The 66148-nt window shown below is 36.9% G+C and overlaps 1 long non-coding RNA gene across 1 annotated transcript; it reads right to left on the bottom strand.

Annotated features, from left to right (window-relative positions):
• Positions 1-2852: 2852 nt before the first annotated feature.
• Positions 2853-14998, bottom strand: LOC139121872 (uncharacterized). The gene is made up of 5 exons (XR_011549357.1): positions 14590-14998; positions 9480-9596; positions 6414-6642; positions 3789-3930; positions 2853-3216 (listed from the first exon to the last, which is right to left on the bottom strand). It is a non-coding gene; the product is annotated as an uncharacterized lncRNA (long non-coding RNA).
• Between the last annotated feature and the right edge of the window lie 51150 nt (positions 14999-66148).

Genomic DNA, 66148 nt, shown 5'->3' on the forward strand with positions numbered 1-66148 from the left:
CATATGTGAGGAAGTTTGAAGTATACATCAGTGTACAGCTGATACAATGTCAATCCTGCCAATTGGGGATGAGATCATTATCCCATGTAAATCAGCATTAGTATTGTGATAAAAGTCTTTACTGTGTAACAAGAGAATTTCACAATACACAGCTTTAATACTTGTGGCTGCATATTTTTACAGGCATAATAGTGGAGGGCTTTTTCCAATTGACAATTGATGTCATGAATACATTCATTTCTAAACAACATGGAAACTCTCTTTTAATGGTTTGTGACATATTGGTAGCATTAAAAGTTCTCATTTGTAAGCAAGTGAAATGGCAGTGGATAGAGCTCAGCTGTGTTATGTAGAGTGTAGAGACTATTTCTGACACTTATTGATGAAGAGGGTGGAAATCTTTGCTAGCTCATTTCAGGACAGCTGTAAAAATTCACAATGTCACATTAAGATCATCCCTAAGAACACGTCTGCCAAATATCAAAGCTATCAGATGAGTAACTTTTGAAACACAAATATTTTGACCAAAAATGGCAAAAATTGACCAAAAAATACGAAAATTGAAGATTTCATCAAATTTCAATATATCACACTAAGACAATCCCTAGGAACCTGTATACCTGATATCAAAGGCATCAGACAAGTAGTTTTTGAGAAAACACATTTTTTGACCAAAAATGGCAAAAATAGCACCAAAAAAACAAAATTGCAGATTTCGTCATATATTCAATATATCATATTAAGTTTATCTGTAGGAACCTGTCAGATGAGCGGTTTTGATGAAATAAAGTTTTGACCAAAAATAACCAAAAAATTCCTTAAAAATACAGATTTGCATATATCATCACAATTTGAACAAATCTAAGTTGGGTTATCCCTAGGGATCTTTATAACAAATAATAAAGCTGTCTGACCAGCGGTTATTAAGAAGAAGATTTTTTACCAAAAACGCCTTTTTTGGCACTAATTTGGATATTTTCAACAATATCAAAAACTTGAAAAAATTGGTTTCTCAAAATCATATTTTTCATCTACACAACAAATATCAAATCAGTAAGTATGGTGGTTCTCAAGATATTTGAGAGGACGGACGCCTCAAAATTAGACATACATATACATACATACATACCGTACATACATACATACAGACGGACGCCAGACGGATACCCATCCCAATAGCTTCTATAGACTATAGTAGCTAAAAATAAGCTCATTCACACTAACTGCAGAGCTAAAATAGAATTTAACCATTTGATTCCATGTCTGTTCTTTTTAAAGTTATATTCCTTGGAATACAGTAAACAAGTAATGATAACATATATACTTGTAAATCTCTATTTTTCATAAGCTTGTCAGACTGCTAAAGGTGTGCTTGTGATTTTCTGATAACATGAATTTTAACTTATTACAAGCAATAATTTTGATCTCCAAAGCAAGCTTCAGATGTAGTTTTCAGCTTTTGCTCTTGATAATGGAATGGGACTTCATGTACTGTATTCACGAGTTAGTCCAATTTGCAATAATCTGCAACATAAATCTCTGTACCCTGTCCACAAGTTGACATTGCCTGAAATCCATATCGCACAAGCTTGAAGATATATCTCCTTGGAAGCCATCATTGTTTACAGCTGGGGGGGGGGGGGGGGGGGGGGGGGGGGGGGGGGGGGGGGGGGGGGGGGGGGGGGGGGGGGGGGGTCAGAGGAATATGAAGGGGGGTCACTCAAAATATTGAAAGCTATAGGGGGGGGTTACTCAAAATGTTGAGAGAAAGAGGCGGTTACTCATTTTTGGTGCAAAATGTATTGAAACGTTGGTGCAAAATGTATTGAAACACGTACCTCTCAGATTGCACCACTTCACACATCAATTTCTAAAAATTTTTACTCAGTAAAATTACACATTGAAAACACCTCTGAGATTACGCCAAACTGTACCAATGCACACTACAATTTCTCAAATTTTTCCATGCAAGGGAGATGAGCAAGCCCGTCGGACACTTTCCCCATCAGCCTTCCGCATGTTCTTCAATCAGTACTTTCAAAGTCTACCCTATCAGATATCCCAGTGAGGACCCTGTTATGATACCCATCCATATTAAACAATACTGTATGTGGTTGTATACTGGTTATAGTGTGACCTTTGACATCTATGTTTTGTTGTGACTTTGAATTTCATTTTGTTGGTTTCACCTTTTTCAACCGTCATGAGATAACCAATGATTATCTAGCAGGGTACACTAGGATTTGAATGGTCTTTACTATTGCTGTATTTATGTAAATTATATAAAATACATGTATTGAAATTTAAGTTTTCAAAAGTGAGGGGGGGGTCAGTCAAAATTTCCATGTAAGAGAGGGGGGTTACTCAAGTTCATCATGGTTTTGGGGGGGGGGGCGGGTACTTGAAATTTTAGAGTTTCCGACAAAATTCCTCCAACATCCCACCCCCCACCCACCCCCCACCCCCCCTTAGGCTGTAAATAATGACAGCTTCCAATGAAATTTGGGCTGCAGTGTAGCTGTATCTTTTTGATGAATTTTTCACAAATTTTATAATATCAACTCTAGTTTCTTGTTCTTCTTCTGAAAGCTTACTGGGAAACAAAGTACCTATATATATCATACATGTGCACATTGCAATGTTATTGACCAGTATATGTAAATCTGGGTCCTGATTGACATGTACACCTCTGGAGCAGAAAAAGTGATAATGGAATGTTTATAAACAATCATCACAAGTGACAATTACCTACAGGTTTGTTATTATACTACAGAGATCACCATGATACTGAGGGGAGGCATGAAATAATAATTGTGTTTTCTCAGTGCTCTGAAAGTTGAATTTTTCCTCTCTTTGAGCTGGACTACCTTAAACAGTTCTGTGTACTAGCTGTAATATGATGATGCTTAGTATTGCGGGTTATATCTGTTAAGTTGCCCACTGTTTGTCTGTGGTAGGTGTAGTGGTTTAGGAGTTTTTGATCCCAACATACATATACATACAATCTGTGTGCTGAGCAGTGTAAGGGTTCACGTCTGTCCACCATACTGACTAATAGGAAATCCTCTACCAAATGGAGATGCAATCCCACTGTCTTCATCTTGAGACAACTGTCCCTGGTAGTTGGTTCCTTTCTTTGCGTGGTAAAATGCTGCCTTGAAGTCGGTTTTGGATTTATCTTGCTTCCTCTTCTGCATGGATATACACACCTGTTCCCTAACATAGAAATAATAATAAACTCATGGAAGACAATCATGGACCATCATGGAAGATAATAATTTCTCTTCACAAAAAAGTTAGTTTATTTATGTGTTACATATCCAAGAATTCTTGTGTACAAAGAACAAATAAATTTATTTTTGTCTTCGCTATATGCATGTTTCTCTAACTTAGACATCTCAACCACACTTTTTCCTTCTTGCTCATGTCATATGTAATAGATTGGCTACAACCAATGTCCTGCACAGTTTAAGAATGAGGATTGCTATCACATGCATGTTGTGTATAATTCTGGATGGATTAGTGTTAAGCTGATGCACCTGCATAGTTGCTGCTGGCAATGTCAATTAAAATACAGCAATGTATCACTTATGTTTTTGTGAACCTGTGTTTCTAATTAGTATTCTTGTAATTGTAAAGATGCTATACAAATGTACATGTGTAGCTATATAAAGACAACTAACATAAACACTTTGTGCAAGTTACAAGATACCACTTCCAGCACATCTTTGCAACAGTCACTTGTGTACATATACTTGGGTGCAAGGACTGAAATGGAAGAAATTTACCTGTTGTTTGATCATTTCCATTCATCTTCGTTATAATGTCATGGTCCAAGTCCAATTCAAAGCCCTCCACTTTGTCTTTAACGCTCTTTGTCAAGGTCAATGATATTTCTCATCCTTGATATTGCAGCATTCACTGCTGATCCTGAATTGTAAACAGATAGACTCATGATTACTTATAACTCTTTCAATGACAATGATAACCGGAATGATTAAAATACATTTGATGATGGGATGTATTGCTGGGATGAATTGTAAACACTCTGTATGTCCTTAACCCTAATGATGATAAGCATTACACACATGTAAACGTTATAAATCACGTGTGCATACCAGATGTATTCTCTCATTGGAATATATTTCATCATAACAGTTTTATGGATCCTACGAATGAAGCTACATGTATTGAATGTCTAGTCATGTGCATTATCATATCATCTGCATTTCACTAGGCAATTCATAGAGTGCCAAGTCTAAAGAAATTTTTTTAGCAAATTCAGCTAAAAAAGAGAAAATAACTTCACCAAAAATGTGTAAGCCATGATTATCACAACAAAATTACTGATTAAATACTAGTAGAGGTGTAATACATTTGATCTACTCAAGAGGGTATTTTAAAAAGAACTACAACTGTGTATGACAACAGCAGTGTTTCCGCTGCCACTCGCAAGAGCGTGAAATGGGAAATGAAATGTCTGCAGATTGGGAAATATTTTTCAACTATCCTTCGCAAAACTGGTTAGTGCTATTTTTCAGGGGCTGATCGAGAGTGTAGTTAAAAGGCAGAGATATTTTTCAACATCCCTGGGTGGTCATTCTTTCCTCGCTTTAGTGTGCAGTCTCAGAAAACTATTATAATCAGTAACAAGTGATATGCCATGCTTTCAGATGGCTGCATGCAATGACCTTGTTATTTTATGATGACAAGTGCTTTGTAAACAATGCTTCTAACATAGTCAGGAAACACTGATTGCAGTGTATTTTCAAAAACTAAGCAGACAGCAGCAGCCAATGACAGCAAGGGTGGTGAACAGAATGAAACCAGTGTTTCAAAAACCGGCACCTTAGAACACTTCTGTGGCAACCTCAGAGGCAGCTATAAATGAGTGCAGCATGGTAAACTGTCAATTGGATGACGTCCTGAGCCTAACTTCATGTAAATGTTATAACCTATGCAAATACAATGACCTAGGCCTATCCACAAAACAATTATTCAGCATCGCAGGTGACCCTGGGCTAGCCAGAATACACATACAGGTACCTGCTATGGAAAATGACCCAGGCCTATCCTGAATACAATAACGGTACATATTTTATTGAAAATGACCCACGCCTATCCTGAATACGATACAGGTACAGACTGTTTGTATTGATGATAGGCCTTGGTCATCTCCCATTTTGTATTCTACATAGGCCTGAGTCATCTTACATGTACATACTGTGTGCATGTATGTGTATTGTGGATTGGCCTAGGTCATCTTCCATTGCATTTTATATATTATGTGTATTGTGGATATGTCTGTGCCATCTTCCATACCATGTGAATGCATTTGGATTGAGGATAGGCCCGGGTTATCTTCCATACCGTGTACATGTATTTGTGGATATAGGCAGGGGTCACTTTCTGCCATGATGTGTAAAAGTACTGAATATAACACTGTATTGTGGATAGGCATAGGTCATAAATTTGCATGAAGATATAACTAGGATGTTGTCCAGTTGAATGTTTACAATGCTGAACAACAAGCAGCACACTGTGACATGCTAAGTCGTGTTCGAGTACAAGTAAGCAAAAAAGATAATTGCACAGGCTGTCCGCAGAGTTGCAGGGTAGGAGTATAAGCTACAAAAAAAAGAAAGTGTGCCAGGAATAGTTTGTTGAATTTCCATGGCTAGTGTTTGAATAAGAGAAGAGTCAGCTTTTTTTTCTGTAAGACATGTGGCCAGACAGGACATTTTAACATATACACCCAGTTTGATTTTGAAACTAAAGCATTCACTGTTTGGACTACCAATAGAAAGAGGCGACTGTTTACACCTAGTGTACAAAATGTAATTACCAGTACACCTTCTTAAAGTGAACAGTTGGTGTAAAAATTAGACTCTGTGATTGGAGAACTGAAAGCACTTGATGACTGAGGCAGAAGCTATGGATCTTTCAAAGGAAACATCTTGAAGTTACCCTGTCAATGATGTAATACTTGTGATACATCTTGATACATTTACAAAAGTGCAAGTCACATAAGTGTTTGGCACACAGGAAATAAATTTGTTGTGAACGTTATTAAGAAAGCAGTTTGTTCCATAAAAATAGTTATTTATTTACATTGCCACTGATTATCAGTCGTTCAGGATGGTCCTACTTAAATTTTTAAATCACAAATGGACCTGGTAATGTATTACCTTGAATGTAAATGATTATTGGACTAGTTTTAATGTCATCTTGCCATTGTAGCAACTGATAGGACCCACCTGAGTATACAACTGTCAGTTGGATAAAAATCATAAATGCAATTACATGTAATTTTGATGGCTATAGTTCTGGCTAATCAATTTTGGTCTCAATTAGCCATAATGGCTTAGGGGAAAATTTAGCCAGTGGAAACACTGAACAGTGTAAGTACAAACCTGTGCCACAGCAAGGACCCATTGTCTTAGGAAAGTAAACTAGACTCCCTCAATTCCACAGGTTTTTGCTCTGCATTGATGTCAACACCACGATCTCTGTTCAGTTTTGGCTGTTTGCATAGCCACACACTGTGTATTTCCTTTGCAATGGAGGATGGTATTGTCACTATGTTGCTTTTCACCTGGTTGTCATTGCCCAGTATGCACTGCTCAGCAAGGGATCTTGAATCTGATTAGGTGAAAAGAAAACATTAACTTGAAGCATGCAATGTAAATATTATCTCCTGCAAGTTGCTGACATTAGTTTACATCAGTTCATTCTAAAATATGGCTTTTTATATGCAAGATAAGACAACTTGATTGTTTATGACTTCTGTAATTTTAATTAAACTATAACTTTGCCCCAAACCCATTGTATTCACTGGTGATTGTGGACCTTTTTAAAGGAAACAGGTACATAATGTAGGTCAAGACGTGTATTCAAGCAAGTAGCAATATATTTATTTATATATTTATTTCAAAGGAAGACCAACAGGAACAAGTCACATTAACAGGCTCCATAAAATATACATAAAAATATAAATGCATAAGGTACAATAAAACAATAAACAACACAACAAACTATATGAAACCATTAAAAATATGTACATATTTAAGCATGACATTCTGACCAGGCATCTGAAACTTTGACAAGATAAAGTGATGTCAATGGCAGGGCTGGAAATGCACAATTCATTTAGAGTAGCCATATATCTTTGAAGAGCCAAGTACCTAAATACATTGAGTTTTATACTGCGAGTCTATCTATCTATCTATCTATCTATCTAGAAAATTTATATAGCGCCTAATATCCAAAGTTAAACAATGCTCAGTGGCGCTTAGAGTTACAATGAAAAAGCTCTCTGGAAGATGTAAGTTTTTAAGCGTCTTTTGAAAATGTTGACATTAGGAGAGGTTTTTATGTCCAGGGGCAAAGAGTTCCAAAGGACAGGAGCTGCTACAGAGAAGGAGCGGCGACCATAGGTAGTCAGATTCCATCTAGGTGTGTGCAGAAGGCATTTATCAGATGAACGAAGAACACGTGATGAGGCACATGGTGTTATTAAATTCCTGAGATATTGTGGAGCTTGTCCATTTAGGGCTTTGTAAGTAATCAGCAAAAGTTTGTATACAATGCGATGATGTACTGGAAGCCAGTGAAGTTGCATAAGTATGGGGGTAATGTGGTCGGATTTCCTGGTCTTTGTAACAATTCTAGCTGCTGTGTTTTGGGGCACGTTGTAACCGCTGTAATTGTGTATTGGGCAAGCCATATAGTAGAGCATTGCAGTAGTCAAGCTTTGAAGATAAAACGGCGTGGACGAGGGTGGCACAGGATCTCTGGACAAGTACTTTCTGATACGACCAATTTTGCGAAGGAGGAAGTGAATAGCACTGCAAGTGGCACCAATATGTTGTTGGAATGTATGGTTGTCATCAAATATAACACCGATGTTCCTCGCAAATGAAGTGGTTTCAATGACACTGGAACAGATGTTGATGTCAGTGAAAGGCGCTGGTGAATGGTCAAATTTAGATCGAATTAAAATGACCTCAGTTTTAGAGTTGTTTAACTTCAGCTTGTTTTGTGTCATCCAGCTCATAATATCATTAACAGTTTCTTCAACAGAAGATACGGCAGACGTGGTATTGGATTTCTTGAAAGACAGGTACAGCTGATTGTCATCAGCGAATTGATGGAACTGGAGTTTATGGCGATGGATGAGCTGTCCGTGTGGTGATATGTAGATTAGAAACAAGAGAGGTCCAAGAACAGACCCCTGAGGAACTCCGTATCACAGCATTTGAGGCAGTGATCTTTGTCCTTTAATGTAACTGACTGAGATCTGTCTGTGAGATATGAACGAAGCCATTGAAGAGGAGTAGATTTGATCCCAAGATTTGATAAACGCTGTAAAAGTATGTCGTGATCAATGGTATCAAAAGCTGCAGATAGATCCAATAGAACCAGTAAAACAATTTGTCCAGAGTCAAGAGCAGTGAGAATGTCGTTATGAACAAGGAGGAGTGCTGTTTCTGTACTATGATATTGTCTGTAGGCAGATTGAAGTGGATCGAGTAGATTGTTTTGGTTCAAGAAGTCTTTCAGCTGAGCAGCAACGACCTTTTCAATTACCTTCGACAGAAAAGGTAAATTGGAGATTGGACGGAAGTTTTTGAGAATTTCTGGATCCAGGGTTGGTTTCTTTATGAGGGGCTTGACGACTGCAGACTTCAAAGAATGGGGTAAAAAGCCAGATTCCAGTGACAGATTAACAATCCATGTGATAATCAGGAGTGGGTGCATGCTTGTCAAGAAGTTCACAGAGTTTTGAATTATAGGTATGAACGGCATCATTCAGATCACGTGGTGGATCAGAGAATACTGCAATGCTGTCAAGGTCTTTCAACAAATCCTTAGTTGAAAGTTTACTCAGTTGACGATATGTGAATTCTTTTTTGAGACGATGTGGTTTCGGGAGAGATAACTTTGCAACAACCGGATTGTGATCAGAGGAGCGGAAGCCATCTACATAGAGGGATGATACGAGTGAGTCAGAGTTGCATATCAGAGTTGCAATGCGGGTTCTAGTACATGTAGTTTACTGAGGAACATCAAAATTAATATGAAACATGACTGGGGACAATCATACACATTATTCTTATATTTCTAAAAAAATATAAATAATTTCAATGATAAAGAGGCCAAAGGTTCAAACGCTTGCAGAATTCTTCATAATTATTTCGGCTGTAAGGATGCTATGTTTGAAAACAAAGGAACTTCATGAATTTCATTTGCACTTGCTTTATTTTGTCCTGTTGTTTTTTTTTTGCCAAGGAGACCACACTAAAGACGCATATTCTAAAATACTTACATGTATTACATAAGTTATGTACAAAGCAATTGATGTTGAAGAAAGTATCCGCCAAATAAAACAGAGCATGCGAAAAGCTTAACTGATAATGAATGAGACATGTGCAGGAAATTAAAAATAAAAATAATTAAAAATTTAAAACAAATCTTACCTGATGAAGGATTTTATTAAAGATCAGTTATCCATCTTTTGCTTCTTGTTCCTTCTAAGTTTCACATACATGTACCTCTGAGGCTTTACGACCAGGGTACGTGAGGTATACTTACAGCTGTAGGCAAATATCAATGAATACAATTAGAATCTTGCAGATAATCCTATTCCTCACTGTCTGTACAATGGATACTCAACTTTATAATCATGAATATATGGGTCAAATGATTAGTAAAATCATTCACTCATTCATTATGTATTACCATGCTATATACATCTCATTTAATTGGTCGAGCTGAACCATGTGACTGACCACAAATACACAGCAATGGTTTGTTTTTATGTCCGTGAAAATGAATAATAATGCTAACATTGTAACTTTTCAGCAAACATGTAAATTGTCAATTGTACAAAGATCAAAATAGTGACAACATCACTGTTCGCTCCATATAAGTTATCAAAACAAGTCAACAATTGTATGAAACATGGACATACATACAGACAGACTGACATACACAGACTGGCACAGAGTGATGACATTGACCCCAAGTGTGCCTTGGCCCATGGAGAGTGATAAAGATATAACAAACAGCTGAATGTAATGATAAAATAGTTAAGTATAGGCCTATACAGGCACTGAGAGTGAATACGTACAGCAATTTGATTAGTTTCTTTTCCTTTTCAACTTCTGTGATAATCTTTAAGACAATCAATCTGCAAGGCAGTTTATGTATTGACAAATATGCTATCTTTTACAAGCACACAGCAAACTGTTCTTGATTTTTCATTTACAATATTTGACATAGACTGAAATACATAACATGCAACCAATGTTTACACTTTGCCCATACACCAGATACATGGAGAAATTTCAACATACAATCATCAACTCAGAAACCCTACAGGGAAAAGTAAACATTGTTTTCTTCCAGAACAGCTGGTGCATCCACATATGGAACAACTTACAAACTTAACCAATTACACAAGGATGATGACACAAGAGATAAAGTTAAACTGTGGTGAACTTGACTATTCCTTTCAAATCCTTAATTAACTTGACATCTTAAACTAAAATACACTGCATGGTTAATTGTGTGCAAAAATACATCGGGGTGGACCATTTGATAAGGGATGGTGTCTGAAAGATCGATGAGGTACATTATCTTTTTTATCCGATCCATTGTACATTCTGTTTTCCCCACCTTCCCACCTTTTCTTTTTGTCAAACCTTCTCTGGCTGAATTTTTTATTGGCATTTGTTTGGAATTTTTTCAAAATCTGCCAGGATTTTTTTACTGCATTTCAACACCAAATACAGTTTACTATATCAAATGCTTACTAAATAACCACATTATATTCTCTTAGTTCCAGTAGGTATAAAATTACCAAAAAAATCTTAAAAATACAAAATGAAAGATATCCCAGTAAAACTGAGAGTTTCACAAAGTTGCCCCAAAAATTCAAAATTCCGGATTTCAACTTAATTTCAATATATCTTATTAACAAAAACCCTAAGAACCGGTTTACTAAATATCAAAGCAATCAGACTGGTAAATTTTGAGAAACAAATTTTTTGACCAAAAATGAGAAAAATTGCCCCCAAAATACAAAATTGCAGATTTCATCCTAATTTTAAATATATCTAATTAACGTAAACCCTAGTAACCTGTACACTAGATATCAAAGCTACCAGATCAGAAGTTTTAGGAGAAAAAATTTTTGACCAAAAAAGGCAAAAATTGCCCCCAAAATAAAAAAAAATTGCCAGTTTCAACATACCTTCAATACATTATATTGAGATTAATCTTAGATACCTGTATACCAAATATCAAAGCTATCAAATCAGTAGTTTTTGGATAAAAAAAAAATTATCAAAAATTGGGAAAATTGCCCCAACATTGCAAATATGACAATATCAATACAATTTGTACAAGCGTGACTGAGTTCATCCTGAGGAACATGAATATCAAGTTTCATAGCAATCAGACGAGTGATTTCAGAGAACAAGATTTTTTTACTAAAAACGGAAAAAATACCCTAAAAATACAAACATGCAAATTTCATCCCAATTTTTGCACACATAATTTAAATTACCTAAAGAAATCTGCATACCAAGTTTCAACCAAATCTGACCAATGCTTACTGAGTTTTAGCCATTTGCAGGATTTTCCTTTTTTCCCCTCATTTGCATATTTTTGGCACTGACATGTTCATTTGAACAAATTCACATCTCCACCCCTAGGTGCACCTGTACACCAAATACTAAGACAGCAGGTGCTACGGTTTTGGAGTTTTTGACGTGGACGGACATACATACATACATACATACATACATACATACATACATACATACATACATACATACATACGTACATACATACATATATACAGACGAAATTTTTCCACCATACAAGAATACCTCCCATTTGCATATATACATATGCATATATGGGAGCTAATAATCAATTACAAAAACAAAATGAAGCACTTGTGGGCCAAATTATACTTTTTAAAAAAATCTCCAGATTTGCCAAATTTTTAGGGTGGGCATGACCGTGCATTGCCTATTACATGCCTTGATGTGAGTGCAAATCAGTGAATTGATTTGAAAAGGAATATCTGGGTAGTTAGTGGGTCGGTTAACGATGTACTGACTGGTTTCCATGGTGACCCAGGCCAGTGAAGCACTTCAATGTTTTCTACATCTAAGTAGACGCTTAATGATAGATGTAAAATATACATGCACACACTTTTTTTTTACTTTCGTTAAAATCCGTTTGATGTTGGTCGATAATGGTAAAATTGTTTGAAAATGTCCTGCATATAACTAAATTGTAAATGTCATATAGCATTTGTAACCATGAAGAGGCATGTAATAAAAATATTGTTGCCTGAATACATGGGTTTATGTGCCCTCGCAGCAGGAGACAATTTGCCCTCCTGGCGTCAGGCATATTGTCACCTGTTCTCGGGCACATAAACCCATATATTTAGGCAATAATATATATTATATCAAACCAGTATATTGATGGTGTAAATACAGCGATCCGATTGGTCGAGACGCGAAAAGAACCGTGGTATATTCGCGATATACCACGGCTGGCATACGCATGAGCTCTCGGCTTGACCAAAAATCCGTTTTTTGATGTTCCACGCCAGAATTTCAATATACTGTTATGATATAATAGCGATAAATCACACCCAGTGACGGTATACCACTCGATTTTGACCAGTTCAAGACACATATGCACTTGCTATCACTCGTGCATATATGTCTTGAACTGGTCAAAATCTCGTGGTATACCATCGCTGGATGTGCTTTATTTTCACATGGGAAATTTTTGTAAATCTTGATGGTTTTCTAGGGTTTGTTGATAATATCATGAAATACAAGACTCTGCCTCGACCATTAACATTTATCTATACGCTTGGGCAAGACTGAAAGCCAAAATAAGCATGCTCGCCAAGCCTTGTTAATTCTTGACTTTCCGCTTGCCCTTGGCCATAAATGATAATAATGGTCAGGGCATCACCCATTATTTCTAAATATTAATTACATTATCATTAATTAATATGGTTAACATAAGTGTGATAAGGGCATTTATGTACAAGAAATTAAATTTTGGAATTTCCCCAAATGCACTCCATGTATACAAGGCTGCCAATAGAACAAGGAACAATTTTTTCCAATACAAAACTGACTACATTTTTGCACTCTGTAGACTTGCTCCAAGTCTGTGGGCATATAAATATCAAAAATTAATAAATTGAAGGAATAAACTTCTGCAGACTGCAAGGCTAGGTGGTGGGCTGGTGCTCAGATAGTGGGGTGAATGCTTTTCCCCACAGACTAATAAACCTTGCAGGGTTTCAGTAGCTATAATAATTCATATGACGTCAGGTAATAAATATGCATGACATAATGATATAACCTCAATCTTAATCAAGCATAATTTTCCAACTAATTTAAAAATGGGGATAGAGAGGAATGGTGTTATAAACATGTTTTCAGAATTTTTACAACAGTCTGTGAATCTGTCTAAACATGGGGGATATTTTTGCCTTCCCCGGGGAATCACAGCGGTACAATTATCATAATGAATCATGAGAATCTCCAGTCCTGTGTAGCATCAGTAATTTTCAAAATTACAATAGCAGCTTGTCACCTTCCCTGATGTTTGTAAACACAGCCTTCAGATCCCACCACAGCACTGCAAAAATTGCATACAAGCTCTGCGTATGTGTGAATAGGTTGTCAAACTTTGAGGCGTCACCGTTCTCCTAAGGCTATGATGATCTGCGGGTACGGGTATTGATGTCAAATGACTAGAAAATTCACTTCCTGAATAGAATCATGAAAAATAAATCTTTCATTGTCTAGATATAAATAAAAATATCCTTCACAAAAAAATCTTCATTCATGCATGGGCTACCAGACCTTGTCACTGGGCTACCAACTTCAGAAAATGGTAGCCCAATGCAATGGGACTACAAGAGAAAAAAGTTAATTTCGAGCCCTGGGGTGTGTTACCGGCGTTATACGGCCGTAAAAGGCCGGCAACACATACAGCGCCCTGCCACGCAGAGCTATAGATATAGCCATGCTGTGATTATTAAACCTCTGCGTGCAGAACTTTCGTTTCTCAGCGGTTCAGCAATAAAGTGGTCTTCTCTGCAGGCGTCTACTGACAATATAGTATACGTTTGTACGTTTCGTGTGACTGTATGTTGTAACAACACATGATGATTGACAAAACACCGAAACCAGTGCGATCTCTCAGCAACTCTGCGTGGCATGCTGTACGTGTTGAGGCTGACCAGCTGCAGTATCAGTACAGCAGCTCGCGCTTTAGGTTTGCCTGGGTATTTGGGTCGGACGGCAAAACCTCGAGCCACTGTGCAGTTTTACACACACTGCTACAGCAGTGCCACGCACAGCTGCAGTACAGAAGCTCGAGGTTTTGCCTGGGTATCTGGGTTGGACGACAAAACCAGATTTGCCGTCCGACCCAAATACCCAGGCAAAACCTCGAACTTACTGTACTGCAGCTATGCCCCGGGAGCTATGCCAGGCAGAGAGCTATATTAAGCGGCAGCATACTGTTACTTACGTGGAAGAAAGGACTTCGCCAGTCGAGGAAAATACGTGATCATCAGCTGCTACCCTACAATGGTGAGACTTGCAGTATGATGTAACAAAACGCAACTCATACGCGATCGACCGCGGGGCCGCATAATGAAGTGACTTCGGCGAGTTCCGCCTGGGCATTCCTCGTACAGTCTTCGGGTCACGGGGGTCACCGAGCGTTTGTGACAGTAGGTCCGCTTTACACAGGCATATCCTTCCATGACAAACAATCAAGTACGCCACTCTTGGCTTTATTTTGACAATACATCAAAGAAACTGAATGTACAAATTTTACAGAATGCTTTATAAAATATAAACCAACACTCCTAACACATTAAGTTTTCAAGTATAGTGTTAATTTAGCGTCGCTACACTTCGCTACACTTGTTCTCATTTGCATAGAACTTTACACCTCGGAAATTGCACTAGATGTAACCTTGATTTAACAGTTTGTAGGAGAGATGGCCTTGTCTCTCTACAAAATCACCATATGAACTGCATGCTCTAGCATATCGAATAAGCTGGAAAATGTATACCCCATAAGCTGGTGAGAGTGGAATATTACTGATTAGGTGTGGAAAATTGATTATACTAAAGTTGAAATCATCTCTCTTGTCATATAGCCTAGTAGAAAGGTGACCATTAGAGTCAAATTCAAGTAAAATGTCCAGATATGAAGCAGAAGAGGCCGTTTCTGTAGTTTCTTTAATCTCCAATTATTTTATTATTGTCCATGTTCTAGGACAAAATGTTTTTCACGAAAGTTTTGGATTTTGATTCTCTTTGATTTCTCGGTATTAAAAAAATAGGATTAAACGACTCCACCATAGTCGCAGGCCTGAGTTCACCTTTCTCGCTTCTAAATTTGGGGTTTCCTCTCGCTTTTCCTATAGAAAGAAGAATACAGAACAAGAAGTTGCCCTTTTCTAACAATGAATTCTCCGGAAAAGCACTGTGCTCGTAGCCCCATTATAATATGTAGTTTCTGAAATAGACATAGGTGAAATGTTGTGAATTTCCTTTAATTGTTTATATAAAGATCTATTGACAGTCAATTCGAATGACCTCTAAAAATCTGTTTTACAAATGCTGCGGTTTTTCGGTCAAAATTAGCTCCAACCATTGACAACATAATGAAATCACAAAATGTGTCACAGATTTCTATTATTATATTTGCCTTACATTTTTGTTACAAACTATTAAAGTTCTTAGACCATGAATAATCACCATCCAGAAAAAAATGTGGCGTCACATATACCACTATCTACAGCCTCAAACAAAACACACTTTGCAAAGCTGACACAACAGCTTCTTTGTACGCAAATTTCAACCGGAAGCACTGTAGCGTTTGAACAGGGGCAGGAAAAAACGAGTTTTGAAACGTTATCAAAATTAACCAAGATGTAATCCTTGAGTAAACAGTGATTACAAAACATAAATTGCAGTATTCACCTATATCTAGGTTTTCAAAAAACTTTATTTTAATGGTGTTGAAAGCTCAGTTTTTCGCAGAGAATTAATTGTCTGGAAGAGCCAAATACCTATTACTAGCCTGAAATCTTAATAGTCAGTGTACCGCCCTTTGTTTCTTCTGTTCATACTATTTTAGGTAAGAATCTTGGAGCAAGTTCAGTGGAAGAGACGGGCATTGCCTTCCAGAAAATCATTCAATAATCATAAACTTCGTCTAACTTCAGTTTCATTTGTTGCCGCGAACTTATATGGACTCATGAATGATCACGAGCTGTGATGATGTGTGCAGCAATTGCAATTTTATCTGCTTGACTGAGTGATGATCATTTTTGGTTGTAATCAAATGATGACAATGCGACCCTACATTGAAGGAAGAAAGACGATATGCACGCAAGGTTGAGTGATATTTTAATCCGTACTTTTGGACACATAGTCTGCTACGTATTTCTATCAGCGTGACGTAGTTTAGTCTTGTAGTTTTAACAGCGTAGTCTTCCTCTTTGTATATCACTCGATATGTTGATAATTCCGCCCGCCAGCATGGTTTTACAGGAGGTAATACTATATGTCAGTGGACAAACGTCACAATGTCCACATGCCTGAAACTAGATCTGCGTCCTTCCATTTCACGTTAATGTAGAAGTGTAAAATTGTCTTCAAGGTTGTATGCGCCTCGAAAGTGAAAGACTTAAACTCAAACGTTCTTCAATGAATTTCAAAATGTAATCATTTCTCTTAATACTATTGAGAATGAAAATCAGAGGTCACCGTGCATATTTTGGTACTAGAGAAACAAATTATCAACTATTTACAGACTTAAAATTCAAAATGGCCGCCATCCCTGTGTTAACTCTATGGCAAAAACTGAAATTTTCGATTTTCGAAAAACTAAGAGCGTAAATAATTTCTTACTCCAAGAGCTTGATAATGAGCTCCAACAAATGGTAGATCAGAAAAGAATTTTACACATTTGAGAGTCCAAATACGTGGCACGTAGGCGACTGTAAACGTTTATCGATGGAAATTACTACAGGGAACTTAATACGACCTCGTTCATGAATTTTGAACGAGAGACTTTTTATAAATCTTAAAAGAACCCCAATATGGGACAAAGTTGGAAATATCTCCACTTCGGCCTACAGCTATTTTTTCAATGTGTTATGTTGCAGTCATCAAATAGGCATTTTATATTCCCTTTCAAATTTAGTCCGTGTAACATTTCCTGTGCAGTGGACGATTTCTGCGTTCAATTGTTTTACATTCCCGAAGGTTTGTCGTTTTGACCTAGGAAAAGTGCCATAAGAATTACATTCCAGTAATCACTCTGATAGAGCAAAGTCCGTGTTTTAGTAAATGTTTCGGTAGTGTCTTATGACTTCGTGATTTAGTTTGCTTTTATATCTGTGTTGGAGTACTCTCTGTCAACTTAAATCGTGTACATATTTCTTCTATAGCCCTGTTATATAAGTGCATGCCTCTTGACCTGTGATTTGTGAATCAACATTATTCTGTTGACTCACTAAATACCGTGAGATTGGATAAAACACAATTGAACCATACACTGAATTACTCTCGCCTGTGCAAACCACTCAATGACGCTACCTCACCGAGATCTGGTAAATCCCACTTACTTCACATATTCAATGTACCAACTTCGTATTTTCATTTGATATGGTAATTTACCTTCTAAAGTCTCATTTCTGCTGCTCATTAATACATATTGAAGTCAGTAAATTATGTACATGATAACTCTTACCGATATCTTATATCGAATTCTACCCTGCAACTTTTCGTTTTACAAATTTCTATAGCCTGGTATTATAATCTTGGATATACTGTGACGATATGTCTTATTTGCTCAGTGCCACCGAGATCTAGTAAATCCCACACTCCATCTAATGAAAATATATACATGTTTTTTAGCGAAATATTTATGCAGCTGTTCATCTAACTGCATAATTTATTGAATATGCACATTTTGCAGTTTATCAATGTGCAACGGCTGATTTTTCGGTGATTAATTCACCAATCTTGAATTTCACCTTGAAAAGTCTGTGTCAGGTTGCAGTGATCAAATAGGCAATTTAGGTAACCTAAGTGTTCCTTTAAGAACTGATTCTGTGTAACATTACAAACACTAAAAGCTCAACGTGACAATAAACTTAAGTATGCAGACGACGTTCGAAAAATATCAACTTCGAGGAACGATTTAGAACGACTAAGAACACTGGTGAGGTGATCACGAAATGAGAAAATCAATCAGCGCGAACCAGACGGCGAAGACCGATGGGACACAGCGAGGTGCGCACATCATCGGCCTCTTCAGTGAAGATATCCGCGAGTACCGTATCGACGATCGAAGCATCAATCAAGGACTCTGTGCATGATATAACTGACTAACTTTCGATGAACTCTCGTGATCAAGCAACGAACAAAAGATTCGCACAAAGACTCATCATGTACAATGGTATTGTACAGTTATGATATAGATAGATAGATAGATAGATATTTATTATAGTGACTAGTGACATTACACCAAGCCTCAACGGGCTTATTAGTCACTTTTAGAAAGTGGTACAATTTCATATGAGGGACTGTGCCCAAATACATGAGAAAAGAAAACATTACAAAGATTTCTTGTCTTATATTATTATAGTGGGAAAAAAGTCAATGACAAAGGTTAATTCTTATCGTTTTTCGTATAATATGGATTGTCTTTTCCCATAAGCCCTGGCGATAAATTTCGCCGTGCTTCGACTAATGTTTTTAATTAAGTGTTCCAGTTTCTGTGTATCAGTAAGATCTTGGAAGCCATCGATATGATTTCTAGCAATACCAAATAAATTCTCACGATATCCATTGTATAAAGAACAATGTATGAGAAAATGAATATATTTATATTATTTATATATTTATTGAAATCGGCTTCGATCTCTTCTTTGATGAACAGCTGAATAGTGTGTAATGACTTGTTTGGTAAGAGTTATCATTTCTAGCGTTTAGCCAATTGTGATAGTATGATTGGAATTCATGAAAGATTATCTTTGCTTTCTGTTATCAAAGACCGCTTTCTATCGTATAGCAAATTTACAAACGTTTCTGACTTTCGAAACAAATGAGAAATTTCGCTATTAAGTCTTGGGTAGAAGGATTCTATTGTATAAATGTTATGAGGCCGGCTTAACATGAATGTTTTTGTATGGTGTAATCTTACCAGTCAAATCAACTTGGATTTCTTTCGTTGTAATTCCCTAATTACCTTTATCATGCATATAACGTTACTATTTTAGAGAATTCAGGTGCGCGCGAAACGAATTACAGTAATTGATGCATTGCTTATGTAAACAGTACTTGAAAAAAGAACAATGTTTTGGTATTTTTGTGTTTATTTAGAAGCTAAGTTTAAGAGATTTAAAGGGATATTATATATAGTCGCGACGAGTAAAAGTGACTGTTTATATAAAAAGTTATGGAGAAAGTTCACATGTCAAAGAAGATTTTATATGTGTTATTCTTTATTTGAAGATTCACTTGTTGAAGCATCGACGTAGAATCGCTGAGATATTGTTGATTTGAGTCTTGTCTATACAGAAAACGATACGTATTGTGAGTGGTAATTATTCGGTGGTTTATTGAATATCTTATATCTCGAGAAATTATTTTGTATTGATTTTCTGTTCTACGTTCAGTAAATAGCTTTCCAACTAAAATAAGAAATACTTCGACTGTTTACAATCAGGATGATGACTTCCAGGTGTGTACCGCCCACTCAGATCAGACATAGGCTCACCTAAAATGAGTTAAATTAAGTTCAACCTTGGCAATATTATATCAGAAGTTTTTTCACCTTTCGAAATGGATGAAAGAGTTGGACCGAATGTCTCAATTGAATTACTTCCTCGACCCCCCCCCTTAAGAAAAAGTAGAGGAAAAAATCAGTCTCATAAGTTACTGTATTATTTTCACGATATATATTCAGTTTTATATTGTATGTATGGATACCATCTATATTTTAGCTTCGACATGTATCTTATAGAGTTTTATTTTCCTTAATTCAATTGGATGTAAAATTTTATATGATCGATGCCCAATGAGAGAAAATTTATTAATATATTTTTCAATGGAGTAATATTTTAATCATTCTTAGCCAATCAAGAATTACTAGCTGATTAGTGATTGGAGCCTTAACTAATTTAATCTACTTATGATGCTACAATTTGTTTTAAAATGGATGATTACCCACTATCTTCAGTTAGCTGGGTTAAACTTTACACTTCAGCAATAAACCACCATCGATTGACATCCAACTACTTTGTGAGTCTCTACTCTGTCCAAGATCTCGACGTACCTCTCAGCTTTGAGTAAACTCCCTTGATCAACGAAATAAGACATGACACATGTTGAAACACTAACGATTTAGCCTGTAAATACAGCGTATCTATTCGTTTAAATGCATTCTATTTTTAACATTTGAATTATAGTTCGGACCAGAATTCAATTGTAAACAACAACAGTACAATCTACACATGTAAAAGCTGTGTTGACGAGTTGTTTCTCAACATGCTTTTGGAGGTAGAACGAGAGACTATAGTTGACATTAGAACAACAATAGTAAACTACAACCAAAGCTAGAGCTCCTGGCCCTTTGATAAATGTTCTGAAGTGATGCATAGAAATGAATCCTAAATGTGGTCAGCAAGAGTTACCTCTTCGCGGACAAGTAAGTTGAAAAATGATTAACCCATAAAAGAATTAAGTTACACTAACCACTAAATCCATCTAGGAGTACTGTACATACTCCAAAAATGTTAGCGGTTTGCTCAGAGACATAAAAGGGCCATTAAAGTGATCAATTACGGAGGGCATGTGCTTGTGTTCTAACAATGATAGAGGAAGTCGAAATTTAAATATGATTTGTGTGTCTGCAAGAAAGAACGCCGGCTTTAACTATGCATTCACTGTAATTGAGTGTTCTTTGTACTTACATTACGTACAAATAGCAATTCTGCAATAACCTTTCGGATAGAAGATTTACATGAAAACTGAAAACAAGATAAAATAGACTTACTTTACGCGAGAGGCTGCACGGATCAAGCTAAATTTACAAAATAGCATATTTACTTTTCGAGGTAAACCGGATTATTATTTGAACTTTTGAAGCTGATAGAAAACTACTTGTCCCTTTAGAGATCCTACCTAGCCATCTTCATTGAGGTGCCGGTGTACATGATAAATCTGGAGGGAATAATAATTGACAATTTTAAACTAAAATGGTATCTTCGTGCTTCGTGTTTCCAACCAAGCATTGAAGAGAAAAGTTGAATTCATTTGTCTGTAGGTTACACAAACATGTGAATGCACAATTAATATCATCGTGAAGTATTAAGACATCAAGATAAGCAAGCCGTATATTGACATCAGTTGTATTACACTTCATATTCCCAAGGAAGATCCATGTTATCAAACCAAGAGTTCTTGGCTTAATTGCCACTCCAACACAACCGCGCTCCTGTTATCATAGTAACATAGACGTAATGAAAAAAACATAATTTGGTTTGACATCGATCACATTTAACATAAAGATCAATCCGCCAAATCTTAGCTGAAAGTTTTAAGAGCATAAATCCATAAATTTCTCATTTAAACACAATCTAATAAAACCATACCTTCGGACATTTCTGTTTTCGTCTGAGTCATATATTTATAAAGTATCCTTGTCCGAGAATTACTCACAAAGCTAAAGCTCATCATGTCAAAAGTAACACATTACCGAAAGAAACTGAAATATAAGCTCAAGACGCCAGTAAAAATTGCGGACATGTTGAGAAAGAGGAAGTGATTTTTTTTCAAACATCCTGTTTGCAATATTACCATCTGAGTCACTTCGGAAATCATCCACTCCAAAATCCGGAGGGGCTGATGCAATAATCTATCCAATCAGCTACTCAGCTGGACAAATGATGGCACGTAGCATATGAATCTAATATTGCAGACGAAAAAAGCAATCTTAGATGCCCTAAAAGTCAAATTTAAAGTTTCTGTTTCACATGTGTCTTTCTTAGGTTGGACTGTATTAGATACTAATTCTACTTCATCAATATAAAACGAACACTTTGCGGTTTTATAGCAAAATCACACCCATAAGAATATGTGAAACATGTCCTCCAATTAATACCTCTTTACCACTAATAAGACAGTGATGTGAAGTTTAAACGTAGTGATATTATTTTACTGTATGATAGACGCCTGAATATCATTGGTTTAAGTTTAAAGAAAACAAGATGTACATTCTAAGAATAGCCATATTTTTTATCAGTCACAATCGTTCTATTTGCTAGCAACCCATCTCCACCCGAATCAGTCATCATCAGATCCTTACAGCTGAAAGGGTGCCTTTTTCAAACCGTTTAGTTTGTCAAGCACTCTCAAGTTGACTCATGACTTTATATCGATATTACTTTGACTTTTGCCGAGAGGCGCACAATACACAACTTCAGCATACTACCCTTATCTCAAATCAAACAGCCAAGTATCTAACTGAAGTAGAATAAAATGTTTCATAACTCGTTCGTCTCCTCAAGGTCAATCTCCATAATTCGTGAGGATTTAGGTGCGATAGTCACTATCCAATGAAGTGTGTCAAATTCATTCCTGATGCTAATCTTAGTTGCATATGAGGAAGTTTTGTCAAGCAAATCACTTGGGAAAGAGTGAAAAATGTGTAAGAAGACAGCGTGTTAGTGATTTGACTCTAATGGGTGGTGAGTCAAGAGCTCGTAGACAACGGCAAACTCAATCATATTATCGCATTTAAGTTCCTCTTTACAATTGACGGAGTGACGTTTTTGAATATTTGTTCCAAACCAGAATATGTGGCTACTTTTTTGCAATAGAACATGCTTGGCTGCTTAAAATGTTAGTACAAATAGTTGCTAAAACTAGGTATACGACTGTGGCATCTAAGTAGGTAATGAAAGTCTCAGGCGGGCGACCACATTTTCAATGTGGCGGATTTCTAAGGGCAAAATTACAGAAGCAAAAAGTAGGGTTTAGGTTGTACAGGAATAACATACCAGGAATACCTAAAAAATTGAATGGATGCATGAGGTTAGCTAGTTTCACGAACAAGCAAAACCTTTTGTCATGACAACGTTTACACCCGTGTTGATAGTATTCATTAGATCCCTGTCTCAAATCCTCGCTGTGGTCAGTAGTAAATGTTTTTTTGTTAGCAACAATGCATTTTAATATCATGTAGTTTGCTCTCTTGGCACAAGAAAAGGGTATTTAAGATAGCGAAAATTATAAGAAAGTTTCATAGGTTAGGGAAAATGGCAGTATTTCTACATTTTTTTCTTATTCGTGTCAAAGAATTTCTCTGTCAATGATACAGGAAACAGAAGATTGAAGAGTATCGTTGGTCACCTGAATTGGAGATCAGTGAAGCCTTAGCCATAAAACTATCAACCGTTGTTTTCATTCTGTGCATAAAACATAGTTTTCATCCATGATAGTAAATTACAGAGGTGCCACTTAAGTATTAGGTTGTTGCAAGCTATTTAGAATAACAAGCATGCTTAGTTGGATCACGTCCTTTTAAACAGGTAAGCTGATCACAATCGACAAATGAATTGAAGACCTTCTCACGTTATCTGTGATTTATACACAATGTTCCAGACATGAACTGTCAAATGAAATGTCACAAACAGTTTTAGAAGAACATGTACGAGTCATATGTTTGAGAAGTTCTAAAGTCACTGGTAACTCTTAAAAATCACTACGAATTATTCTTTCTCCTCTTTGTAAATTATCCCCGATTTCCTTCATTTTGTGGCCAAACCGGCTTGAACTGCCTTTTTCCGCTAATTACTAGGAACAAGATTTCAGAGTGACTTTTAATGCTATTTGGAAAGTCATTTGGAACATAGTAAACAATGATACATTTGGTAAAATATTGTCATGTGTAATTGCGATCGCTGTAGCATAGCGCTTTTCACCGCATTTCAAATAATCCTTTTCACCATCACATACCTCATACGGTAACAATAGGCCCTGTCATTACATATATTACCAGGTTCATCTTGTGAATTGGGACTGTGAAATCTACAAGCAATTACCTCGCATTTCATACCGTAAATGACTCAATAAAGCATTGTTTTAATCTAGTGTAAGATCTGTCATTGAATGATGAACGGTTATTGCCACACTCAACTTGCTTTGCAGCAAGAGATCCTACGTATGCAACAAAAACCTATGAACTCGGTCTTTTGGGTATATTTGGTAGTTGTATATTCCCAATGTATATTCATTCGACGTTAAGCCACTATGAATAATCCCGTGCGTAATCGACAATGTGCAACAAACACTTCCCTTCGAGGTTTACATTTCGAGACTCTTGCAATACATCATCGCAAAGTTTTCTATTGCCGTTATAAGGAGCAATAAAGATGCGGTAAGCGACAACCGGTAAGTAGTCCAGTCAATCTACGAGATTTTGGCACCTAACCCACCACAAATTGCACAGAATTTTTTTCTTCAGAATGCATTTTAATGAGGTACCCAGAACAACATATTAAAAGTTTACTCGAATCCACCTTGGGGAAATATGTCTAATTTGCATAAATCAAATATGGCGGCCAACCATCCAACAAAATAACATAATTTGCTATATATCACATGTTAAACAAGCTATTTCAGTTATTTCAAAGTCTGACACTAGTTATGTGGCTCAGGGAATCATTTTGGAGGTATAATGTTTCATATAGGCACCTTGTTAATTTGCATAATTCCAATATGGCGGCCAACATTCCTACAAAGACATTTTCGGTCATATATACCATGTACTGAACAAGCTATATCATTGATTTTAAAGTTAAAAGTATATTCCTTGGGCATGAGCAACCGATTTTCGAGATGCATGATTTGCATAGGTAATTTGTTAATTTGCATAATTCCAATATGTTGGCCAACATACCTACGAAAGACATTTTGTGTCATATACCACGCATTAACCCTTTTGGTGCCAAAGTCTATTTTTGTCAACTTATAAAATGTACCACAGTCACTTTTTTCTGCTTTTTGCCAACATTTTGATGAAAATATGTAGCTGCTGAAAAATGATATCCATTTGGTCCAAAATTATGAAAAAAACGTACAGAAAAGTTCACAGAAATTGGTAAAATATTGCATTAAAATTTTGGTGTAAAAAATTACAGCAGTCAAAGGGTAAACAAGCCATTTCTGTGATTTCGAAGTTAAAAGTATATATCTTTGGCATGGACAAACAATTTTCGAGATGCAATGATTTGCATAGGTACTTCGTTAATTTGCATAACTCCAATAGGGTTGCCAACATACCTACAAAAGACATTTTCTGTCATATACCATGTATTAACCCTTGGGCGCCAAAGTCTATTTTTGTCAACTTATAAAATGTACCACAGTCAATTTTTCTGCTTTTTGCCAAAATTTTGATAAAAATATGTAGCTGCTGAAAAATGATATCCATTTGGTCCAAAATTATGAAAAAAAACGTACAGAAAAGTTCACAGAAATTGGTAAAATATTGCATTAAAATTTTGGTGTAAAAAATTACAGCAGTCAAAGGGTTAAACAAGCTATTTCTGTGATTTCAAAGTTAAAAGTATATTTCTTTGGCATGGTCAAATGATGTTTGAGGTGCAATGATTTGCGTTGGCACTTCGTTAATTTGCATAAATCCAATACAAAATAAATTTTCTGTCATAAAATGTATTGAACAATCTATTTCAGCCATTTTGAAGTTTAATTATATTTCTTGAGCATGAAGAAACACCTTTTGTGGTTCAATGTTTTTAAAAGACACTTTGATGATTTTTAGAAATTAAATATGGCTGCCAAATTAATGCCCAAATAGCTTCAAATATAAATAAGGTTATGGTATAGTTTTCAGGAATAGGAATATCAAGAAAAAACTGTCAAGAGGGCATTGCACCCAACGCATTGTATTTTGCAAATATTCTTCCAATTTGTGTTAATTTGTTAACCCAAGATTAAATATTGGTTAGGTTCACCTTTTAGCTTGGCAAGCAGTCGTAAGTTGCATGATATAGAAGGGTTAATGTATGCAAAGGTATGCAAATCACCCGAATTCCTGCTTCCCTTTTATCCGAATTTCAAGATTTCCAAAGAATATAACGTTGTTCTGGCTGGGTCATATTTTCTGAAATTTTCACATTATGTTTTTAAATGCTATATAAAAAAAATTTGTTTTGCGATAATATTCTTTCATTTTGAATTAGAAGCATTTCCATGATTTTAAGCACTTTTTTGAGTGTCAGTCGTTCAGCCCATGCCATTTTAGAATAAGGATTTACTCTGTTTCAAGTGAAATATTACATTTCACAAAATAGTTGTAAGGGTTTCCTTGTCATCTTAGATGAGAAATATTCCTTCGAAAAAAAACTGTCGGCAACGTGCAGCTCAACATTAAGTCCTTGAACATTTATTTTTAAAAATGTAGAAAATATGCAATAAATTTACGTACAATAACGATCCATTTACAAATAAAAGTTTATTTTAATAGGTGTCTGTGATACCTGAATTCGTTAAAATACCCCATAAATATATTGTATTTTTAAAAGAATGTAAAAGCAAATTTGGTAGACTTACATTATATGACTTCCGAACTGATTAAAATACGTATATATTGATGTGCGTTTACTATTGAGTTGTAAGAAAGTCATGCAATTTTAATTATTTGTTATTTTTCTAAATATGACAACCGTTAATGATTGTTAGTCATCTAATAATAATCTCTTAGTTTTCTGAATGTAACATTGGATTCATCTGTGTACGGCATTATTTGTGATTTTTATATGTGCTTTATACTCTACAGTGTTAAAACATGTAATCTTTAATGTTTACTGTTTTAAAAAAGTCGTGGACAAAATCTTTAGTTTCTAATTTAGACTGAACCCCTTCCTTATGGACGAGTGCATCTTTGGTACATCCCCCTAGATGATAGGCAAGAAGTCATCACATATAACAGCAAAAATACAATAAACACAACAAAGATAATAACAACGCAAAAAATAAAATAATGTGACCAAAAATAACACATGCCACAATACAGACAAATTAAACCCAGCGCTGATGCAAACAATGTCAGACTCTTAAAAACTTAATCAACACACAAACTCACAAAAATTGAAATTGCATGCTTAGCAAAGACTTAAAATATAAAAATTAATTCAAACAACTCATTAGCCCAACAGAATCCAACTGTTACACGATACAAGCATGTACATCTGGAAAAATGACACTTGGAAAAATGACTCAAGATGTACTTCTTTGTATTGTGTAATAGTTGGATTCTGTGTTAGGAGTAATTGTAAGTCTTTGCTAAAGCATGCAGTTTTCAGATTTTTTGAGTTTGTGTGTCCAGAAAGTTTTTATGAATCTGACATTGTTTGCAATAGTGCTAAGTTTCAATTTGTGTGTATTACGACACTTTTTATTTCGGTCATATCATTTTTTCTTTTTTTAGCTTTGTTGTGTTTATTGTATTTTGCTGGTATGTGTGATGACTTCTTGCCTATCATCTAAGGGATCTTATAAAGATGCACCCATCCATAAGAAGGGGGTTCAGTCTAAATTAAAAACTAAAGATTTTGAACACCCCTTTTTTAACAGTAAACATTACAGATTACATGCTTTGACACTGTAGAGTGTTAAACACCCTTACAAATTACGAAAATGCCACACACAGATGAATTCAATGTTATATTTAAAAAGAGAATATATCATTCAGAAGACTACCATTCATTAACATTGACAGTCGTCATATACAGAAAAATCAAAAAAATTTAAAAATGAATTTCCAAGGATTTAACAGTTTCTTCTTGATAGTTTCCTAATGCTAAAAACTATACCAAAACTGTTATTTATATTAGAAGCTATTAAGCCATGGGGCATTAATATGGCAGCCATATTTAATTTATGCAAATTATCAAAGGGCCTTTGTAAAAATTGAGCCACTAAAAGTGTTTCTTCGTACCCAAGAAAAATATTAAAACTTTAAAATCAAAGAAATAGCTTGTTTAATGCGTGGTGTATGAGCGACAATGTCCTTTGTAGGAATGTTGGCCACCATATTGGATTTATGCAAATTAACAAATTACCTATGCAAATCATAGCATCACGAAAATCGTTTGTCCATGCCTAAGAAATATACTTTTAACTTAAAATCACTGAAATAGTTTGTTTAATACGTGGTATATGACCGAAAATGTCTTTGTAGGAATGTTGGCCGCCATATTGGAATTATGCAAATTAATAAAGTACCTATAAGGAACATTATACCTCCAAAATAATTCCCTGGGCCAAATTACTAGTGTCAGACTTTGAAATCACTGAAATAGCTTGTTTAACATGTGATATATAGCAAATTATGTTATTTTGTTGGATGGTTGGCCACCATATTTGATTTATGCAAATTAGACATATTTCCCCAAGGTGGATTCGAGTAAACTTTTAATATATTGTTCTGGGTACCTCTCTGAAATGCATTCTGAAGAAAAAAATTCTGTTGCAATTTGTGGTGGGTCTAACCGTATTTTGACTGGACTAAAGGGTAATGTGTTGATTGGACAAGTTACTCCAAGGGGGAATTATATATTTATATAATCTATCCCTCAATATACATGTGATTGTCATATACACGATTCTTTTCAATAAGCATACTTCACACGTAACGTACGATTCACTGATATGATACAATAAATGTTTCCTGGAGAGCTACTCACACTTATGTTATTCCTTTAGATGCGAAAAAGCGGCTTTTATCACTTTTCCTAGCTCCTTCCTACAAACTTTGTCAAAAACTTCATCATCTTTAATTCTTGCATTACTTCTAAGATTTATGTTCAAAACAATGCCGTGTTCTTAGACTTACCTAGATATATATACCTTCATAATGTTGCACATCCTCAGTGCATGTATGGATAAATTTATTTTTTGAGAAAAGTCTTATGTGCGTGGAACGAAGTAACCACTATGTATTAAGCTTATAGCGTCTGTAAAATTTCAGGCATATTTTGCATGGTTGATAACAAAAGTAAAATAAGTATATAATAACGGATCCCTCACAATTCTAAGAAAATCTGCACTAAAAGCTTACAGATTTGCGATGCAGTCTCTATAGTGATGGCCTCCTGAAAATGAAACTAAATTTTGATTGTATTTCCTTAAATAGTATCACATAACTTCAAAGTTGTGGCAGTAAATGGGCTGATATCTAATTATATACGAATATATGATTCAGCTAATGGGGAGAGGGTTGTATTAATGCCCTTTAAGGATCAATGCTCACGCTCCGGTAATCATTTATGTTACGGCTTTCGGCTGATGGTTCCTCGCCGCGCTTATTTAGATTACATTTAATCACAAGAGACCATTGTCGATGGAGATACCTGAGAAGCAACCTAAGCCATTATGTTAAAGCCAACTCAGTTGTGGACAGAACCTATGATTTACGATATACTTTGCTGGTCTGCAGTTTTTTTTAATAGTTTAACTTGTAGATAATGTTAAGTGTTTATCGTGTAGTTTTGAAGGTTTCCGTCGAAGTAACACAAAGAATAGCGGTCATTTTTCATGCCAAATATCAGAAACTAACAGTGCGGAAGCAGATACCCGAGGCGCGCAAAATCGATTTTCCTTCGTGTGTGGTATGGAACGCGAAAAATTTTTTAAAAAATTACTAAATGTAGCGCCACACCTTGTAAAAAAATTTCGCCTTATGTTACTTATAACTAGGCGAATATAAAGATAAATAGTTAAACTTACCAAATCGTACGTTATTTAGTGTCTTATTTGTTTACATTGCAGAAAAATCGCGAAGTCAAAATGTTGTCTCGTGCGTTCTGACAGAAAATACTTGTACAACTTCTTACTGCTGTTTGTAAATCGTTGTACAGGTAATTACTCTAAAATACTGCTTTAATAATTCGGTTCTAGCTAATGGAACTTGTAGAGCTTTATTACTAACAGATCTTAGAGATCTTTGTACTTTCTTATTATATCCCGGATGTATGGAAAAGACAGGCCACAAATAGCCTTGTGAACAGACACTACTTGGTTGTACCACAGAGGAACATAGACAGTGGCAACGGGTATTGTTTAAGGCGTGAAGCGGTTACGTAACCCATCCATGTTCGCCTCGCCTCAGGTTGCTGTCGCCTCTCTTTTGCGAAGAGTGCCGACCATGCATCCTTCGGTAATTTTCGGATTTTCGCCAATTGTTAGGCGAAAGTATGTTCGTCAAAGTTTGTGTTGTTGTTGTCGTGTGGTGTTTAGCGGAATTGACGTGCTGGCGAAAACAGGAGTGTTTTGAGCTTCAGGAAAGTGAGTTTTACCGTTTTAAAAATTCCTCTCATATTTTTATGAATATATAATGAGTGTGTTTGAACCAAATTTGAAAGTCTTTTATCGATACTGTCTGGTTTTACTCAATGGTTTACGGTCAGTCATACCGTCTTTTACACATGCGTCAAGGAAGGACATGTTAATGAAACTGCTGGCGTGTTATGTTTTGATTGGCGTGAAGCAGTGTTTCTGGCCTGAGAGCTCACAAAGTAACTATAGTTGCTACGCGACTGAAGTACGATGCCATCTCGTCGTATTTTTCGCATAATCTCGTGTAATTATCAACCACAAACAAAGCCTCTAAAAAGTTTAACACCTTTGAAGCTCATTTTAATATGAAAAGCCAATAGTCTACCGAGACGACCATGGAACAAAAGGCATGCAAGCGTTGCCACTCTGTTCCTCTGTGGTTGTACTTATAGCGATAGGATAGCTACGGCGCGCCAAATGTTTCAAAAATATTTATCGATTCAGTGCAAAAATAAACTGTCAATTCGGTCTCTTTAGGAAGGAAATAAGTAAGAAAAGTATAATTAAAAAACAAAAGACAGAAATGTCATTTTATACTTCATTTTAACTTGAGAAAAAATCTTTTAAGCGTAATTAGGAAATAAACAATTTTCAACGATTTGAAAAAGTCAAACATCCATACTTATTGACATACATACACGTATAATAGTTCGCGTAAAAGGTGCAATGAGTGCTGATTTTACAAAAAAAAGAAAAATATGTTTTACAGTGGTACGTCCACAAAATTCACAAGAAAATCACTAAAAATCACTACTACCACTCGGAAAAAATAGTACAAATAAAAATGTGAACCCCATACAGAAAATCATTTTAAAAGAATCAGACAAAAAAGTCATGCATACATAAAATTATTTATGTACTTAAGAAAATTAAAAAGCACTACGTCTCATAATAAACGTATTATAGATAATCAAAATATAATATGAATCACCAGCCGCTTTGACAGTAAAGAGAGAAAATCGGAGAAAAAATTCGGCAGTGATGGCTCTAGACAAAAGTGGATCTCATCTACAATAAAATAAAATAAAATAAAATAAAAACGAAAAAAATAAAAAACGCCATGAACAGAGATACAAAAAAAAACGCGTGGGCCTGTGGAAAGAAAAAACAAATGAGGACTCGCCACAGCAAAAAAAAAAAGAAAAAAGAAAAAAAGAAAAAAACCGAGCACTCGCCACAGAAAAAAAAAACAAGAAGCCCGAAATTACAATTATTTTATTCAAAAAACTCATGGTTCACGTTTCCTTCGATCGATGAATCCCCAACAGCGGGGAATCCGATCACCACATACTCCAATGTTTGACGAAATATTAATTGAGCATTTCAGTGATAACTTTGACATCTTGAAACCTAGCTCTGTATGGCTGGGCCCTGCTCTACTTGAAACATACTTGATGAAATGACTTGGGCAATATCACCTAAAGAACGTCCAAGTTAACAGTGAATAGTTCCAGAGAGTCAAGTTAACTGAGCAAATTTCAGGCAGTCCACAGGTCAGATCACGAGCGAGACGTACAACCCATGACCCTTCATAGCAACACTGCGAACATATCAATGCCTTAGGCGCGGTATGGCATGGGAGCCCACTGCAGGCCTTCCACCGAGCCGCACTGCACTGTCATCGCCGTTTTGCCTACACAGTTTTATACGTGTGGTTCGATACATCGCGTTCAAATACCATGATAATAAACCACCTCGTTGTTTGGTAATTCCTCGTCTATCCTCAAAGATCACCCAAATCGATATAGCTTTGAAGAAATCTGCCGTGTGTTGAGAGAACGTCCATCGTTTTCCTTGTTCGACAAGACGAGCAACGCAACTGTACAAGCCTTACGTGACGACTACGAGTATGGCGAGTGTCCAGCCTTCGCAACGCCAGACACTCTCACTATACTCGCAAGGCTAGACCGGCACATACACGACATGTCGATCCCCATTGCAGAAATTTTTATATCCACACAGTCCCGGACACAGTCCAATATATGGAGCTACAATATTTGTGCAGTAGCCTATACATAGCTCTGGGTGGCAGGGCTGTGAGTCAGCCTAGCCCTGCCACCCAGAGCTGCAGTATACAGAGAAATAGCGGCTGCTTGATCAGTGTTTGTCAAGTCTGGCGCATTCGCGTTCTACATGTACTAGTGAAAACGTTGCCTCGAATTTAAACGGAGTGTTTCAGCCCGAGTATTTTTGCCTTTGCCACACTCCGTTTAGAGGCTAAACCCACGGGATACTTGTGTGGTTCGATATATAGCGGCCGCTGCTAGCTCAGCATGGCAGGGCTGTGTGTTACCGGCGTTATACGGGAGGCCGTGTCACGCCGGTAACACAAAGCCCTGCCATGCATAGCCCTGCGTACGATGCTGTGTGTTGGCCGCTACAGCTAACAACACAGCATTGTACGCAGGGCTAGCGAGAGAGATGCCGACATCGACGGTTATTTACGAGAAGTGAATAAAAGACTGGCATTTTTGGAAGCGATCGAGTAGCTGAGGTAGGCAGGGATACGACTTGGGCCCAAAAACGCTGAATTTCGGCGGTAATTTGGCTTTTTACGTCAAGTCCCAAAATGGATTTGAAGTCACCGAACCTACGTACGGGTCTTTGCAGGGCTGTGGTGAGCGGGGCGATTAGCTGTAGCGGAACACACAGCATCGTACGCAGGGCTATGCCATGCAGAACTAGGCCGCTGCGCGCTACGTGGTATGCAATTTTACTATGCATACCCACACGGCGGCCACTGTGAATCGAACCACACGTAACCGTGGGCTAGCGGCTAGCCATCGTTTTGTTGGGGTTTGGGCACAGACTGTCTATGGCTTGGGAGAGGTGGCCCTACACTTTACAGCGAGGGAATCGCTGGTTGCCTACTGTACTAGCGACGGGACCGCCGGCCGCTGGCTTACCATCGAGAGTGTACATTGGAGCGAGGGGACCGCTGGCAGCCGACGAACCACCACAAGTGTTTTGTCCACTTTTAACCAAAACTGGTAACTGTTTAATATAGAATGGGATGTGTCGGTAACTTGGACGTCCATGAGATGATATTGAAGACTAGAAGCTGAGAGTTATCGCTGAAATACCCCAAATATATTGTCCAACATCCGAGTGCGATAATCCAAAACCCTCTGGCATTAAACTGTAACAATCATGACGTTGACAATTATTCAATTTTCATGTTGGGCTTTTTCTGCGGGGTGTCCCACTCTGTTTTCTTTTCTCGAACGGGCCTTTTTTTTTCTACTGAGGTTTTTTTTTTTTTTTTTTTTTTTTTGGTAACCTCTTTTTTTTTTTTTTTTTTTTTTTGTAACCTCGCTTTGGTTTTTTCTTTCCAAGCTGACCTCGTTTTGGTTTCTTTACAGCCTCAACGCCGGCGTGATCTCGGTCGACTTTTCAATTGTGATTCTCTTTCTTTTTTGAGTCAGACCTGATGGTGGTTTGTTTTGTTTTGTTTTTTGGTAGTAGTGTAAGTACTATTTGTGGTTTTGTTTTTAATCATTTCAATATTTTTTGTGTGTGTGCTTGATTTTTTTTTCTTTTTTTCCCTTATAATCAGCATTCATTGCACCGTTATTTCAAATACACGTGTATGTGTACGTCAATAAGTATGGGAGTGTGGTATTTCCAAATTTTTGAAAAGTTTATCTTCTCATTACGGTTTAAAGAATATTTTACAATTAAGCATTACATAATATTCTGCCCTTTTTTGCAATAATACTTTTCTCGTTTATTTTCTTCCGTAATTCCATCGAATTTTTATTTTAATCAAGAAAGACGGTTGGACGTCATCTTTATCTGCACAGACACATTCAAATAAATGACACGTATTTTCAAATGAATCTATTTTTATGAAAAGGTACATTAATAAAATGCAATGGTATGGACGAAAGAACTTTTTTCTTTATTATTCATACACGTTTAAGACTTTTTTTAGAAAGAAAATTTGACAGTTTATTTTTACTCTATGACGATAAATATTTTTGAAACATTTGGCGCGCCGTAGATAGCAGATACCATTGTAGAAGTGTAAACATTTCAATGGATGAGGTACCAATGTCACAATTCAGATTTAGTCGCATTGCCGCCTTAAAAGACAGTTCAAGCGATGCATATCCTTTTGACTACAACAATCCCAAACACCGAGGCCATAATCAAAATAGGGTAAAATGAGTTATAAAACTGACGCCTTGCTGAAACTGGTAAAATGCTTAAATTCTGGCAATAAGTACTCTTTATTTTTTTCACAATACTATCGACATGTGATGTCCATGATAAATGACTCTCAATTTTCAACACAAAGCAGCTTTTCGCTTTCTACATTTCCAATACCATTGTCACCACCTTATGATAAAACTTTGAGTTCATCTTTAATCAAAATTCATAAAATTGCAGCAAATCTAGATTGCAATAATCATTAATGGTTTTAATGGCAGTAAATCATTGTTTTAATGACATATCAAAAAGAAATTTAAATGTTTCAGTCTTGTCACGCATCACGCTCACTGGCCGTTAGTCCATGTGGTGTTGATTTGAAAGAATACGTTCACACCACTTATTAATATACATGCGTATTAAAAACCAGCAAATTTATCATTTATTAGACGTTTTCTTCAGTCAATTGTTGGGTCACTTTAATGTGTGCACTTTATAAAGAATGGCACTCTTTGAAAAATGTCTCTTCAATGGATATACATGTATGATATATTAACGGATATCAGTAGCAGATATTGTTATATAAAACAAAAAAATTTTCTCTATCTCAAAACATCCTTCCATATCAGCTGTTCAGTGGAATCTTCTTACTTGATATCAGCATGCTCTCATTTGTATCTGATAGGATTTCATCTCACAAACTTAATGCACATCTGAACTCCCAATAGACTCCCTATACTTAAAGTGAACATCAGCCAACTTAGTATACAGTATTGCCCTCTAGTACGGCGCGCCAAATGTTTCAAAAGTATTTATCGTCATTGAGTAAAAATAAACTGTCAAATTTTCTTTCTAAAAAAAATTCTTAAACGTGTATGAATAATAAAGAAAAAGTTCTTTCGTCCATATCATTGCATTTTATTAACGTACCTTTTCATAAAAATAGCATTCATTTGAAAATACGTGTCATTAAATATTTGAATGTGTCTGTACAGATAAAGATGACGTGCAACCGTCTTTCTTGATTGAAATAAAAATTCGATGGAATTACGGAAGAAAATAAACGAGAAAAGTATTATTGCAAAAAAGGGCAGAATATTATGTAATGCTTAATTGTAAAATATTCTTTAAACCGTAATGAGAAGATACCGTAATGAGAAGATAAACTTTTCAAAAATTTGGAAATACCACACTCCCATACTTATTGACGTACACATACACGTGTATTTGATATAAAGGTGCAATGAATGCTGATTAAAAGGGGAAAAAGAAAAAAAAATCAAGCACACACACTCAAAATATTGAAATGATTAAAAACAAAACCACAAATAGTACTTGCACTACTACCAAAACACAAAATGAATCACCATCAGGTCTCACCCAAAAAAAAGAATGAGAATCACAATTGAAAGTCGACCGAGATCGCGCCGGCGTTGAGGCTGTAAAGAAACCAAAACGAGGTCAGCTTGGAAAAAACCAAAGCGAGGTTACAAAAAAAAAAAAAAAGGGGTTAGGCCAAAAAAAAAAAAAAGCTGTTCAACGGGCGGGATGACTTCAAAGTTGGGTAGGTAGGTCGGATTTTTTTTTTTTTTTTGATTTTTTTTTTTTTTGGTTTTTCTTAAACAGAACATATAATATAAACACTTTTTGTGTGTTTCATGCTTTTTCTTAGTCACATAACATATACTGGATATGTTGTTTAGTACGTTCATGATTTTTTCAATTTTTTGTTGACATGGGTTGGTTGTCTCAGAACAGCTTCTTTGCCTTCACTTCTACAGGTCAATCTACAGGTGCCGCCAACTGGTAAATTTCATGAATTTCTCAAAATCATCACAAAACCTGTTTTGAAGGCTGATATACCAATTTTTCTTATTTTTGACCCTGACCTAAAACTTGGAGGGGAAAGTGAGAGCTGTTCGTAACTGCCCTCCCACTGGTATACAGTGAAAATGTGCCTTCCCACTGAATTTTGATGCCCACTGCCCTCCGGTATCTACAGTCTGCCCGCTCCCCACTCCCCACAACAATTCAAGCTCCCCGCTGCCCTCTCCCTACTGAAATTCCCCATTGCCAACTAGATGCCCACTATGCAACCCAGATCAACACAAAACCATGCAAGCAGTTAGCAGTATACCTTGGAACATTGCTCCCCTCTAAGTTAGGTTCTATTAAGCACGCCGCTTTCCCCTCCCTCTACGTATTTTCCGGTGCCCACTGTCAAAAATTTTCTCCCCGCCTGCTGAAAGTAATGAAATTTCTTCCCCGCCCACAGTAAATATCGATATTTTCTCCCCGCCCACTGATTAGTTTTGAAATCTGCCTGCCCGCTGCTTAGCACGAACACCTTTTTGCTTCATTGGCGGCACCTGAATCTAACGGAGCTAATTTCTGTGTTGGTGTCACCAGCCATATGAGCACGGTGCATTCCAACCAAAACTCGCGACTCAGAAACTGACGGTCAGCCCCGGGGATGTCCGGGGTGACGTCGTCGAGCGAGGGAGCGAAATTAGACCATTCGCCCTGTGTCCAAGTCAAACAAATGTCACAAGGCTGACTCCTCGTGCATTCTCGACAACGGAAACACAAATCATGTCCGTCCTGCAGTGAGAACTGCTGCTTACAATCACACATTCGATAGGAGAAAGCCATGACGAAAATCGGAACGAGTGATGACTCAAAGAACAATAAAGAATTTTTGAAGGAACACTGAAAATAGGAACACCAGAAAATAAAGATTCGTAAAGATTTTTGGGGAAAAAAAAGAAAAATGTGGAGTGGTCCAAATATGGGTCGGTCGGGCCCGTTGAACAGATAATTTTTTTTTCCTCGCCTTACCAAAAAAAAAACTCAGTAGAAAAAAAAGAGGCCCGTTCGAGAAAAGAAAACAGAGTGGGACACCCCGCAGAAAAAGCCCAACATGAAAATTGAATAATTGTCAACGTCATGATTGTTACAGTTAAATGCCAGAGGGTTTTGGATTATCACACTCGGATGTTGGACAAGATATTTGGGGTATTTCAGCGATAACTCTCATCTTCTAGTCTTCAATATCATCTAATGGACGTCCAAGTTACCGACACATCCAATTCTATATTAAACAGTTACCAGTTTTGGTTAAAAGTGGACAAAACACTCGTGGTGGTTCGTGGGCTGCCAGCGGTCCCCTCGCTTCAATGTACACTCGAGATGGTAAGCCAGCGGCCGGCGGTCCCGTCACTAGTACAGTAGGCCTACACGCCGGCAACCAGCGATCCCCTCGCTGTAAAGTGTAGGGCCGCCTCTCCCAAACCATAGACAGTCTGTGCCCAAACCCCAACAAACCGATGGCTAGCCGCTAGCCCACGGTTACGTGTTGTTCGATACACAGCGGCCGCCGTGTGGGTATGCATAGTAAAATTGCATACCACGCAGCGCGCAGCGGCCTCGTTCTGCATGGCAGGGCTGTATGTTACCGGCGTGACACGGCCTCCCGTATAACGCCGGTAACACACAGCCCTGCCATGCAGAGCTAGCAGCGGCCACTATGTATCGAACCACACACGTATCCCGTGGGTTTAGCCTCTAAACGGAGTGTGGCAAAGGCAAATATACTCGGGCTGAAACACTCTGTTTAAATTTAGCTTTGGGTGGCAGGGCTAGGCTGTGAGTTACCGGCGTTATACGGCCAGGCCGTATAACGCCGGTAACTCACAGCCCTGCCACCCAGAGCTATGTATAGGCTACTGCACAAATATTGTAGCTCCATATATTGGACTGTGTGAATATAAAGATTTCTGCAATGGGATCGACATGTCGTGTGTGTGCCGATCTAGCCCTGCGAGTATAGTGAGAGTGTACGGAGTTGCGAAGGCCGGACACTCGCGCCATACTCGTAGTCGTAAGGCTTGTACAGTTGCGTTGCTCGTCTTGTCGAACACGGAAAACGATGGACGTTCTCTCAACAAGCGGCAGATTTCTTCAAAACGATTCATTTTATCATGATTTGGGTGATCTTTGAGGATAGACGAGGAATTACCAAACAACGAGGTGGTTTATTATCATGGTATTTGAACCCGATGTATCGAACCACACGTATAAAACTGTGTAGAAATCATGTGAGCCAAACGGCGATGACAGTGCGGCTCGGTGGAAGGCCTACAGTGGGCTCCCTGCCATACCGCGCCTAAGGCATCGATATGTTCGCAGTGTTGCTATGAAGGGTCATGGGTTGTACGTCTCGCTCGTGATCTGACCTGTGGACTGCTTGAAATTGGCTCAGTTAACTTGACTCTCTGGAACTATTCACTGTTAACTTGGACGTTCTTTAGGTGATATTGCCCACTTCATTTCATCAAGTATGGTTTCAAGTAGAGCAGGGCCCAGCCAACAGAGCTAGGTTCAAGATGTAACGTTATCACTGAAATGCTTAATTAATATTTCGTCAAACATTGGAGTATGTGGTGATCGGATTCCCCGCTGTTGGGGATTCATCGATCGAAGGAAACGTGAACCATGAGTTTTTTGAATAAAATAATTGTAATTTCGGGCTTGTTGTTTTTTTTTTCTGTGGCGAGTGCTCGTTATTTTTCTTTCTTTTCTTTTTTTTCTTTTTTTTTTTTTTTGCTGTGGCGAGTCCTCATTTGTTTTTTTCTTTCCACAGGCCCACGCGTTTTGTTTTTGTATCTCTGTTCATGGCGTTTTTTAATTTTTTTTCGTTTTTATTTTATTTTATTTTATTTTTTTGTAGATGAGATCCACTTTTGTCTAGAGCCATCACTGCCGAATTTTTTCTCCGATTTTCTCTCTTTACTGTCAAAGCGGCTGGTGATTCATATTATATTTTGATTATCTATAATACGTTTATTATGAGACGTAGTGCTTTTTAATTTTCTTAAGTACATAAATAATTTTATGTATGCATGACTTTTTTTGTCTGATTCTTTTATAATGATTTTCTCTATGTGGTTCACATTTTTATTTTTTGTACTATTTTTTCCGAGTGGTAGGAGTGATTTTTAGTGATTTTCTTGTGAATTTTGTGGACGTACCACTGTATAACATATTTTTCTTTCTTTTTTTTGTAAAATCAGCACTCATTGCAACTTTTACGCGAACTATTATACGTGTATATATGTCGATAAGTATGGATGTATGACTTTTTCAAATCGTGAAAATTGTTTATATCCTAATTACGCTTAAAGATTTTTCTCAAGTTAAAATGAAGTATTAAATGACATTTCTGTCTTTTGTTTTTTAATTATACTTTTCTTACTTATTTTCCTTCCTAATGAGACCGAATTTTTATTTCAATTGAGAAAGACAGTTTATTTTTGCACTGAATCGATAAATATTTTTGAAACATTTAGCGCGCCGTACCTCTAGACTATCATATTGAATGTGTACAGGTGGGGGCTAAAGTGAATAGTCACTGCTATGGCTGAGAACGCGGGTCACGGGAAGGGGACTTTGTGTTTTTCATATTACTACGTTACATTGTAGACACTCAGAGAAAAATCAAGAGAAGAATCGGAAATCGTTCCCAGAAATGCAAGAAGGTCGTTATTGACGATAGACTATAACAGGTATGGATTCAGAGACGTATTGGAAGCCATTGATGCTGGTTTATTGAGTAAAATGTGGCTTTTTGTCAGGAAAATCCGTCCCTACACTCGGCTATACGTACGGATAGCGGCTATTTCATTTCCCAACTTCCTATATTTCTAAAGCATACCAAAGCGACCATCGACATGTATCGAACCATAAGCTACTATGGCTCGAGGATAACTTGCATGTTATTGTTTTTGAAATACTGCGACGTTTATAACTATTCTGCATGACTATACCTTAAGTAAGGGACATAAGATTATCAATGAATGCTTCCCTAAAAACTAACTGGATTAAACGATAGTAATACTATATGAGAATATTGTGAACGAAGTTGTCATCAATGATATCGCCTAGAAAGTTAATGTACTCACGGTTTTCAGGTGTCTGCATTTCAAACACCATCGTACTGTCAAATGACCTCCTCTAGAAGCGATATTCTCAAAATCTATTCCTTGACATAAAATTGTACGACAGTTACTAAAATTGTTCAAGATAAGGCCGTGAGACGGAAATGTTAACTTCAGAAAGCAGGTCATACTGCTAACATCTTTCTCCCGATAATGCAGTCAACTGTCGTTAGCAATGTCAGTTTTCTTTGGTCCAATTTCAATTATTTAAGGGATAAATACTCCATGAACGGTCACTTTGATTAAAAACCATTATTCTTAAAATGACGTTCCATACAATACTCGATGTCAAACTTACTGGGTAAAATTGAACGAAAATTTGGAGAGCGTCACCTACCTGAACCGTTGCCCAGTCAGTCTGACGTGGCCAATGAAGCGCACGCCAGGACCCCTTGGCAACGATGGAATTTGGAATAAGCATGCTTAGCAACAACTTAAAAATGACACATCTGCGTCCGCACTGCTAAAGTGTGGTTAAGTACGACATTTAATCTTGTATTCGTAATAACCTTTCCTATACAGTACTTCTATTGCTAGTGTTGCTCTTCCTAAAACTGGGAAAACACATGGCGATAATTAGTCCTCAGCAATGGGGACAATATTTTTTCAAGTTGGTGTCACGGGAACGATACCTTTACCTTTTCATGATAGTTAATTAGCACGCTATGATGACATTTCGCTTAAAACAATAAAACGTATTTTCCAAAAAGAACAAAAATAGAGGAAAAAATAAACTAGATTTTGAGAATTCTGGAGTTGTAACGTTGCTTGAAGTAATAGTCTTTGTGTGATTATTTTTATTGACTTCTTGACAGTCAGTACTTGACTGGCGTCACCGATCAATTACCGGACACTTTTGTTACTTTTACGTTATTCATGTCATTGTAGTGTCCACAAAACAAGCCGTTTCATGTATGTTCTCTCTAAAGACCAGTTAATGTATCACGACACACAGCAATCTCGCTGTAAAAACAAGACACAGTCCGTCCATGGTTCGAACAAAATAACAGCAGAACTAACAATAAGGGGTGAAACGTTCGGTGTCTAGGGAGCTGGATCATTTTCAACAAAAATACATACCAGTTGCTCTTTTTCCGAATGTGAAAACAAATATTTGCCACGTCAGTCAAAACAACAGTTTGCTTGTACGGAGGCTGCAATGTATTCAATCAACTTTTACAGCTATATACTGGCTTCAGGAGTATTCTAGAGCTACCGAGTATGCCCTTTGTCTTACTAACTAAAATGGTTATGTATATGAGCCGCCGTAGGAGGCATTATTGTACTTGGGCCTCAGCCCAAGTACATTTGTTTTCATTCCGTGGGAAAAAACTGTAAGGTATAACCATTTCTGGCTGAGACCAGGGAGGGCAAAATGTATTGGCTTCATCTTTCTTGGCATAATAAATGGCGTAATGATGCTAACTTAAAAAAGTGCTGCTCTCAGCCAGTCATGAATAAGTGAGATGTGAATATAAATGCTTCTCTATCTGAGTTTTTGCCACAAAATCTTCTGAATATAATCAAAATGTGCATCGAAATGCAACAATTAATGCACCCTCCGTTTCCTAAGCGATGGCACGACCCTTGCTACACCCACCTGGACGAGCCAAAGTGGGAGGGGTAATTTCAGTTTGGTCGAACAGGAGGGCTCGAGACCAGAATTTAACATTTAAACTTGAAACATGTTTAATCACTGACAAGAGTGGACTAGTGTTAATCACAGTGAAAGTTTGAAAAGGAAAGGTTTATATCCCGGACACAATGAAAAACATTACGACTGGAAACTGTACCCCCAGTTGAGAATAGTAATGCCCACAGCGATGGAGAACACTTATCCTTGAGCTGAGAAAACCAGACCATCATTTCGAAATAGAGCTGCAGATTCGAGAAGCTCGTTCAAAATAGCTAGGTACAACCCCATAAAGGGGTGGTTTCGAGTTTTGAGGGCAAATTTCGCCTCCTTCATATAGAAATCGTACGTTTGTTTTTCCAGGAGAACACACCATTTGACACAAAATTTGCATGTAAAGGGGTCGCCAGTAAGCACGTGGTCAAATCTGGCATAGAAACAATATGAAATGTTGGGTAAAGCCAGTCCAAAATAAACTGATTTGAACTTTTGTGTTTTGTAATTTATACCACTGCAGTAACATTACCTTTTTTTGACAACATCACACAATGTAATACGTTTTGAAACTGAATACTCCGACGTATTCTGTGTCTCCTTTGCTAAAAAATACGGTATGCCGATTACCATGTAAGGAGATGATGACGTCAAGACAGATTTGTAGTGCGTTTGGTCCTGGATGGTGCACGAAGTTTTGTCGAGGTAGCTTGCGTATTTATTTCCTAAATGGGAGAGATTAGGGTCGATCTAAACGAAGGCCGAAGAATGTTATGATACTCTAAGCGAGCTGAACTGTAACGCGAATGGTTGGATAATTTGGAGGATGTCTAGAACCGGGGTCTAGAATGATCTCGTCTCATTAAGATTATTGGCGGTCAGTATTGAATTTCAACTGCGTCACAAGTTTGCAAAATGAGTATTCCGTCGAACGGTCAACGAACGATGTTTTAGAAATCTGGAGACATGGCACATCGCATTTTTATTTTAGTATTTTATATTTTACAAAAGATTTAAGAAGCAATGATTTTGTCGAAAATTCTGAAAAAAATATAGGAAGATTTGATCGCGAACACATTTTCACTTGGGGTCAACTAGCCCTGCGTACGATGCTGTGTGTTCCGCTACAGCTAATCGCCCCGCTCACCACAGCCCTGCAAAGACCCGTACGTAGGGTCGGTGACTTCAAATCCATTTTGGGACTTCACGTAAAAAGCCAAATTACTGCCGAAATTCAGCGTTCTTGGGCCCAAGTCGTATCCCAGCCTACCTCAGCTACTCGATCGCTTCCAAAATGACAGTCTTTTATTCACTTCTCGTAAATAACCGTCGATGTCGGCAACTCTCTCGCTAGCCCTGCGTACGATGCTGTGTGTTAGCTGTAGCACATAGCATCGTACGCAGGGCTAGGGGTCAACCGGATGCGCTATTTTGCGGGTTGCGGGCTGCGGGTTGCGGGCATGAAAAAATGTGTGTTTTTTGATATCATTTTCGCCCTTCTCACACTTCAGATTAGTTCAACCGCCGATAAAAGCACAATTTTCAAAATCGTTTTCAACGCCGTTTCAAATAATTTTATTGTGGTGAACACGATTATAGTCCTAGGAAACTTTTCAAAGTCACGCTGGATCAAATGCTTGAAGGGGGCATACCGGGGTATCTGCTAAAGTGCGGGCTGCGGGTTGCGGGTTGCGGGCTGCGGGTTGCGGGTTGCGGGCTGCGGGCTGCGGGTTTTTAGAATTATGGCTAGATTTCTAATATATGTAATATGGCATTTAGTATATAAGAAATAAAACCTTTAGAAGGTGTCTATTATCAATAATCATGATCAGGTCTATCGTACAGTATCCCTTTTCCTGCCAAGTCCATATTTTCAACATCAGGTCAAGATGGTTAAAATTAATGAAACACAACATATTCCATATTGTGTATTTTAACATAATACTGTACATTTGAAGGCTGTTGAAAACAATATGCTGTAAAATTGATTTTTTGGACTAAAGATGCTATAACAGACCATACCAAGTGGGTGAAAATACGTCATGTTTCTGAAAAAAAATCAAAATCTGCTAAACTAAAAGCGGCGATTCCGAGGACCAATTTATTTGTTCCGAGCTGCCTGGCCATCACAAATAATTTGGGATCTGAAATCACTTTTCTTTCTTGCCATGGATGTGAGTGAGAAATAATACCAGACTGACAAAAAAAATTCGCGCCTCGGAAATGTCGCCACTTATCGCGGAATGAAAATTGTTACATTTCTAGTATCAGGCCATACGAAGTGAATTCTTTGTAATGCATCTATTCACAATTCGGTTCTAGGGCAACACATACAGAAAATTAAACAATGCCTACTTAAATGCAATGTGTAAGGAAAGATTTGACTTCAAAAAGCGTAGAAGTGTTGTGTATTTAAATGCCGTGTATTTTTCATGAAATCTTTAAAAAGAAAAAGACGTACGACAATGGACTTAGCTTACTTTGCCGTTTCGGTTCAACCGAGGTCACGACCACAGAGAACGACATTCCGCTAACATTTTACGCGAGAATTTCAGCGGGAAAAACACGTCGGTGCGTTTACTTATTTTCAGGAATCGATCTAATAGGAATGTTTTTGGATGAGTTTGTGTTCTGCAGCTCTCAATAATTGTGTATCTCCTAATATCATGAACATATTCTATGACTTGCACCTGCAGCATGATAGTCGCTCCATATGCATTTGATCCAGCGTGACTATGAAAAGTTTCCTAGGACTATTATCGTGTTCACCACAATAAAATAATTTTAAACGGCATTGAAAACGATTCTGAAAATTGTGCTTTTATCGGCGGTTGAACTAATCTGAAGTGTGAGAAGGGCATGGCATTCTATGAAAAAGTAACAAATTATTAGGCGTGTCGAGTTTCAACGAACCGAAGTTCATCTCCCAGTTCATCTGTGCTGTCAACGATCCGAAACTTACTTTTAAACTATCCGTCCTAATCATTACATAAAAAGTTAATATAGCGAGTTGTTGTGAAATCTGTCTTGTGTTCATATTATTACTCATCCGTGTTCAGTCATATCATTTCGAAAGCTTCGATCGGCAGTGCGCTGTGCAACGGCGAATGTTGGATGGGAAATGGACTATTCTGACGTTGGTGGTGCTTTACCAGATGTAAGCTAAAATGTAACGGCATTATTCAAGAAGTTCACGGCTTTTATTCCATAAACAAATACATCTAGATACTATTTTAGCATTTATTCTATCTACTAGCGAAAATGATACCAAAAATCACACATTTTTTCATGCCCGCAACCCGCAGCCCGCAGCCCGCAACCCGCAGCCCGCAGCCCGCAACCCGCAAAATAGCGCATCCGGCATACCGGCATGGAGCGACTATCATACTGCAGGTGTAAGTCATACGTTCATGATATTAGGAGATAAATTATTGAGAGCTGCAGAACACAAACTCATCCAAAAATATTCCTATTAGATCGATTCCTGAAAATAAGGCAACGCACCGGCGTGTTTTTCCCACTGAAATTCTCGCGTAAAATGTTAGCAGAATGTCGTTCTCTGAGGTCGCGACCTCGCTTGAACCGAAACGGCAAAGTAAACTAAGTCCTTTGTTGTACGTCTTTTTCTTTTAAAGATTTCATGAAAAATACACGGCATTTACAATACACATCACTTCTACGCTTTTTAAGTCAAATCTTTCCTTATGCATTGCATTTAACTAGGCATTGTTTAATTTTCTGTATGAGTTGCCCTGGAACCGATTGTGAATGGATGCATTACAAAGAATTTACTTCCTATGGCCTGATACTAGAAATGTAACAATTTTCATTCCGCGATAAGTGGCGACATTTCCGAGGCGCGATTTTTTTTTTGTCAGTCTGGTATTACGTATATTTCTCACTCACATCCATCGCAAGAAAGAAAAGTGATTCAGATCCCTAATTATTTGTAATGGCCAGGCAGCTCGGAATAAATAAATTGGTCCTCGGAATCGCCGCTTTTAGTTTAGCAGATTTTGATTTTTTTCAGAAACATGACGTATTTTCACCCATTTGGTTTGGTCTGTTATAGCATCTTTAGTCCAAAAAATCAAGTTTACAGCATTGATGTTTTCAACAGCCTTCAAATATACAGTATTACGTTAAAATACACCATATAGTAGTGTTTTTCATTAATTTTAACCATCTTGACCTGATGGTGAAATATGGACTTCGCAGGAAAAGGGATACTGTACGATAGACCTGATCATCATTATTGATAATAGACACATTCTAAGGTTTTATTTCTTATATACTATATGCCATATTACATATATTAGAAATCTAGCCATAATTCTAAAAACCCGCAGCCCGCAGCCCGCAACCCGCACTTTAGCAGATACCGGGGTCAACATGGGGTCACAGCCATGTTGCCTCAAAGCTTATTTCTGTCTGCACCCAAAAATGTCGGATATGAACCTGAAAAATCGATGCAATTTCGTCAAAATTCGGCGAAATTTCAGCCTATAGACAAAATTTCATCTAGGTAAGGTAAATTTACTGAAATTTGATCGACAAATAATCCTGAGCTTGAACGTGACAGCTCGCCTTCTCCGGGAAGTCAAGTATCCAGCTACCCATACACAGTTGCCCATATGGCCAGGTTTATGAGATTGTTTTCAAGCGAGCGAGCCAATAGAGCTAGAGGTCTGATTTCTGGTATATAGGAATAACTTAGCAATACAATTATTTTGACAAAATGTCACGTGACCTCAATGACCTTTGACCTCAAATAGATATATTTGTCCACAACTCAGTAACCACAAGTGCTACACCCTTCATATCTGGTATGATGGGACACCTTATGACACCACATATTGTACCTCATTAATTATGCGCATATCTAATTCTGAGCAAGCCAATAGAGCTGGATGTCCGATTTTTGGTATATAGGGATAACTATTGGGTAGAAATCTAAATATGCCCATCTAAATATTAGACATCTACCATCGAGAACAAAAGAAATTTGCTGTAATTTGAATATTTAAGGAGTTTAAGCAATTTTCACTATAAATAAAGAACCCCTGCCTCAAACTCCACAAAAGTTGCTAGACATATTTTGCCGTTGTCATGCCATTGCTTCGTTTAATTACCAGTTAATCAAATGCCTAATTGACAGGAGGAAATTCAAGACCATATTTGAATAGTAGTATATATTGTCCTCAAAATTACTCTATCACGGCCCAAGTACTCATTGCCTTCAGCAATACTGCCTTGTTTTCAGTAATTTCATTCATGGTACTACTAGGATGAACAAATTCTTCCTTGTTATCGTCATTTTATTTTACAGTTTTAATTTTCAGTTTCAGTTTCAGTTTATTTCGCTAGAAATATAAACTTACATTCACTCAAAAGACACATGAAAAAATAAAGATAGAGAAATTGGTACCATTGCTAAATTTATGTTCTATAATTTAGCAGGTATTCCTAGCGGGGACCACAATATAGTTCTTCTGAACTAGTCGAGTTGTGGCCCCTAATGTTTATACTATATAGATAACATAAGGTGTACATCTGCGGTTATGGACAGAAAAATCTATAGCAATAATTGCGAACTATATTTCATAACGTGACCAGAAAACCCCACGACTTTTGGGGAAAATAGTATCAGCAGGCAAGTAGCCAGTCTTTTAAATGACTTTTGAAATGCTTTCTTTCACTTAACTTTTTTATAGAATCTTGAAGTTTGTTCCATAGCATAGTTGCAGCATATTTCAAATTGTGTTGGCTCAAAGTAAGATTAACTTTAGGAATATAGACGTTTTCTCCAGTTTTAAGACGTGTTGAATAACTATGAGGCACTGGATCGAGGTAACGATATGCCGAATGTGAGAAATGACTATTTTTAAGGTCAAAGATAAAAGTACAGGTATTAAATTCACATTGCTTATGAACATTGAGAATTCCCAGTTGCTGAAATAGAGGGGCGGTATTAGCTCGTTAAATTGATTGTTTTACAGAAATGAACATTGATACTAAATTAACATTTTCACTGTAAAATTAATTTTCCATTCAGTATTCGTCTTTTTTTTTTCTATTGAACTATGAACTACAGCTTCGTGATCACTTTTTCCGTAGAAAGCTGATAAGCAACCTGCTTTCAAGAATCGGTCCGTGATTTATCCTAAATAGTATAAATGCATAGAAAGGGTTACAGATAGCTAATCTCGCCGAAAACTCTCCTCAGTATACATATCTACCTGCATAGGCGGTGTATTAAAATAGAATGAAATACAAATTTACCGTTGGATTAAACGAACAAGTTGTAAATCTTTCATCACTATTCGAAGAGTAAATGGATTAATTAAGTGAACGGGATTTATTAAATTATAGCTTACTATCACAATAATTGTTCTGTATATGTCGGAGTTCGAAGTTTTCTCTCAAATGTACTTCATTACAAATTTAAAATAGTGTTCAATGATGTGAAGCTGTAAATCAATTGATCAAACATTCAACGAATGAGAACGGGACTATTCTTCGGTTACTAAAGTTTGTTTAAATATACATGCATGGTGATATTCATTCTATATGTGTTTTAACTCTTTTCTTCTGTAATATTTGTTGATACTGAATGAGTGTCATAAATTGTATTAAACGATAGATGGACGTGCTACCTGTGTATTCTTTCAAAGCTTTCAATACAAACTATATAAATATTCTTCAATTCAACCGAATTCTAAAGGCTTCTCTAAAACTTAGTATAAAAGAGAATTAATTTTACATAACATGCAAGGGGTCGACATTTTCTTCTAAAATCCAGGTCAAGCTTGGCAAGGCTAAATTTTGTCTTGATAGTAGTTATTTTGTCAAAATATTGGCAATATCCAAGAAGTGGCTGAGCCAAATACTGATGACGTTAGACATGTGAGTATTCATGGAAATGAGGTCAAAGGTTACGTTCTAAAAAGGGCAATAAATTATGTTTGGGATAAGAGTTTTGAATAAGGGATCTATTGGGATGATGAACTATACAATCCTGGTACCCTCTCACATTCTGTCTGTCATCTATCGTGGCTTGTGTCCTTTTTGTTGTACTTGCACCGTTTCCTCTGACTGTTGCATTTTCAAGTAAATATTGCTTGTCTTCTAAGAGAGATAATCATAACTGTGGTATTTCTGAACAAAAGTCTTGTCATCATGGTATCTCCTGCATACTAGGCTTTAGCTTCGACCATTAGTGCATTAGAACAAGTTTGCGAATTCCGGATTGTTGCTATTTTACCAAGGACAGGGCCTACATGTAAATGTTGGGTTTTTTGTACATTAACAATAATTTTTAAACATTCGGTGCCTGTCATTGAATGTATCCTTGTAGTACCGCAGTTTGCTTCACTAATTTTACTTTTCTTATTTTTTCATGGATTTTCGTTCTAGTCACTTTTTGTTCATTATTACATAAATGTCTCCGCATTTTATGTTACTGAAGCGCCTTTTCCATGCAACTCGTATTCATGTTTATATGTTGTTGGTTGTTGTTTGGTTGTTGGTAGTAGCCAACCAAGATTTATCAACCTATTGATCTGTCGAAAAAATTTTAAAAAGACAGTGTTGATTCAATTATAAAAAAGAAATGCAATCAAATCGCCGATGCCGTCTTCCTTTGAAAGTACCCATAGTTTCAACCTACAGAAAAGTGCCATCACACTTGGTGAAAAAAATTACCATCGCATCCATTTACCCACCCCTCTTATCAGATGTTTTACCCCTGACTACGAACTAAGTCGTATACTGTTGTTCTGGACGTAAAACATTGAATACGAAATTCTCTATATGAATCAACTGCATTTATAACTGTCAGAAGAAGTATAGCCCAGCGACTGATCTCGTTAACACTATAGCATGATAGCGGGATGCAAGAGATATTTCTTATACAGAGGAGTATCATGATAATTTGAGTGCAGTGTTTTTCAGCTCGACATCGATCAGACTTCAAATGTTTATGAAGATACCAAGATAAGATAACTTCATGAGCTATTCCTGCGACCCTTGCCATTCTTGCAATATTTACCTGAGGCAAGACAGACAGTGTCACATGTTATGTTATCGATATTTTGATCCAAAAATTATACCAATATTTCATTCACCTGGCAGTAGCGCCCGTTCTGTCAATTCAGCGATATCTTATTATCTGTGAATCCTATCTGTAAAGGTTGAGAGCTCATCAGAATCTGATAAGACTTCTAATTTGTGGTATTAAAAGCTGAAAGAAAAAATGGGGGTAATGCACGCTAGAATCAGACACTCAGAAGGGCGTCGAACCCCACTGTCATGAATAAACCATGCGTAAGGTACCGTGTCGCCTTCGTCAGAACGGATCGGACCATGTTCAATCGCGAAATTCTATGTGAGCAAAGTATATCGTTGTAACCTCAGAGATTTTAACCGACACGAAAAGATTTATGCGACGCCGTTAAGAACGAAGAGAAAGGCTTGCAGCAAATAAAACACGACAGTAAAAAATACCCTTTCAAACGTCTTTGAGAAACGATTAAACTTTCTGCAGTGGACATAAATGTTGGTCCTGGTTAGTGCTCCCTATACTTAGCGAGAGTCACGTTTTGAGTATAACTGAAACTCCGGTCCTGTCAATCAAGATCTTCGATGATGAATGTAATAAAGTTTTCTTAGAGAAAAAAGCTGAGTTGTTTGTATTTGACAAAGAGACCTATATCCTCTTTAAATCTTTTCAAGGTATACACACACATATATATATATTGCTCTTGTAATGAACAAGTATCAGCTATAAATTGATACTCTACATCCATCGAGATCAAATCAAGCACTATTGCAGGTACCTCGGTTACAATACGTACAAACATTTTCCTGGTAACCAAAGAGAATATGGAGGATACCTGTTTTTAAACAACAAAAATGTCGTAATGTTGTTTTCTTGATCAACTTCCGGGATGACTAAGTTCATTATGGCAAAACAGGCTAGATAGAATGGTAACCTTGTCTGATAGAACACTCCTTGGGGACAGCCTTCGGGATAATCACAATTTTATACTGTTTTTCAGGTCTACTGTTCGTGTAGGTTCATTTTTAATCCTGTGAAACAAGTGATTTTTTCATCGTCTCGTTTTTATAGAAATCGAGATTTTAACTTTCACGATAGAATTTGCATAGGGTGTGGAGGCTATCAGAAATTTCAAATATCATAAAATGTTAGGTTATTTGTTTCTCAATACCTTGACCTCTGGTTTTTATTTTTGATTATAAGAGTTCATAGTTTTGAAGTTTGCTTGAGGAGCACTTTAAGTTGTAGGATGTAGAGAAATGTCCTAAAACCTAACACTCGAAACATGCTCGGTTTGTTGTAGGTAACGTTACTTACAAACATTAACAGCAATTTTGTCGCAAGAGAAATTGACCTTTTACTCGTCAAAGGCATGATTAGGAAGCTCGTCACAAAAATTACAGAGGAAAATTGTGAAAAAGTTACAACAATATCATTATTGCTATTAATTTTTGTTTGATTTCAAAAGGCACGCATAACCAAATGTTATTCCGCGAACTTGAAGCACCACAGGTACAGTGAAACTGTTAACGTAACATCATCTTTGACAATAATGACACCAGCACAAAGAAGTCAAATAGAAATACACGGTTACAACATTACGCTGAGAAATCAGTGTCTGCGTGATTTGGAACCCATTTCTTCTCGTTGTCTGACGCAACAGAAATGACACGCATACTGGTTCGACAAAAGGAACAGGCGATGTTGTGTTATTATCGATTTATCACTTACCCATTTTTCGGGCTCTACTTCTCGTAAGCTTATGGAAATATTTATGTAAACAGGCAACATTATTTAACTCTATGACTTTTCAACTGAAGCAACATGCCCCGAGAGCGAAGTATCCTTCATATCTTACAGAAAACGCGTAGAAAAGATATCAGGAACTTAAACAATTTGTGAATGGGAAGAATATTTACAGTCCAATATGATGCTGCAGTCGACATCCATCACTATCTCTCAATATTTCTCCTTCGCTTTAAAATCCACAGAATGTTTGCTTGGGCTTTTTCAATACATGACTAGACCCTAAATCTTACAACAATAGGATAACATTGCAAAATTAATTCAACTTATTAATTATACCTGTATTTAGCTACCCAAAATATCACTGTGTAAATCGGGAAAACTCCACAAAAAGTTGATGACGTTAACGTGCATATATCTCGTAAAATATCGCATTCTGATTTAACGGTAAATGTCATCAGGATGGAGCAATATGGACATGGGTACGTGATAATATCAAATACGGTGAGTCGCATCCATTCACATAAGTTTAACAGCTGCAATAAACGTGTAATTTTGAACATCTTCGCATCTGTTCCCGGACTGAAAGGGATTACTTGAAAACTGAGGCCTTCTGCTTTAATCTAGATATATGTAGCCATACTTTTATCTGCGGCTGTAGGATCTTCGGCAGCGGAAACTCAATTTGCAGAAGTGGGGTCATGTATTGATTTCGAATGCTTAATGAGGATGACCTTACATTGCATAAGACGTTATATATCCTCACTTTATTCGCTAAAGTATGTACAATTATGGGTCCGGAAAACATGGGGAGTGTGCCGTTTCCTCCTAACATGCACTTAAGGCAAAATTACTAGAAGTGGATGGGCTCTAAGGAGATTGGAATTTTGAAGGGCTATCCAGACTATTTCGGAGAGCGTAATTGTCGAGTCTGTCTAGACTGAATCATTATAATACCCATAGGGGGTCCTTAATTTACAATAATTGGATCGGAAAATTTAGGACAGGTTATTCCCTCACTGTGTAGACACCACATGCCTCTGAAACGTAAACAGTTACAGCAATAGTAAGGGCGGAGAAATCATTTCAAGATGAGTTCATCACCTTTTTGAGATGTTGAATGTTTGGACGGTGAGCTCAACACACAGGTCGCGATATAGTATGCGTCGACTACAAAAAATGTCGATGTCAATATCAGTGATATTAAAAGAAGACAATCAGACTGTCACAATATGTTTCGTTGGACTAGGATTTCGTGTAGGGTCCCTTGATAGCGACAAAAGTACTCGGGGAAGCCATCTGTCAGCTGCTTTGAAATTTAGACCTTAGAGCATGGCAGTTGATAAGCAGATGAATGAATATGGCAGGAGAGGGCGAACATGAAAGCACGTTTTTGCACACGTGCAGTGCTTATCATATTTCTTTTTAGAAAAACCGGTAAAAACAGACACGTTTGCAATGAACGAGTTCTTGAGTAGCAGGATTGACGAAATTTTGTTTTTCTGAAGACAGATGAGTTCACTTACCTTTTAATGTGATGACTTTAAGGTCGGCGACATTCACGTTGATAGTCGTGAAAAGGAAACGTGTCGTCATTGCAACGAGTGACTTGCATCTTTGATATACCGATAGGCTTTATGTCAATACAGTATTGGTACACCTGATGAAACCTGGGTCCAATATTCAGCTTAAAAATGTTGTGGCCCCCACACCTTTTAAAAGCACTTAAACGCCCCTCCCCGAATTATCTTTATTTACACTTCGTTGTTCTAAAGTACAAATGTAGGCCCTACGCAGTATTATTGTGTGCACATATCTAACAGCTTCACATTTTCGGGGAAAGTCACTCAAAGCTTTTCGTAGTTTACCACGCATGTACTCCATTTTCGATCGATGCTATTTCCGGACCAGTGGTTAACATTACATATTGATGACATTCGATCTTACTGTGAATCCCAACCAACCCTCTATTTATAGATAACCAATTTACTGATTGCTTTGCATTTGTGCAACATATTATCTAATTTTGACTTCCCTAAGTGTCACTTTCTGTAAGATCAAGGAGGGTCAAAATAACTAATTAAAATTAATTTGATATTTCATTACCTCGCTTAGTTTTTGGGAGGGGGAGGGTAAAGTGAATGATGCATTTATTACGACTTTATGATTTTAGGACTTTGATCAACTTTCCTGGTCATATAATTTCAGCAGTAGGATAGAGGAAGTCGTATGGAAAAAAAGGTGTAGACTGTTACATGTATATCAAGTTTAGGTAAAAACCTACTTAAACCAATATTCTTGAAAAATTCATCGATTACATTTAAACATCGGGCTACCTCTGTCGTCTGCTGTAATTTAAGTTTTGGTTAGACAGTGCAAAAGTTTTAGCCATTTAATCCTTTCTATTCATAATGATAGTTATCTGATGATTTGCATAATCAAAAAAAATGTACGTTCATAAAAATTTTTGTTGTGCGTAAGGCACAATGACTACTGTTTTGTCAACTTAATGCAAGCTTGAAACATATTTTCTTTTGGTGTTGCATATGCAACGCCTGTCTCTAATGCTGGCAACTTTCTAAATGCACACTCTTGCAAAGGAAATCGTTTGCCGGGTAAACTGCAGACTTTGATCAACTTTCCTGGTCATATAATTTCAGCAGTAGGATAGAGGAAGTCGTATGGAAAAAAAGGTGTAGACTGTTACATGTATATCAAGTTTAGGTAAAAACCTACTTAAACCAATATTCTTGAAAAATTCATCGATTACATTTAAACATCGGGCTACCTCTGTCGTCTGCTGTAATTTAAGTTTTGGTTAGACAGTGCAAAAGTTTTAGCCATTTAATCCTTTCTATTCATAATGATCGTTATCGGATGATTTGCATAATCAAAAAAATGTACGTTCATAAAATTTGCATATATGAATATGTTTCTTTGGGAAATTTAGCAATAGATGGCTTGTTTTAAGGAACCAAAACAATTCACCCAAATTATAAAACAAAACATCTAACAATTTGTAAAGCCTACTATCTTGGTATCATTTTTATTTCGTAATAAATATCATGTCATTTGCAACATATGGCAGATGGTTAGCTTCGACAGAGGAAGTCACGGGGGAGATTATTGCGAAATTTGCCCGGAAAGTATATTTATCTCTGTGCAAGACGCACTGATGAAAGGTCGATACATCTATGGAAATTCAAAACCTTTTATAATATTATATGAAAGGATTCAGAGTATTCTTTTGACACTTTTGATATGGAAATTTGACAGCTGCCATTAAAATTGCAATGCTAATATTTCAGAACGTGCTTAAGGTAAATAATTCTTTTCTTCGATAGCGCCTCTAGGTGGCGTCCCTCCTAAAATGACCTGTAATGTCACTGGACTTTTTGAATTTTCATTCGTACCTACCGATATCATATACCTTTCTGTCATTCAGCTCAAAGCATTATAATCGTCGATAGTCATTTAACATTCTGACCAACATTACCATATAATTTTCATATCTATATTTCACTGTAAAATATGGATAAATACCCAGGTGTTAATGGTGTATGTTAGCATGAAAATGATAGAAGTTATCTTGTTTTTCCAAAATCACCCAGCATGCTCATGCTCTTTCTTTTCACTAAACGATACTGGTATTGGTTGGAAAGAACAATTATACATCAGCAATCTTTATGCGCGCTTGATTATTGGATAAAACTATATGAAACGTGCTAGAGTTTGTCTTGGGATGATCTTCCCTGTCTTCTAACAGATTTTGAAAATATCCCTAAAATAATATCGATTTCTAATAATAATATAAAGTAGATTTTTCTAAATTTGTTGTGCGTAAGGCACAATGACTACTGTTTTGTCAACTCGATGCAAGCTTGAAACTTATATTTTCTTTTGGTGTTACATATGCAATGCCTGTCTCTAATGCTGGCAACTTTCTAAATGCTCACTCTTGTAACGGAAATCTTTTGCCAGGTAAGTAGCCCAAACGCCATGAGTTTGATTGTACTCACATAGCCCAGCCTCAGAGCCGGTCCCTTTTGATTGTACTTGCGCCAACTTTTGGTACAAAAAACATCGTCCGGGATGACAAGGGTGGAGCATGGTTTTGTGCATTGCCTGATGCGAGAGCTTCCAGCCTGAGAAATTTTGTCCAAATTTCAGCGTAATTATAAAGTGGTCATTTGCACTTTCAAATATACACCAAGGAACATGTCTTGGTACATTGAGTATAAAATCGCAAGCTTCAGGTGTTTTACTGCACTATTGGAGCGGCCGAAGCATTTCGATGTCGTCCCTCATATACATTTCTGTGTGACGTCACTGGTTTATGACATGCAGACACGCATACGTTAAATATCCAAACAAAATGAAAAAAAAAATCAGTATTTTCATAGATAACTGTTACTTAGCAATTTGAATCATTTTGGTATCATGTTGACTTAGCGATACTGTCGCCCTCTGGTGTTGAATGTTGTTTGTGTTCATTGCGGTTTGCTATATGTTACTTGCATTTCTCGTCTTTCCCACGAAGGTTTAGTCAGCGGTTTTATACGTTGATGCGTGTGGTTGGATATCGGATGTGAAGAAACAAAGACGCATGCGTGTGCTTGTAATTCTTTAACCTCTTGGCATCAAAACATACTTTATTCTGTTACTAGCACACTTGCTTTGTGTTTTGTCATAATTCCCCTTACACGGTGTAGATCAAAGACCGACTCGTCAGCTCATTGCTATGTGAAAATGACATCCAACTAATCTAATAATCAAGTCCATCCAAGGGAAAGCATTACCAGTCCGTTAGACATTCACTGTGTACAATATTTAGTTGGACCTCCCTGAATAGAAAGTAGTGGTCAGATTTTTACCTAATGTGCTACATGCCACACCCGTCAGGATTGGTCCAAAATTGAATCACTCGCTTAGTCATGGTCATGGTTGGGGTATGCTGGCACTCAACATTTGAGTGACGGAAGTCTCGTATTTCTCCACAATATCTCCATACATGTAATACATGTAAAAAGGAATAATAAAATAAATAAATTACTGGTCTGCCTTTGTTATTGACGACTAATGTCAGATTGCGACAAAGCAACTCCAAACACAGGAATGAGTGTTATCAGATTAATAAATAATGATTCCTACAGAGCTTTGAATCGGCTAAATTATTGAGATGCCTTTCATCGAATAGATTCCAATGGCACTTTGTTACTGTCCTCTTCTACCGTGACTTGACAATATTGAACGTTTTGGTCTGGAAAGTCCGGCTTTACGTTGGATGTGATTGGTAGGCCCTATAAGTATCCCAAATATCAGGGTTATCTGCTACGAAGATTTGATCGGACAGTTCGCCGGGTATTCTCTGGTAGCTTCATTTATGTTGATTGCGTTAGAGGGGATAAAATTTCTCCCTATGAAGTCGCTATCTCAAGCATAAAAGAATCTCTACGCTCCCCGTGCAAATCTTAATGTCGCTATCTAGACAAGTAACGTACTATTTTTATCAGGTAAAAATGGAATAGATTATTGAGGGATCTTCAATTGCATACTCTACACAACATTTTACCATATAAGTCACTCTCCATCTTATTCCGTTTCCCAAACAGAATTAATAATAGCATCGTATTGGACAATCGGGCCAATTTTTAGGGAATGAAGACATTGTCGGAACACTTAAACGTTCATGCATACATTACGAAATTTTGCGCGTAGCACGCTGTTTTAGATATGGCGAGTAATAATGTCAAGCTACTTAACAGATTTTGTTTAAATATTGATTTTTACCTGTCGGCAGCTTTTATAGTGTACTCATTTAACGAATTGAGTTATAAATAAATCACGATTTCTATACCAATGATAATCACTATTTAAATGTCACTTGTCTAGAAACCCTTCTTCTTTGAAGACTAGTACTCACCTTAACGGTCCATTGTCCTTACACACAATTGAGTGTTAGTATTCCCAGTAAACCATCTCTCATTCTACCCAACTCTCAAAAGTTAAATTGGCTGCAGTCTACCAAGACAGCCGGAAGTCCCGCCTGACAAAGAAGCTAGCATGTGTTATCCCACAGAAAGATGAGGCGGAATGCCCCCCCCCCCGTCTCTCTCTCTCTCTCCTCTCTCTCTATCTCTCTCTCTCTCTCTCTCTCTCTCTCTCTCTCTCTCTCTCTCTCTCCTCTCTCTTCTCTCTCTCTCTCTCTCTTCTCTCTCTCTCTCTCTCTCTCTCTCTCTCTCTCTCTCTCTCTCTCTCTCATACCTGACTTGATGAGGTTCATTCTTGATTTGATATAAAACATTTTTTCCTGAATGTTGTGACCTGCGATTGACCTCTTTGGCGGAAAAAACATTTTAGCGTCCTATTTTGAGCGGGTGCACATTTATTATATGCAATAATACGCTCTTTTGTTAGAGAGACAGTGGTACAGACAGGGGCAGACAGAAAGATGAAGAAGACTGACAGACAGACAGACAGAAAGATGCTGATAGAATTATAGAGACACAGAAGCAGATACTGAGTTCAGAAAAACAGAAAAGAGACATGCACAGACAGACAGACAGACAGACAGACAGACAGATAGGCAGATAGTCAGATAACCAGATAGACAGATGAAGAGATTGGTATACTGTGATGCACATCTTTCGCTGAAAAATCCAATTTTCTTGAAGACTGTATCTTTATTAAACTTTGAATGGTTCACAGGGCTACTCATTTATCAGAATTGTAGAATTCCTATGCAGTGAATAAAGAGTTTGCTGAACGGTAATACGCAGATAAGCAATTGTATCGGAGATATATGGAGTCTGTTATTAAACTTTCTGCTGGCGCAGTTTTCAATAGCAGTTGGTTTTTAATCATTGACGGAAACGTGCATGTACAAGGTGGTTTACTCAAACTTTTCGGTCCCAATTTATCTACACGAGTAAACTTTTTGACGGAAAATGTGAGGGTTTTCGTTGACTCACTCTGACATGACCATATTACAGCCCGCAGGCTTACAGTAGCTTTTAATTATCCGTCCGCTAAGGCACAATGGAATAACATATGTTTTTGCTTCACGATTTAATAGGAGAACGCGACTGGTTGATTGAATTTGCGTTCTTCTATAGTTGTGATCAATGCGAGAAGGATATAAAGTTGTTAATTAGTGAAAACTTATTTACACACCTTTTATTGCTTCCTTGCCATGCACAGAGTATCAGCTTGTGTTTATGATTGCAAAACGTTACGTCGAATCCGACGGTTGATGTCGTATGGCTTCCGGCACTAAGTGGAGGAAGCCTAGATTTTTACTTCAAAGATTGTTCAACAGATCCAAACCTAAAATGAATAAGACAGGTTTTCTGCGCTTTCAGTGGACGAGGTGCACATATGCAATCTGGTACGAAAGTAATTTGCCGTCGATTGTAGAATTCTGGTGAGTGCAGTGTGTTCTGTAGGCTTATTGTCCTTTTTAAAAAAAATGATAGCAACTATAATCTTAAGTGAATTATCTTGTTACGAGTTTCTTGTTTAAGAAAGTCAACTGGCTACCGACAGCGAGGCGAGGTACAATTTACTCCAAACATCTCCGAGGTTTTAAATAAATATTAGAGCTACAATCATGTACGTTTCCGCTCTCCCTCATCTTCAAACGTCATTCTCAAAAGTGCCGGAAATGACTGAAAGGGTCCATTTCAAATGTCAATGACGTTGCTTCCCTTCAGAATCGTTAACTCCTTCCATGTATGTATGTATGTATGTATGTATGTATGTATGTATGTATGTATGTATGTATGTATGTATGTATGTATGTATGTATGTATGTATGTATGTATGTATGTATGTATGTATGTATGTATGTATGTATGTATGTATGTATGTATGTATGTATGTATGTATGTATGTATGTATATTATGTATGTATGTATGTATGTATGTATGTATGTATGTATGTATGTATGTATGTATGTATGTATGTATGTATGTATGTATGTATGTATGTATGTATGTATGTATGTATGTATGTATGTATGTATGTATGTATGTATGTATGTATGTATGTATGTATGTATGTATGTATGTATGTATGTATGTATGTACTTATGTATGTGTATGTATGTGTGTATTATGCATGTATCTATCTATCTATCTATCTATCTATGTATGTATGTATGTATGTATGTATCTATCTATCTATCTATTTATCTATTTATCTATATCTATGTGTGTATGTATGTACTCGGTGTAAGTAAAATCATAGTGCCGTATCGATAACGAGACGAGACGGAGGAATGATTAAACTATTCTGTTCTCGTCTCTCGCAAAGTGCTTAACCAAACCATTTGTGATGAAGCGGATTGAATTAACGTGTACGATTGGAATTGGATGCGTCTTTTATTACTTGTTAGATGTGTCGGCAGCGTATATTTCTATCATCCTGAACATATCTTAAACATACGCATATTAATCCCAACTCATATTTTACCTGTGCGAACGTAAAACCAAAGTGTTGGAACAATGGTTGCCAGATTTATAGTTATTTCCGGTCGACCATGCCTGCTTACGTTTGAATATGTGTTATTTGCTTCAGTTCTAAGTACTTTTCTGTTTATTTTGATCATATATACTGTAGCTGAACCAAAGAGACAGCTGCATCTTATATTCACCACAAGTAATCTTCACAAAAACGGTGCTATTTTGTAATGTTACAGCACATTACTTATCACATTCGGACGAGAAGTTCCAGTTTACTGATGCGAGCGAAATGACTGCATACAGAGTGACACTGACCAGTGTAAGTATTGTCAGACACAGACGGTGTTTTGCAATAATTAATTCTAACCCGTAACCAAGGGAGTCGTTAGAGTTTGGGGTATAGATGGAGTATATGACTAAAGGCCCTTGAAAACCCTTTCGGTTCATTCTAAAATTGTCCGCCTACTAATCTTTATAACTCGTACCTTATGTCATTATTGAGTTACATACTCTATACCGATGTGTAAAAGTCAAACAGTAAGAACTGAGCAATACATCAACTTTGTGAAATTAAGGAAGGATGATCAAAGAACCTCAAAGGAGTATTGGCTGATAGGCAGAGATGGGTAACCAGTAACAAGCCAGCGGAGGTAAATATACTTGGATTAGAGCAATATCGACGACACTAGACAGTATAATGTGAAATCCGGACCTCAAGAATGATTTAAAAATACCTTGAGACAGTTGAAGGACATGGATCGGCAATTTAGAAGGAAGAGCTGCGATGGCAGAGTAGGACTGGTTTGGATTAAGGCGATATAGCAAAATAATCAAGGGTATTTTTCTGGTGTATACGATGTACCTTGCAAGGCCACGTCTGCTGTGATGAAGACCCAACTCCTGTCTCCTAATTGCTCTTTTCAATCTTTTTCCATAGTTGTTATTTCTCATCCACTATCTTGCGTTATTCCTCGAGGGAAAAACTGGGATGTGCCGCTATTATCGACTTTCGATCGTACATATCGCTTTTAAACATCTTGTGAATAGTACGAATATGATATCTGAAGATCTGTCATGACTAGGATTTCTGTATGAGACAGAGTTGAGTGTCATCTTCATACAGACATTTACGGTTGATTTGTAACTGTACATCGCACAACAGACTGGCGTGTACGTGCATTACACGGCCTTTCTGACAGGTTTTTAGGAGCTAGCATACTACGCTATCACAATGCCTTAATTACCAATTGTGTGCCAAAAACCTCCAAGGACTTGCACTCTACCATTGTCCTTTTATAATTCCTGTCCATAGCATACTGTCAGTTAGTGTCCCAATCTATTTTCATAATGTAAATGATTAATAATTATTTAGGAGCGACCAACCGACTGACCGATTATCGAAATCGAAACCATTTATTTCTCCGTATGTGTAAATCAGAGGTATTTCTTCCAATAAAACTAGAAAAGAATTTCAAGCCTATGTCAACTTCCACCCTCAACGATATGCAAAGTACTGCCTCCTGTCCACTAGTTTTCGTCTCTCCATCATTCCCCATCAGAAAATAGCTCCTCAGATCAAATACACACCTACTGTTGCGCTCGTAATAAGGGGAATACGAGTTGAGGTACCAGTCTTGATTGTTTCTTAAGATAAACAGGATCACACCATGGAATATACCGTTCTCGATTGTTCTCATTGAACTCTTCACCAATAATTAATTAAAAGTATGACGCTGTCTTCTTCTCGCACGATCTTGAACCAATCTTCATATGCCATTGGCCACTTGAGGGACGCTTCGAGATAAAATCTCCACAAGGGAGGGCGTTACACTCTCCCACTTCGCTGGTCAAAGCGAGAGGCGGAGCATGGCGATAGTTGACAATTGCAATTTTCTTGAAATAAAAGGCTCCACAATAATTGTAAGGCAGTGTGGTTAAAATACGTATTATTTACATATGTTACAAGTTTAGCACGAAGTGTCATGAGAAATTCCTGTACAAATATAGGTTGAATAATAGACTTACATAAAATATCTAAAATAGTAAAATGCTAATGAACTTACGTCTAATTACAGACTAAAAGTTCAGCTACTCTCCCTATTAAAATACAGAATGGCGTAAAAATCATTTGAAAATACAACGTAAATCATTGATAAGATATCTTTAATTTGTCTGAGACGTGAGTATGTCCGCCCATGCACCAACCAAGATCTGCTTACGAATGCATTTGTTAGTATCAAACACATTTGCCGGATTAACCTGGTGATTGGATACCGTGAAGACCAGATCAAATTCGATTGACAGGAAATGTGACTAAATTCTTATAATTGTTATTGGAATTTAAATGTCTCTTAGTTATCCATGTTGCCAGTTAAAACTGATGGGTAGATATCAGGTTTCTCGAGTTAGTGACACGCTCTTTATCTGCACATGGGCACATCTGCCAGGCTCGTCGTCAGTAAGGTAAAGCTTAGTGTGGATTGTCAGCCCAACTTTCAGTAGAGTTTGTGGCCTGCGATGCTTACATGTTAGAGTGGGGATCCTGTAATTTTTAGCTAACGTGTCTGAACACATCAGCCAATGTCGCAGCGATGTCTGGTTGTGTCTCTGTCCGTCTGTCTGTCTGTCTTTTGACGCGATATCTAAAGGACAGCCTTTTGGATCAGAATCAAATATGATACATAGATTCAGTTTGCAAATGGCAAGAACTGATAAGTTTTGGAGGGTGTGGTTTGAATCTTTTATGCTTATTTGCATAATTAATGATTGTAGTAAAAACGTACATAAATTGACAAAAAGCTGCACAAAGTTTGATGAGGATTGCTACAAATGTCGATCACACTAGGATATATATCAGCGGTGAAAGGTACTAAAAGGTGACATGTAAGAATTGCTAATTTGCATATTTAATTAATTTTCCTAATAAGGGATATATATTTCAATTGATCAAACTTGACTCGATCAAAGTTATTTAAACTTGCTATGTACATTGGAGATACCATAATATAACATTTTTAAAAGTCATTAAGCATTTTACATATAGCTAATTACTAATGAAATACTATGAAACCTACTACGCATATTGATGTGACTATTATATTGTATTAGTGAAATATATTTTGTATTTTCATGTCAGCTAATTTTTATTTTGCATATTTAAAGAGCTTTCACATTTGGCATATAAAGCTTGAAGGACTTGATCAAAGGCAATCACACTTGCTATATAAAGTGGTGATACAATGACAGCAGCCACAGAGATTAGGCATTTTTATCTCAGCTAGTTACATATTTGGATACTTAACGACCTTTGGAAATAATCTGCGGTGAATATTGTTTATGATGTTAACCTTAAAGTTTTAATGAAGTAGAAAACTTTTGACAACAGTATCAATTTTACACAGCTGCAACATATATTGAAACACGGGAGCATTTTCAGTTCCTATCTGGTTATCTCATATTCTTTAGTGTATGATCACTGACAGATGGATTCAACAGTCCTTAATCTGACGAATATTTCATACATACTCAGTCGTCAAAACAATACTTTAAAAAAAACTGCTGTGTGCATGATTTCGATTTCCAGTTTCTTAATTGGCAAGGGCAATTTTTAATTTTTTCCAAAGGTATATGAAAAGTATACAAACAATAATTCACGATAACACCACAGCGTCAGAAATTGCCACATTTTTCGATTCTTGGAGAATACAGTTTCTGAACCGCCAGAGTCTGGATTTTTGCACTCATTGAAGCCCCTTGCGGGAACGGATACGTCACTCAGATTTTGTATTATGAATAAATCAAGATTTAGAAATATAGTAAATGCTAAATTGGTTATTAAAATAGAAGTGGAGATATAGCTGCTGGTGTTTTACAGTAGGATATGCGTTCAATCCGATAAAAATAATGAATTTCTGTTCATGATGTACTAAAATTCTCCTGGATGTAATATTTAAATAGGCTTTGTTATTTCAGCCAATATTATCCGATTGTCAATAATACTTTGGAATATATGAAACATTAATGTACTTTTATACCCATGTTTTGTAAACGCTTCATATCAATGCAATTTAACTTTTCACATTGTAAGATTACAGTCGTCATTATTATCTAATTGCATTATAAAATCTGACATTTCCAACATATTAAATAAGCATGTCCTTTAAATCAATTTCAGTTTAGTGCAAAGGTGCTTTGTAACATTTCGTGTGATTGAAAATACATTAATGTCACGTCATTGAAATAAGTGAGAGGTCTTTATATCTAGGTGTTGTTTATCCATAGAAACGTGAAATTGTGCTATCAAACATTGTTCGCAAACGGTTTTGCTTTTAACCCGTGTTTGTATCTTTCATAAATTACAGGCAGTCCATTCATCACACTAGTCGTCAAATTGTTAATATTTGTCCGCCTAGCTGTCACGATATTTCAATTCTAAAAATGGTCTTCAGCCTGATTGTAGTGGTTTGTGGATTTCATAACCTTCAAGTAAGTTTGAGCCATGAAAATTACCACACATTTTTGTAAAGGTTTCTTCAAGGTATCCATTTGGTGGTTCGCTGACTTTTCTTAAGGTAGTTGGCGCCTCAAAAGTGAAAGATTAAACTTTTGCTCAAACTTTCCTAAATGAAACTTTCAACCATTCTTTTACCAAATCAACAATAAAAATCGCACAGTACAATAAATTATTCACAATTCAGTTTGATTTGTACACACGACATCAAAATTTTTATAACTTTTCCAGTACTGCCTGCAAGCAATAATATAAATCCTCTGGATTCTCGATTAATTATATCTATTGAAAGTACGATTAGATATTTCAATATAAATTTCAAAGAAACCATTAAATAACCATAAAAGTTACATTCTGCAGGTACTACAAACGCCATACTTTTAGGTAGCAAGTTATGACAAACTAAAGGGGTCATTCTCTGAGGAAACTTAGCATGCAAATTTCTTTTGTATTTCTGTTTGGAAAAAATCAATATCCTTTTGTTTCATAAAACAGGTGCAACTAGTCTCCCTACTTTTCATTACATTATTCTGTATGGCTGAGGACACAATCAGTCGAAAATTTTACAAAAATGCTATCTCCTCTCTCAATCAATCAAGCATACTTTTCTAAATCATTTAAAATGGGAATCGAGAAGAATCGTGTCCTCAAAAGTACGATTTCAGAATTTAAAAAACTAGTCTGTGAATTTGTCCACACATGGGAGACACAGTTGATTTCACTGAGGAGTTTCCGTGTGTACAAATCATGATGAATTATGGAAATATTCAGTACTGTGAATCGGGGGTCACCGTGCAAAGTTTGGAACAAGCGGAACAAATTACCCAACATTTTGCGATATTTGAAATTCAAAATGGCAGCTATCCCTGTGTTAACTGTATTTGGGAAAATAAAATTTTGGATTTTCGAAAAACTGAGACGATGAAAGTTTTTTCTTTCTCCAAGAGTTTTAAGATTAGACCCCAAAAGTGATAGGTCAGACAAGAATTGTAGAAATTTGAAAGTGAGAATGTCTGTCACCGAGGCGCGTTCTACCTTAATTCGCATGACTCAGATTTGAGACAATGACGAAATCATGAA

Source organism: Ptychodera flava, chromosome 21 (genome assembly GCF_041260155.1).
Source record: "Ptychodera flava strain L36383 chromosome 21, AS_Pfla_20210202, whole genome shotgun sequence".
Taxonomy (NCBI): domain Eukaryota; kingdom Metazoa; phylum Hemichordata; class Enteropneusta; family Ptychoderidae; genus Ptychodera; species Ptychodera flava.